The sequence below is a fragment of the Felis catus genome, chromosome D1 (genome assembly GCF_018350175.1).
Source record: "Felis catus isolate Fca126 chromosome D1, F.catus_Fca126_mat1.0, whole genome shotgun sequence".
Taxonomy (NCBI): Eukaryota; Metazoa; Chordata; class Mammalia; order Carnivora; family Felidae; genus Felis; species Felis catus.
The window spans coordinates 90844285-90916373 of record NC_058377.1 but is presented as its reverse complement, the minus strand read 5'-3'; the positions used below and the strand labels follow the sequence as shown (position 1 = coordinate 90916373).

The 72089-nt window shown below is 37.4% G+C and overlaps 1 pseudogene; it reads right to left on the bottom strand.

The window, feature by feature from the left end:
- Positions 1-32711: 32711 nt before the first annotated feature.
- LOC101100506 lies at positions 32712-57582 on the bottom strand (annotated as a pseudogene).
- Positions 57583-72089: the final 14507 nt, after the last annotated feature.

The window sequence follows — 72089 nt, the reverse complement described above, 5'->3', positions numbered from 1 at the left end:
TACCTCAGTCCAGTTGGCATTATCAGCCTTTTGCCTGGAATCATTTCACCTCCGTTGTACCTTTCCTTGTTTAGAGTTATTAGTTTTTGATCTTAAATGTTTTGTTGTTATTGTTATTTATTCACTTATTTTGAGAGAGACAGAGCATGAACAGGGGAGGGGCAGAGAGAGAGGGAGAGAGAGAATCCCAAGCATGCTCTGTCCTGTCAGCACAAAGCCCAATGTGGAGCTTGATCTCATAGACCACGAGATCATGATCTGAACCGACTGAGCCACCCAGGTACCCCTGATCTCTAAAGGTTTTTTATACAATCATGTATAACGATTATGTTTAGGGTATAGCTTCTGTCACCTTGTCTCTCATACAACTTTCTCTTTCTTTTTATTTACAGTAATTAGAACTCTGAGTGTGAGCATGTATTTTACAGCAGGATTGCAAATGAAACAGGCTGAGCTGATGCCATAACATAAAGAGAATTTGATGGTGTTTCTTGAGGGGAATGAAAGCTACATCTTGAAAATTTCTTAGGGTAAAAGGTCAGGTGATGGATTCTATATAAAAGCAGTTAAATATCAAAATATACAAATTTAAATGCATTTGAGGATGGGAACTATTTACTGGAGTTTCGTAGAGAGTAGTGTTTCACTTGGTCTAGTTCACAGCACAATCCTTCAAATTCTATGATTACACCAAAGGTCTAGTCATTACCTTAGTGGAGGGGAAGGTCAGGAAGAACATGCACAGCTTGACACTTCAGCAAGAAACTCGATTATGGAAAGTGGAACAGCAAGAGGGTTTTACTTTCATCTGAGTAAAACCCTGTATAATTTAGAGGAAGTGGCTACCTCCAGGTTCAGAATGTCTCAGGAAGAAATGTGACTTTTTCCAATCCTTACAATACAGAGGTTTCATAATAAAAGCATGTCATATGGATTCAGAAAATAGAATTCTTCATTCCAATGTTCTACCCACATCAAGAAGAAGGAGAAGGAGAAAGAGAAGGAAAAGGAGAAAAAGGAAGAGAAAGGGGGGGAGGGGAAGAGGAAGAAGAAGAGGAAGAAGGAGGTGAGCTGTAGTGAAAGCATTACACTGCTACCATTTAAAGTAACTAAATGTTCTACATTTATTAAAATGATTTCCAATTCTTAAAAACACTCTTTTTTATTGTTGAGTGATTAGTTCCTTTGTGGGGATACTTGTTAATAAACAAGGTTCCATGTTAAGCTATGTATTTATGAATTATGCATTAATAATTATGAATTATTAGCAGTTGTGGAGGCCACAGTTAATGGATACTTGGTAAAACAGAATGAGGAAATGCTTACACAAAAAATTAATTCTTTGGCACAAGTTAAAGCATTAATTAATACTGGAGATACAAAAGCACTTCTATTGCAATTTTTTTTTTATTCTAACAGTGCATAAGCTATAGAACACAGAAATACTTTTGGATTTCTTTTGTATATAAAAGAGAAAAAAGGCTTCTGTTTTCAGACTTGTGACAGTTTTTTGAAGACCCCTCCTGAATTTAAAAAACAATTATACATGTGTACATGGAGACAATTAAATTTCTCTTAAGTAACACCCCTTTCCACAAAATTCTGATCCGAGTAGCCTCATCTACAATCTGCGATCTGTGTTTTTAGAATTCAGTGTGGGGTGATTCTAGAAACACTTAGGATTAGTAATTACTGATCTACTCAATATAACCTTTCTCTTTTATGCCAATCACTCCCATAGTTATACTATCATCTTTGTGTGACTTTCACATCTACATTTCTAGCTTTGATCTCTCTGCAGAGATTTGGATAAGCAGTTCCCATTCCACGTTGGATTTTTCCACATTGGTGTCCTGCCAAATCCAAGTTCATGTTCCACAACAGATCCATGGGAAGGCATTGAGAGACACACACATAAAAGCAGAAGTCTGTTGCTTTGGCCTTCATTTCATATAATTTGTTTCATTTCTGTCTATAGACAGAACTAGAACTGGTTTCCATTCTGTGTCTTTGGTCATAGCACACACGTATTTTTTATCTAAAGATAGTTTTCAGGCTTTTCATTTTCATTCATGTATATTCACAGATCTGGATTATTGTCTTTCCTTACATTTTCCAGGAAGGCTTTAAGTATTAATACTGGACATTGGAAAATCTATTTATGATTTTCATTTCATTACAGATCAATGTCATTATTGACAAAATATCAGTTTCCCAACAATGAAGAGGGCTCTTCAATAGGAACAGTTTACTTGTCTAGGGCCAATGATGTTGGCAACCATGACTCCTGAGAAATTCTACCTCCAAACTGTGAATAAAGATTTTATAATTGCAGGTTCACACTTCCTCTTAATTATATTCATTTGGGGCACCTGGGTGGTTCAGTTGGTTAAGCGTCTGACTTTGGTTCAGGTCATGATCTCATGGCTCATGAGTTTGAGCCCCGCGTTGGGCTCTGTGCTGACAACTCAAAGCCTGGAGTCTGCTTCGGATTCTGTGTCTCCCTCTCTCTTCCCCTCTCCCATTCACCCTCTGTGTGTCCCTCTCTCTCAAAAATAAATAAACATTAAAAAAATAATATTCATGCTATTATGATATGTGTGTGGTTGTAAGAAAATAAGGATTTAATGAGGAAGATTTATGGAAATATAGTGCAATGTGAAAAAGATCTTAACAAATAAAAGTCTTTGCAAAAATTTATCATGTGAACTTCCATCAAAATGTCACCTACTCTACACCTCTGAGGATGAAACATGAATTCAGTATATTTTCCAATGATCCTGCAAGCCAGCTACTACAACCTCCACCCCACGTAAACCACATCTGCTGATGTGAGGATTAGGAAGGAGCTCAGTCCCTTCCTTTCTTATCTATTTGTCTAGATAGCATCATTCTTCAAGAGCCATCTCAAACACACCTTCTTCATAATCTCTCATGTGATTCCACAAGCCAGATATGGTCTTTGTCTTTTCAAACCACATGACACAGAACTTGTGCTTTCTGGCACTTATTTTATGACACTACATGTTATCATGATGTAATATTTTATTCTGTTGTCTTTGAGGCATCATTTCCTTCAATATTTCAAGATCTAGTTCATGTAATAGGTACTCAAATACCCAAGTCACACAATAGGCACTTAAATGCACAATTGAACCGGTTTCACTAGGAGTCAATCGATGACATTTCCATTCTCTTCAATTTGGAAGCACGTGGGCCTCAATCAGTTCCAGTAGCAGAATCAGTCTCATTAGTGAAACAAACAAGTAGAGAAAGCAGTGTGAGGCGGAAGAAGACAATACAGCACTCCGAGAAGTCTCGCCACTCTTGGCCTACAGACCACAGAGCAAGTTGACATTCCATCCTGCCCTCTCTCTCTTCTGTGTGGCCTCTGTACTGTCACAGCTGCACCAGAAACCCTCTGTGTCCATCAGGTCCTGACCGCAGGCTGATATTGCCATTGTGAGTACAGAACCAAGTTCTCAGAGATGCTGTCCAATTTGCAGCAGGATCAGCCCTCCTGGGAATCTGTCCACATCCAGAAATAAGGAGAAGCGACAAGTCTGAGTAACTGAGAAACAGGGAGAATTGCTGCTTATTCCACCAATTTGTTTTTTCTTTCTCATCCCTCCTGCCCACCCCCACACCTTCCAAATGGTTTCCTGCTGTGGAGATGCGGTCTTCACAGCAGTACTTCTCTCTTCTGTATTTGAACTGTGGTTGTGTAGTGTATTCTGGCATCAAAGAGTACTTAGGCATTTTAGAATGGATTGAGACATTCTGATAGTAAGTAGACTCTGATCCTCAGAATGCAATTAATATTAATAATGATGGTATATACTTAGATGATCTAAGCTATAGTAACATATATTGATTCATTTAATCCCCACAATATCTCTATGTGTTATATAATAATATTTTCTACCTCTTATGGATGAGAAGCTCAAAGCACAGGTTAGTTAAGGAAATGCTTAATGTCCCAAGATTACCAACTAGGAGAGCTGAGACACAAATTGAAATGCTCGGCTCCCAAGTCTCTACTCTTTAAGAGTGGGTGATAATGTCTTTTTAAAAAGTCTTCCTGATGAATCTCCTTTATTTGTTATTTCTGGGAAATGTAAAAGGTGTAGGACTTCAGAGACAAAGGACCAAGGCTAGATCTTTGCTCCACACCACATACTTGTTGAATGACTTTGAACAAGATTCATAACCCTTTCAATCTCATTGTCCCTGCAAAATGCACAGAATCATAGCAATCTCCTCTTTCTAAATTACTGTGATAATCAAATTAGATAATTAGTATGGAAACACCAAGTCCAGGACTGGACAAGAATATTCAATAAAAGTGAGCTTTCTTCCTCTCTTCATTTGAAAATCCTCACAATAAAGAAAAGGAAACCAGTTTCACTTTTAGAAATAAAGTTTTCTATCTTTACATTGTCAGAATGTCCTATCTATGTAAAACATAAAGCCCAGTGTTCTATGAGAATAAGTTAAGGATTGTCAGATATTCATGATAATACTCCTGCATTTCATATAATCTTAAGATACCACTGATTGTAGGAAGCACCATTATTTTATGTGTTTAAATGGAAAAAATGCTTTTAACTAGTCTATGATGAGGCTTCACTGTCACAAAGTGTTGTTATTTAATATGTATTAAAATCTGCTTTTAATACATCCCAATGGCCATCATCCAGTTGGAGAGCCTCAGGTAACAGCAAATGAGGATGGGAAATGCAGGGGAACACGCAGACGTGTCATCAGCAGTAGTAGTCACTGTCACCATGGCCATCTACTTCCATCCATCATTTTCATGAAAAGTAATTTGCTCAAAGTCACTCAGCTAAATAGTAGCAAGGATGTGATCAGATCTAAGGATCCATGACTTCAAGTACATGCAAGCTATCTTGGATAGCCTATAATGATCCCAAACTAGATATAAAGGCCAAAACCTAAACTTCTAGAAGTAGTTTTTAAGGAAAAGGGAAAAAATTCTGACAATATAACTATGCAATCTAGAAACCATTTATTCTTTATTTATCTTATTCCCACTTCCAATCCATTAGCAAGCTGTTATCACCTTTTCAGAAAATCTTCAGAGACCAAATTATTCAATTGTAACAATACCTCACCCCCAGCCCTGGGCATTCTCCATTCTTTTATTTTCTACCTCGAATTCATTATCATCTAATATGTTATGTGATCAGGTTATGTGTTTGGTTTGTGTGTTCAATCTTCAATTCAGAGGACCCATCGCAGCCCTAATAGAATATAAGCTCCATGAACAGTTTTGTTGTGATTGCTCTTACTGATTTGCTCCGTTCCCTACATTTCAGCCATTAAACACAGCCTGGCATATAGGAGAAAATCAATAACTATTTGTTGAATTAACAAATATTACTCTTGTTATTTAATTGTTGAATAAGCAATGAAATCATTTCAATTGTGAATTGGGATAAAGCACTGCTTAGGAAAAAAAAAAAATAAAGTGCACCAAGAACTTCTGCCTTACACATTCCCAGAATTCTGTCCTTTCTTCCTCTTTAATGACAAAATTTTTTATTGGTCCAGACACAGGGTAAGAACATAGCTCAGTTTGAGCCTTCACACTGAAACAACCCCACCTTGTGGAACTGAGGTAAATTTGCTGAAGGCTAAAACACCCTGGCACATCTCTGCAACTGCAGTTGTATAGGGCACAGTGTTATCTCTGACACTTTAAGGTCTCTGTTGATTTCGAAATGTGCCATAATTGCAGGGTGTGGAGATGCTGGAGACACAGGCTATTTACTGTCTGAATTGAGCCACTCCCTAGCGTGATGACTGAGTAACAGATTTAAGTGATTTTCTGAATTTTTTTAAATATTCCTTTGCCTTATAGTTGTGCCAGAATATTGATATTTGTTTTAATTTGTTTTCCTAAGGATTATCATGTTTTCTCATAAATTATGGAACATTTAAGGTGGTACTGAACAATTAAAGGACAAGCCACAGAGTGCCACAACTAACCAAGACAGAAAGTTCTAGATTGACTAGAGAAATCACCTACTATGTCTTGGGGCAATTCTGAATAAACAGGAACTTTCACCAGGAAGCAAGATGTACTCTGGATTATATTATACTCTGAATAGCATAAGCCCTAATTTAAGCTAAAGCTGTTCTAAGGAAATAGCCATGTGTCCCACACAGTGCTAACCACCTTGGAAACTCGAAGGATGCTTTCTTTGACTGATGGATTATAGCAAGCGACACATTAAAAATAAAACTTTAGATTTAAATGAGTAATTGTGAATTTGTACACTCAAAACCATATTTTGGTTAGAAAACATTTGCTTTATTTTTAGTAGACTCAGAAGTGAGAAAATTTATGAACAAGCTGTTATTGTTGATTTTTGAAATAATTCTTCCTTCAGATTTTCTTTTATATTTATAAGTAAATTCTCAAAAGAAATAAATTTATCCAAAGTTCCATTATCTTAAAAATCTGTTCTAATTTTGCACGTTACCCCCCACTTGTGTTGTACAAATGTAATTTTTAATTTTTTTTTAATTTTTATTTATTTTTAAGAGAGAGAGACAGTGTGTGAGCAGGAGAGCGGCAGAGAGAGAGGGAGACGAAGAATCTGAGGCAGGCTTCAGGCTCTGAGCTGTCAGCCCAGAGCCCCATGCAGGGCTTGAACCCACAAACCGCAAGATCATCATGACCTGAGCCGATGTCGGATGCTCAACCGACTGAGCCACCCAGGCACCCCAGAAATTTTATATAGTTCAATGTTCATACTGAGTTTACATTTCACTTTTCCCCTTAATATTTATGGTAAACAGGTTTTGGCACCACTAGCAGTCTTCGTATCTAAGTAATATTTCTTTAATTTTAAATATATATAATAATTTCTCCACTTAAAAGTCATTTCTTTCACTACTATAATCACAGTATGAGTAATTAATATTTTTATTATTGTATTTTTGTATAATAGTTATTGAATAAAGCCAAAAGAAAGAATGGAAATGCACATACATGTTTAACTCTAGCATCCATGCATGAGAACACCGAGGTGCTACCAGTTAGGCTTTTCTCACTAACAACCCTGTCTCTTCTACTCCCTGTACATTCTCCACAAGTCTAGGAAACACAATGTCAGATTTTTTTTTCCCTTGCCAGTGCTTGTGGATCAAATTAAGACTAGAAGGGCCATTACAAATAATCTGTTTCCTTCCTTCAGAATGGTAAGTAGAGGTACAGTCCCAAGAATTAAGGGATCTGGAGTGGATTTCCAACACCCATCAACATTAGCTTAGGTTGTTGAACAACTGCATCAGAAGGGTATGAAAAGCATTTACATCAAACATTTACATTGAATACTGCAAGTATTCAATAAATGTTGGTTGTTGTTATTAATTTTTCACATCTATTCAAAGGTAGGACTATTCTCCTTGGAATACTTATTCATTTTCAAAAGCTCTGTATTATTGTTACATGATTTTGGAGCAGCAAGACATCTCATGAAGAAAACTTTCTCCAACAAAATCATGAATAACAGGGCTAAAATTCAATCATACCAATGCTGTCTATCTTCTTTTCACCCACAGCAAATGAAAATATGAAACAAATTCACTAATCCTGAACTACAGTAAGTTTCAACCTGTAGAATCAGACTACAACTGGATTTTTACATTTCAGATAAAATTGCAGGGCTTAATATTACAGTCTAGAAGCTCCCCCCACCCAAAAAAAAAAAAAAAAAAGAAAAGAAAAAAAAATTACTCCTATCAAATGATTGCTTAAATAAATGCAAATTTGAGATTATTTATAAGACAGTGTCAAAAGAAATGAATTACAAGGTTTTAGCTATAAAATGGTATTTGTGTAACATTCAGAATCCATAACTCTTTAAGTTTCATTTAATAGGTGAACATTGTTAATTTCATGGTAATGGCAGGCTCTTCCCCTGTGGTGACTGAGCAAACAAAGATGATAAAAGTCAATCAAGAATCTAGGATCACAATATGAGTTCTATTAATTTACTTTCACGGTACGTTTTAGTTATTTTTAAAGCTTTCTTAACATTTGACAATAAGCACACACTACTAGGGAGCGCTATGGGAAGTCAATTGTACCAAAGATATGAATTATCTGTAAAAAAGAGTAAGTGGCATAAATTTTTTTATAAACGTAATTGGTTTAATAGGCTCACATCTAATATATTCCAGGACACGTGAGAGAGAGAGTGAGCTTAGGCATGAAAACACAAATTATGTCATTACTAAATCAGCCCCCTCTTGCCACCCAGTGCATAGTAATCCTCCTTTAACACATCCATTTTTGGTGTGATTTTAATGACTAAAGAAATGCTCTTTCATTTTCAGATTGCAATTTAAGTAGCAATGCAATCACACCAGAGATTTAATGAAAAATGTCTAATTTTCTCATACGCAGCATGACTATAATATAATGAGATAGCTGTGTCCTCTATCCACTCAGAAGTCTTCACAAGGCCTTCTCAAAGGCATTCCACGGGAAGACAAATCCTTCTAACAACTGGAGACAACTTGGCTGAAAGCAGTACAGTGTGGTGGTTAAGAGCACAAACCCTGGAGCTGGATCACAGGAGTTCAGAGGCCAGTTCTATCATTATCCAGTGGTTCTTTTCCAGCTTCAGTGAAACATAATTGGCAAATAGTATATATATTTAAGGTGTACAAGACATATACCATTGTGAAATGATTACCACAGTCAAATTAACATATCTATCACCACATATAGTTTTGTTCCATTTAGGGTTTGTGTTTTCTTGTTGTTGTTGTTGTTTGTTTTACTTGAAGACTCAAAACATAGATTTTTTTTTCAAAATTTAATTTAAATTCTAGTTAGTTAACTGTTTTTTGAGGGTTTTTGTCTTCGTTTTTGTTTTTGTTTTTTTTGTGAGAACTCTTAAGATTTACTTTCAGTGAATTTCAGTCTAGATTCTAGAAGTGGGGAGAGAAACTTCAATTCCTGATGAGAGGAACTGCAAAGGATCAATGGCCATTTTAAATCCATCACTATTCAGTGATGGGTCTGCTGCCATCGCTCCTCCTCTGACACATCTTTTCTCTATTCCAACCATGATTTTATTGTTTTTTAATGCTTATTTGTTTGTTTATCTTGACAGAGAGAGTGAGTGGGAGAGGGTGGGGGGGGAGAAGAGAGAGAGAGAAAGAGAAAGAGAGAGAGAGAGAGAGAGAGAGAGAGAGAGAGAGAGAGAGAGAGAGAGAATCCCAAGCAGTCGCCATGCTGCCAGCACAGAGCCCCAGGTGGGGCTCGATCCCTCAAACTAAGATCATGACCAGAGCTGAAATCTAGAGTCCAACACTTAACCAACTGAGCCACCCAGGAGCCTGCCAACTATGATTTTAAATGTGGTAACCTGACCAAGAGCTTGTGGGACTACCTCAGTCTCCTGGAATCCTTTTCCAACGAGTCTGTCTAGAGACTTCTCATCTACATTGGTGCCCTAGGAACAGGCACAGGTGTCAAGCTCCTAAGCCTTGTTGTACGCTGAGATAAAATCAAAGTAATTGCTCCTTTCTAGTCAAGAAATTCAGTTTAGGGGCACCTGGGTGACTCAGTTGGTTAAGTGGCTGACTCTTGATTTCACAGTTTGTGAGACTATGCTGACAGCACACAGCCTGCTTAGTATTCTTTCTCTCTTCTCTCCCAGCCCTTTCTCCGCTCGTGCTCTCTCTCTCTCTCTCTCTCTCTCTCAAAATAAATAATAAAAATAAACATTAAAAAAAAAGAAAAAGAAAATTCTGTTTACTGAGACTCATGTTTAACAAGGAAGAGGTAGGGGAGCCTGGGTGGCTCAGCCGGTTGAGCGTCCAACTTCGGCTCAGGTCATGATCTCGCAGTTTGTGAGTTCAAGCCCTGCATCAGGCTCAGAGCCTGGAGCCTGCTTCAGATTCTGTGTCTCCTCTCTCTCTGCCCCTCCCCCACTCAGCCTCTCTCTCTCTCTCTCTCTCTCTCTCTCTCTCTCTTTCTCAAAAATAAAGATTAAAAAACAACAAAAAATAAATAAAATAAAAATAAAAAAACAAGGAAAAGGTAAATGTACCAGAAACAGAGAAACATCTAACAAGGGAGACATCCTCATCCCATGCTCATCTCTCCATGGCCAGTGGCCAGCAAAGACAACACTTGTCTTACACTGCCAGTTCTTGTATGCAAAGACTAAAGGCTATGTGTCATGTCTTCAACCTCATCAGTGGAGATTCAGGACAGTGAGCAGCATAAATTCTACTCACAGGTGGCACTACACAGGAGAGAAAAAAATGTAAAATGAAAAATAAACATAAAAATAGATGCCAGGGCGGCTGTCTGACTCAGTTAAGCATCCAACTTCGACTCAGGTCATGGTCTCATGGTTTGTGGGTTCAGGCCCCATGTTGGGCTCTGTGCTGACAGCTCAGAGCCTGGACCCTCCTTTGGATTCTGTGTCTCCCTCTCTCTCTGCCCCTCCAGCGTTCACACTCTCTCTCTGTCTCTCAAAAACATATTAACATTAATTTTTTCAAAAAACAGATGCCAAATGCATTTAATATAAACAGGCTGAGAATCATAGTATATAAGTATTTACCTAATAAATATACTTATTTTTCAAATGCACTATTGATTCAAATTCTTATTTGACTATCAATCATTTCATTGGACACCAAGGTAGGGTTCTCTGCTATGATCTGGAGTAGGGATTCTCTTAAAAGTATTTCTTGAATGGATACATCTATATTCACAATTTCCAATAGTACATAGAGGGATACAATCTGAACTATGTTGCACAGATTCCAAAAACAGTCCTATAAAGCATTTTACTGTAGGCATCTAAGGTGGGCACTGGAATCATCTATAAGGAGTTGCTCCTTATAATAGTTTTAAAGAGGCCATCTTTGTTTTCCTGCAAAGTTTCCTTTTTTAGAGTTACCTTTGTAATGGCCCTCACTCAATATTTTGACATTCAGTCAGGATTCCTTTTTCTTGACCTACTTTGCTCTCAAAATCATGTCCAAAAGAGTTTAACTTCTTCCTCCTCCAACCACACAAATTGTTGCATTTGTTAAAGAGTAGATAAAATTCCTAATTAAAGAAAAAAAACATATGCATGTGTGTATGTATATCTCTCTTTCTTGAATTATTTCATAAGTATCTCACTATATTGTTCTTTCTTTGCAGTATTATTTTGTTACAATTTGGCAAACATCCCCTAAGACATTTAGCATGGACAATAAAATCACTTCAGGCTTGTCAGTTCAACCTCATTGAGATAAATGACCATTCTCTTCTTTAACACCTGCGACACTAACTGCCAAGAGAGAAATGGGCCTCTCACTCTGTGCCTAGTATAAACAGCACAGAAACAACAGCAAAGTTGATTAAGGTCAATGTGACCAAGCTCCTGCACACCACTGAATCAAATCCATATCTTAAAGTATGATTTAATAGGGGAAAATAAAATTTAATAATCAAAGCTTAGAGGAATTTTATTTGGAAAAATTCAGGCTTTCTTTTCTGAAATCTGTGTTGTCTTTTTCAAATGATGGTGTCAACAAATCTTATACTCAAATACCTAAGGCTGAGACTATGAATCTGGAGGAGATTCCAAATCTGTCTGAAATAAGAATTATAAATTGAAAGATAGGAATTGGGGATCATTTTTAATGAAAAAAAATATTCAACCTTATCTTTGGATTAGTGGCATCATTATTTTTTTTTCCTTTCACTTCTTTGAAACAGTAAGAGAAGGAGTACTGATTTCAAACTTTAATTTCTCCCTCCCCTGATCAGATACCCTGTAGTGCTTCGTCTGTGCCTACTGTGATTAATTTATTGGACACTTATGATTTATCACCTGAATTAAGACAATATTCTTCTAACTGGTCCCCCTGCTTCCAAGCCATAATCTTTATAAATCCCTATCCAGTTCTGCAAAATGATTTTTCTGGGTAAAAAAGGTATCATATTGATCCCCAACTATTTTCTCATTCCCCTCAGTACAGATACAGACTTTATAGACCAGAATAAAGAACCTCAATGACAAGGTCTTGGCCTCTTTGTCTCCTCTTTTCTACAAAACCAAACTCACCATGTGCTCTCTGTGGAAGACTGACTGCACTGATATACCCAGTATCTATATCCATGGATATTCTGGTATCCATGCATTTATTAATGCTCTCTCATGGATTTTGGACTCAGAAGGCCATGTGACTTGCTTTGGCCAATACAACAACAGTAATTTTGATGCAAGCAGAGTCTTGAAAAAGCATCTGCATATTCCTACTCCCATTCTTGGACCCCTGGGGATATGTGTCCAGGTCTACTTACTGCAGGCTGAAAGCATGGATTAGGGACACTTGTACCGATAATCCTACATCAGCCAAAAGCAAAGACACATTTACATATGTATCCCAAGCTAAGGCCAGAAGAAATGGTCAGACAAGCCATACCAAAATCATTTGCAGATTCACAAACATTAGTAAATCACTATTATTTAAGGATCTAAGTAATGCAGCAATATTACAGTAAAACCTAAAAGACACAGAAATTGGCACTGGGCAACGAACACAAGAGGGCTACCATAACAAAAAACAGTGGAATGGACATGGAAGAAAGACTAGAAAAATGCTGAGAATATTCCTAAAAAAATGTTTTATAGTGGCAAAACAACTGAAGTAACTGTCGCTTGCAGTAAATTGGAAGATATAAAATGCACCTAATAAAACTTCAGAATTGAGCAACACAGTTTCTAAGCACAAAGTGCAAAGTGTGCTGGCTTTTATAAGTTGTATATGTATAGGACATAGATGGGCCAGTTTTTTCTGGATAGAGCATAAAATTGCTTCTCTTCTCCAAATTCTCAATTGGGAAAAATACTTCTCTAAGTAAAATACCTAGGAGCAAAGATCAAAGCAAGAAAGACTCACCTAAGTAAAAGGACTTCTTAAAGTCATAAAGGCATTATCCCACTGCAGACAGTGATACCCAAAATATTACTGAATAAGTCTAGAGAGACAGGTATGTCTCAATAAAGAAAATTCTTGGTGTAACACTTTAAGCATGAAAAGGAATCAAAAAATGTTTTAGATAGCCACAGTATCTATTGTTGTTTTGTAGATGACCCACAGCATTTTTTTTTCAGTATTGGTAAAAGTGTCATTGGCCTAGAGTTAAAAAGAATCTATGTATTTCAAAATGGATATCAAAGCCTTTCAAAAGGCTTTGGGACATCTACTTTTAAATGTGCAAGGATCAGGCTGAGAAAGTAACTGAAAAAGTATATTTTCCAATGACCTCTTCAGAAGTTAAAAAGTGAGGGCAATGGACCTGGAAAGATATATCCCAGAATTGCTAAAAATAATAAAAAGAGAGTTTACTCCCATAGAACAGTAGAGAACAATGGTTTAGGGAGCCACTCCTAAGGAGCAAATCTTGGTCTAATCAAGAAACACCAACTCTCCAAACTTGGGTAGTGGGAATTTACAACACTGCTTCAGCTGGATTTCACAATCTCTAAGAAGCAGTGACTGCTATGTGTCCCCCATCCTATATTTTAAATGAAATGGACTATTGAGGTTATCCTATCCTTATCTCATTATGAGTATATAAAGATTTGGGAGGCTAAATAACTTATCTTTCTAATTTATAGATATCTGCATGATGACAAACTAGATTATAAATATACGGACCTCATGTAAAGCCTGGGTTCCTGGACTCAGAGTCCCATATAATGATCAATGACTGTAGGGAATATTAAAGGGAAGTGGCGCATACATAAAACGTATTTACATGTGAAAGAGACATGAATAACTGACCAGAGGGAAGATGTTAGCAAAGTGATTCTGTTTATGCCTTCAAGTTTTTATGTCTCTCTCTACTCATGTTCTTCGTGGTACCATCTTACGTGGATTCTGGGTTTGATTACATGAGTTGCTTTGGCCAACTGGCCACTAGCAAACTTGTCGCAAACAGAGGATTAAAAAGTACTTGGTACTCCCTTTGGTTTGCCATTAGAATATGTTTAGACTTACCAGCTAGAGGCTGAGGTATGTCTCATAGAGACAGTCAAACAAGATGAGAGTATCCTTAACAGGCCAAAACATATCTGATCACCAGATAAATAACCCTAAGAAATATCATCATCCCTTGTCTCTAAGAAATACTCAGCCAAAGGCCAATCAACGTGTAAACCTATGAGCAATGACAAATGTGTGTTTATAGCCAGAGTTGCCTGCTGACTGCTATATGGCATTATTGTAATAGTTAACTGATATACTCCCTCAAACCAGATTTCCCTCTAGCCCCTATGTAATTATCGTCTACTAATTACCTGAACTAGTAATCCCCAAATCATCTTCATAACTATAGTCTCTCCCCACCCCATACACACACACACACACACACACACACACACACACACACACACACACCCCAAATCATCAAAAATTGAGTCAATTCTACTTTTATAATATTTTTAAAATTTAACTATTTACCCTATTTCTACAGCCACAATTCTAATTTATATTTTCATTACATTTAAATTGTCTCTTTGCAACATTCATCTCCTATCCACCCCCTTTCACCTATCTTGTATTATTCTTTCATATGCCAATAAGACTGTCCTAAAAGAGATTTCATCATGTCACACTGTCAGGCTTCAATGTCTCTGGCCAACCTTACAACTTGGTTTGCTATTGGAAATCTTTCCCAACTTACCTTCGTCTATTATCCAGCCTCATCTTCAAATACACTACAGCATTCATCTATGCTCTAGCATTTACAAATTACTATCTGATTTCCAAATACACATGAATCTTTTCCTTTGAGCCTATTAACTCCTCCTGGAACTGCACTGTTCAATTAACCATGTGTGCCTATTTAAATTAAACTAAAATAAAAAATGATTAAACATTCAGTTCCTCATTCATACTAGCCATATTTCAAGTGCTCCGTAGCCACATGTCACTCTTGGCTACCATACTGGGTAGTACAGATTATATAACATTTCAGTTATTACAGGAAATTCTATAGCTGATCTAGAATGTTTTCTCCTTACAGTAAGTATCTGTTCTACTGGACTAGGCAGACATAATGTGAGGTCCAAACCGTAATTATATTACCTGATGTTCATGCCATTATTCTCATTGACAAAATATAGATGAAAAGGGGAAAATACGAGGATAATCAGGCTCAAATTGATTACTTTGCCAGGCTTCAAAAGGACCTAATGAAGTAACCAGTTATACAGAATCACACAGCAGATTACTAATGGGTTCATATCATGTGACTCAGAATTGGGATTTAGAACAATCCAACAGAATCCTAGTACTACCTAGTACTACTCATCTGATTAGATTTCAGGAATTCTCAGGTCATTTTTCAAAGTCCAAGTCCAAATTTCACCTTCCCTCTTTAATATTCCATGTCATATCTCCTTTCTAAAATTGCTGTATCCCGGCGCACCTGGGTGGCTAGGTCGGTTAAGCATCCAACTTCGGGTCAGGTCATGATCTCACAGTTCATGGGTTTGAGCCCCACATCAGGCTCTGTGCTGACAGCTGGGAGCCTGGAGCCTGATTCAGATTCTGTGTCTCCCTCTCTCTGCCCCTCCCCCATTCATGCACGTGCTCACTCACTCTCTCCCTCTCTCTACCTCTCAAAAATGAATAAACATTAAAAAAATTAAAAAATAAAATAAAATAAAATAAAATAAAATTGCCATATCCCATCCCCATCCCATCTGCAACTAATTCTTATTTTCATGATTATAGCTATATTTTGTTTTACATACCACATTATATTATGTATTGATTAAATTCAACAGAATTTAATGGATGTCAATTATTTACTACTCATAATGTTCCATAGAATAAAGGACGATTAAGAGGGTAATAGGAATCATGCTTTATATTACACATTGCATATAAACATTATGCATATATCTCTCTACTTCTGCCCCTCAGTGTTCATTAGAATATTAAAGTGTTTGCTGACTCCTGAGTCTCAATTGAGAGGCTCTTCAGAAAATTGCACATTTTAGGGGGCACCTGGGTGGCTCAGTTGATTAAGTGTTGGGCTCCTTATTTGGGCTCAGGCCATGATCTCAGAGTGTCGGGCTCTGTACTGATGGCCAAGAGCCTGCTTGAGATTCTCTCTCCCTCTCTTTCTGCCCCCCCCCTCCCTAATCTTAAAATAAATAAACTTAAAAAAAAATAGAATCCCATGTTTTAGGAGAGGTTATATTCAAAGGTAATGCTTAATCCACATTGATGAATGTTTCTGAAGAATTTCAGCAACTGTGAGAGTTTGGGGTATTTTGTGGGTAGAAATGTCTTCCCAGTAGCCTTCCAATCATACTACATGGAATCCAACTCCTACTACAGGAAGAAATCTGGACACAAGCTTGGGCATGGTCTTATTCTTCCAACCGACCAATACAGGTCTTAAAACACTCAAACCAGCAATTCGATTTAAGATAATTCAGAGACTATAAGTATATGTCAATTCATGGGGGACCATTCCTCATAGACTTTGTGTATCTATACAATGAACAGTTCTACTGTGGCTACATTTTAAAGAGAAATAAAATGAAAGTATGGGATTTACTGCACCTCAGGAAGTACTATAAAAGTATTCATCCACCCCTTGTTAAAGAAAAGACATTCATAGTTGAGTTGCCTTTAGCAAATGTAATCAATACAAGTGGTAATGAGAGTAGCAATCAGGTGGCAATATCTTGGGAGGAAAATCAAGTGCTCTCTGAAACAATAACAACAAAATGTCAGAACAATTTTATCAATGAAAGACAGACACATAACTAAAAAAAAAAAACAAAAGTGATATTCCAAACACAGGTACTTTACTACACACGGTCTCTGGGTTTTCCTTTCCTATTACAGTCTTTACCTACTTCTGCCTAGCAGTATTAGCTCTCATATCTGACATCTCACTGTGCTTTTTCTGTATCTTATATTTGGCATTCATGGCTGTTGTTATATTTGGACACGTGTTACCTCTCATACAATAGTCTGTGCTCTTAAAAGAACAGGCATGTCTTTAAACCATCGTATTCTTTGTTGTTCTTATGTGTGGAACACTAGATATTAAACGAATGTCTGTTGAATGTATATATAATAAAAACTTTTGCATGTTATTACAGTCAGACCCTCCTCAAGAAAAGCAGTATAGTGTAATGATTTAAAAAAACACTAACCTTGAAGCTTAAATATTCATTCTTTCAGTTTTTAGGTTGGGCAAACCACTCAACTTAGAGCTCTAAGTTTCAATTCTGTCATCTTTAAAGTGAAATTAAAAACAATTTTTTACAGGGTTGTGAAGATGAAGTGAAATAAAGTATTATTTAACTGAGGAATTTTTAAGTGTTATTATCATTAATTAGGTCCAACTTAGACTTATCTTCACCAACTTCCCTCAAGGTAAAATAATAGTGTAGAGACAAGTGTGATTAAGTATATTGATTGCACGGGTGCCTGGGTGGCTCAGTTGGTTAAGCCTCCTACTCTTGGTTTCTGCTCAGGTCATGATCTCATGGTTTCCTGGGTTTGAGTCCTGTGTTGGGCTCCCCACCCGCAGCATGGAGCCTGCTTGGGATTCTCTCTCCTTCTCTGTCTGCCACTTCCCTGCTTGCACTGTCTTTGTCTCTAGCAAATAAATAAATCAAACCTTAAAAAAAAAACTTAAATAAAATAAAATAGGATATTGACTGTAATTGGCAGTTTGGGGTTCTTTTTTTTCTTTTTTTTTTTTTTTTTTACTTTGGGGATATGGAAGATGGTGCTATAGCTTCCTTAACTTCTGTGTTAAAACATACTGAAAAGTTAAAAAAACAATGCCCAATTCACAGGCGTCAACAACTTGTTAACTGTGACAGTGCTTTAAATTTCAAAGCGGCTCCTCCACTCAAGAACCAAAATAACCCAACACTTGGCTAAAATCAGTTAATAAGTCTTTTTCAATTATGGGAGATTATAACTGGCAAAGAGTATCTTCTTTAGCTGCAGAGTCAGCTTCACCAGCCTGATGCTCATCCCAGAAAAGCCAAACGAGTAACAGACTCACTGTGAGCAACTTTCCAAACGTCTTGCAACAAGTGCTATACTTTGCTTACAGGTGTAAGGTGCCACCAATAATTGGACGAGCTTGAATTTTGTTAGTGTAGCATCTGCTGATACCATTCCTTCCTCCTAATTGCAATTATTAGAGCTCTTTTTGACTCTGTCAATTTCCAACTCCAATGCATTGGTTGTTCAGAGCTATTTGAGTAATTATGATTGTTGTTCTCCAATCATAGATTAATTCTTGCAAGCATGAATTGGGAGATAATTCAGTATGCCTGTTGCTTCATCATGAAAATGGAGAGACATTAAAAACAGAAAGTAGGGGGCGCCTGGGTGGCTCAGTCGGTTAAGCGTCCGACTTCTCAGGTCCATGAGTTTGAGCCCCGCGTTGGGCTCTGGGCTGATGGCTCAGAGCCTGGAGCCTGCTTCTGATTCTGTGTCTCCCTCTCTCTCTTCCCCTGCCCCTGCCCCGTTCATGCTCTGTCTCTGTCTCAAAAATAAATAAACGTTAAAAAAATAAATAAAATAAAAACAGGGGCGCCTGGGTGGCGCAGTCGGTTAAGCATCAGACTTCAGCCAGGTCACAATCTCGCGGTCCGTGAGTTCGAGCCCCGCGTCAGGCTCTGGGCTGATGGCTCAGAGCCTGGAGCCTGTTTCCGATTCTGTGTCTCCCTCTCTCTCTGCCCCTCCCCCGTTCATGCTCTGTCTCTCTCTCTGTCCCAAAAATAAACGTTGAAAAAAAATTTTTTTTAAAATAAATAAAATAAAAACAGAAAGTGTGAATATGTATGGATGTGTATACATATCCACACATATATAACATATATTTAAACCTTAAAAATATACATATATATATATATATATATACATACATACACACGTTTATATACATTAGCTTCTTCCTATGAAATGGGAATAATATCAATCCAAACACTACAACTTAAATTTGTTTCCCAAACAACTAATTTATTGTTTACAGTTAATGTTAAGGCTGTATTGTCCCTTTATCGTGTTGTTATGTTTGCTGAAGGGGGAGATTGCCTGTTTTATGTCTATTCTAAGTTAACTGAGTAGCTATGAAAACAAAAGATTTATTTTGGGCTCAGTCCACTCATTTGTTTGTTGTGCAGTCATTATCTGGCCCCAAATATATGAGCTAAACTCCTGCAAAGTGTTTTGATGGACTCCTATCAATCATAATGACACTAATTATTGCTAATGAGAATGTGATAGGAGAGTCAATATGTTAAATTTTAAATAAACTTGCTATGCTTCATGATGATTTTCTCATAATGACCATACCTATTGTATTAATGAGTGACTACCTGGCAGAGTTGGAAAACCTCCTGTTTAACTTTGTGTTGTGCAGTGAATGTAAGGTTTTGAACCCAAAAGAAATCAATCTAAAATTCTTTTTTAACTGTGCCAATAACCTAACAACTCTGAAACTCAGTTCCCTTATCTGTAATGTTGACATAACAAAATCTCTCTTTTAAAGTTATGAGGAATAGAATTGTCACGTACTGGGCCTAGCAGATAGTGTTCACCAGAGAAGTACCAAAGAAATGGTATTTGTCAGATCCGGAGTTGAGACCTAGAAAGCAACACAAGAACCTCACTAACTAAATGTTACATAATGCAGGGAAAATAATAATGCCTTTGGGAAAATTAGTTACATGGGCACCTGGGTGGCTCACGTGGTTGAGCGTCCAACTTCAGCTCAGGTCATGATCTCACAGTTCATGATTTCAAGCCCTGCATCGGGCTCTCTGCTGTCAGTCTAGAGCCTGCTTCGGATCCTCTGTCCCCCACCCCCCCTCTCTGCCCTTCCCCCACTTGCATTCTCTCCAAAATAAATAAACATTTAAGAAAAGAAGAGATAGTCATATAAAGACTCAGAAGTTGGCTTTACTGGTTTTATTCATAAAATACCCCAAAATTTGAATACATAAAATCAGTTGATAGTATAAAGCACATTTCACCATTTATACCTGAAGCTATCTACTTTTTGGTCTTCTAATCAACTGCATTTCAGAAATCTCAGTCTCACTCACAGACTCAATGAATTCAATAATAAAAACTGCATTTATTTTATTTTATTTTTAATTTTTTTAACATGTATTTATTTTTGAGACAGAGAGAAACAGAGTATGAATGGGGAAGAGTCAGAGAGAGAGGGAGACACAGAATCTGAAACAGGCTCCAGGCTCTGAGCTGTCAGCACAGAGCCTGATACGGGGCTTGAACTCACAGACTGCGAGATCATGACCTGAGCCAAAGTCGAGCACTTAACCGACTGAGCTGCCCAGGCACCCCAAAACTGCATTTATTTTATAAATCATTAATGACTGTGTGCTATGTGCTAGTATATTAACATAGATTAGCTCAGTTATCAATTATGACATATCTATGTTATAGTTGTTGTTATAGCCATTTTAAAGATAATTTAATAGAGGTTCAGACAAGTTAAATAATTTTCATGGATTCATATATTAGTAGAGTTATTAGAACCTCCAAAATTCAACTCTAAAGTCCAAAGACAGCAAAAAAAACAATAGAGGTTACAGCAGAGACACCATTTACCTGGTTGCAAGACGACCCCAACATAGTTCCAGTCTCATAAAAAGGGCCTCATTTGGACCCAACTTAGAAACTAGCCCACAGAAAGTCCTGATTAAAAATAAACAAAAAGGCAGGTTCTAGAAGCAGCAAATTCAATTTGTTTAGTACTTAAGGTATGCATAAAGACAAATGGGGAGATAAAGCTGTGACTACAGATTGCATTTGGAACAGCAAGAGCCTTACACAAGGTATATGAACTGTTTTGTGCAGTCAAAATCAAATGCATGGCATCTCTGCTATGAGTTTTGTTGGTTCTTTGCCATTTCTGTTGGTTCCTATCAAATACTAAATGTTGTGTCCAATAACTGAATATCATATGAATGAAAATTGGGTTTTCCCCAGTGTAGACAAGAAAGTTATCTCAGAATTCTCAAGTTGGTACTATGACCAATGATTCATTGGATATACGTGGATTAATTGTAATATGACAGGAAAAATCAGAGAGGTTAGAACCTGTAACCAAGGCAATGCACTGAAGGAGAGAAGAGACTGCAGACTAAGCAATGGGAACAAGTAGAACATTGTGCTGGGTAAATTCAGGTCATACGATACTACCTCCCCTCCCTCTTCTATTTCCATGGTATCCATTACTGATCAATCGTGATCCCCATTTCCTCCTATACATCTGAAGAGGCTTCATTCAATTCCTTTGAAACCTAGTGAAACAAGCAGCCACTACTAACTGAGAGGAGTTGATTTGGGTGAAATCTTGTGGCTATCTTGAGTCCACAATATTTAATAAATATTTACTCAGCGCTACCTATTAGTAATACCAGCCCATTTGAAAACAAACCAGAAATAAATATTGTTGTGAATAACTTACCAGATGAAAGGACAATGTAACAACTGAAAATTTTTTTCCAAGAGTATATTTTATATTAGATTTATACAGAATATACAAACTACTCCTGCAGTTATAGATAATCTTTGGAAACCTGAGAAATCTTTGGAAATCTTTTTAAATCTTTCAATTTAAAAATTGAAGAAAAAATTTATAAGGAAAAATCCAGACATTTAAACTCAGTATTCAGTCTCAAACAGTGAAGTGCATGTGAAGTGTTGTTGTTGCTGTTGTTGTTCAGGGTTTGTGTTTTGGTTTGAGGGTTTTTTTTCCCACAAATTCACCTGCTTACCCCATAGTTTATCTCACTGGTTATATGAACAAAATGACTCTCTAACCTTATGCACATCAGCATGATCAGATAACCGGAAATTCTGTAATGCCAAAAAATGCTATGGCCGACAGTAAATAGTATTCTAGGCTAATTATTAAAATCAAGATTGTCCAGCAAGAGACACTCCTAGCAATAGAAGGCTTATAGCCAAACACTATTAAGGGATCTGTACCAGCAGGAAGGTAGATCTAAAGCACACCTTTCAGTAAGTGCATGAGAAAGAAAACTTCTGGGAACAAGGGCGGGCACTATAAAATCTAGGCATGTTATTCAAACAAACATTCAAGCAAAATCTTTACCAGGAGCAGGGTGAAATATGGTGGCTTTGTCTCAGGAATGAGGCAGAAACTCAAATTACAGAAGTAGGCCACAAGGTCAGAGCTGGACGGCAGCTCTGTTCCTGAATTCTAAATCCTCTGGGCATTGCCTTTAGGAAGTAAAAGACCTGAAAACCCAAATCCAAATTCTGGCTCTGCTATTTCTTATTTGTGTAACCTTGGAAAAATTACTTTGCCTTTCTGAACTTCAGTTTTCTCATGTCTAAACTACCATTAGCATTCTTACTCTGTAGAGACAGCTTAAGGATTAAATAAAAAAGTATATATATACATATACTTTTTTTTTTAAACATTTATTTTTGAGAGACAGAGAGAGACCAAACACAACTGGGAACGGGGCAGAGAGAGGCACAGAATCTGAAGCAGGCCCCAGGCTCTGAGCGGTCAGCACAGATGCAGGGTTCAAACCCACAAACCATGAGATCATGACCTGAGCTAAACTCTGACAGACTTAACCAAATGAGCCACCCAGGTGCCCCAATAAGAAAGCATTATTTTAGGGGAGCCTGAGTGGTTCAGTTTGTTAAGCATCCGACTCTTGATTACTGTTCAGGTCATGATCTGACATGAGAATAAGCACCTCATCAAGCTGTGTGCTGTCAGCTTGGAGCCTCCTTCCGCTTGGGATTCTCTCTCCTCTCTCTCTGCCTAACCAACCCCTCCCCCCCCCACATATACATATGTGCATGCTCTCCCTCTCTTAAAATAAATAAATAAAAAAATAAAAAAGCATACTCTACATGCTTCATATAGTACCTTAAGTGGACCTCAATAAATCTACTTGAATCCACTATGAAATTGTACCTCCTCATCTACAAATGTTATCAGAATTAGGCCTGGAGTTTCGTGTGAAGTGGGGAGGGAACTGGACTTCAAGGGGTTACTCCACTGTGGGGATATAATGTTCAAGAAATGCAGTAAAGTATGGACAAATGGACTCAGAAGCCATTTAAAGTCTTACTCCTCAAATAAACACTGGCTTCCTTTTTGGACCAGTTTGATTCAACACAAGAAAGGATAAAAACAAATATAACTGTTAATAACTTTTTCAGAAAAAAGGGCAATGACAACTTAAGGTGTTTTTTTCTCCCATAAGAAAATGTCCCAAATAAGAGTAAAGAAGGTAACTGCCTTCATTATTGCAAGAAGGAATTCAGCTTTTAGTGCAACTTCTCGAACTAACTTCCCCCTCAACCATATGCACCAAACAAAGCCCACTGATGGTGTGTGGAAAGAGCGGTAAGAGAAAAGGCTCCTACATATGGCTCAGCCTCATTACAGTCATACCTTCTTGCAGGCATTTCCACAAGATTAAGGCTGGGAAGGTTTTGTTTGGGAACGATGTAAATGAGAGAGGCTGGGAGCTCAGCTGCTGAAAAGTAGAGGCAATATATGAAATTGGCTTTCTGCATGTCATTTCATATGCATTTAATGTTTTGATATGGTTTTGAGAAGAACTGCCAATAAAGTACTTCCTTGCTGCCATAGAGAAGAATATAAAAAAATTTTTCTCTATCTCTTGGACCAGGTAATAGTGTGTTTGCTTCCCTTTTTGGAAAGCTGTATGGGAATATTTTCAATACATGCTTCTTCTCTCTCTTTCTCTCTCTCTCCATATATATGCTTATATCTATGTATATGCCCACATAAATATATCATACCATATATATGTACTATATGTGTGTTAATATTGTATGCATTATCTGATATTTGTAATGTACCTTTTATATGATAATTTGGGAATCTTCTTGTACTGGGTTTCACATAAGAAACAAGAAAATCTTAAGCCAAAGAGTCTTTCATTATTGCAATAACCCTAAAAGCCCACAGTGTACTTTAGGAAATCAAACAGTACAAACCACTACATTTAAACCTTTGGACAGCACTACCTCATGCTTACATCTATAAAATTATTATAATACATTTATTCCAGGTCATAACTGTTTCTGTTTTCCAAACTACATGATATAGAAGGCAGAGATAAGTAAATGCTACCTTTCAGATGGTTAAGAAACTAAAAAAAAGGATTATTTCTTTCCACTGCACTAACCACTCACATAACTCATTTAAGTGATGATTATTCTTCAGTTAGGGACTCTAAAACTGATGAATATGAACGAGCTCCTGGATTATCCATAAACCCCTGTACAACGTATGTTGAATCTTCCATATGTATGTAATGTGTATTTTTCTTAGGGAAAAGATCCATAGTTGATATCAATTCTCAGGTATGTGATTCCCAATAAACATAAAAATGAATGGCTACTACATTTGAGTATGTTTGCCTGGAGTTGTATCTCAAACCTAAAAACACATTCCTCTCAAAAATGAGAATTATCGGAGGCACAATGGAATATAGGGTGGTAATGCACCTCCTTCATTTTCTGCCTCCGATTTCAGTAATGGCGGTGACCAGAAGAAAAACAATTGCACTCAAACGTGAAGGTTTGTTTTCTGAGGTTTACGCTAAACAAACAGCCAGGAAATACTAATTTAGGCAAAGGTTTCTAGAGAGTTGTGCACACATATATTTTAAACTAATGAAGAATGACAACAACACATGAGTATTACCATTTATGACTCAAAAATCAATACAGCTATCCCAAATATCAGTACCAAACATTATGGATTTTACTTTTAGAGAAGGACATCATGTCTTTGTTTCAGGTCATGTAATCTCAAACTCATCCTTATTTTTGTCTGCATTAAGTTTTATGCCAGGCCTTATCTATATGTAAGTAGAAAGAGTCAACACAGCCATTTCCCTGAAAAATTCAGGATATTTCCTCTTATCACCTATGGTGTGATAGCACTAGGATAAATAAATCTTAGTTCTTCTATTTATTCCCTTTTATGGTGTTTCCTCAGGGGAAAAAGACGACTAATCTAAAAGATCCATATCCCCAGTGGCTGGAGCCCTGTTAGAGTCAGTCTTAATGCACAATCTAGCCTGTCTCTGGTCCTCCCAGACCTGTCTACACCCGGGCATGCTAGGCATATTAGGCATGGTCTATGTTCTAACTCTTCCAGAGTTCCTCCCTACAAATAACTAAGTCAACAGACAAAGCTATATATCCCAGGGTTTGGATTTGAAGAAAAACAAATCCTTCCCATACTTTCCAATCTATATAGCCAGTAATCAGCCTCACATTTTGCCCCATTACATTCACTATTTTGTAACCTACTCTTATTTGACAGCACTATGAAACAGAAGGATGAGTGGAAGCCCAAGCCACACTTCCAATAAAAACACAGACTTCTGGGGGCTCCTGAGAGGCTTAGTTGGTTAAGCAGTCAACTCTTGATTTTAGCTCAGGTCATGATCTCATGGTTCAGTTCATGAGATCAAGCCCTGCATCAGGCTCTGTGTTAACAGCATAGATCCTGCTTGGGATTCTCTCTTTCCATCTCTCTCTGCCCCTCTCCCGCTCATGCTCTGCTCTCTCTCTCTCTCCCAAAATAAGTAAAATAAACTTAAACAAAAAAAAGCACAGACTTCTTGATGTTTGTAGAAAACTCAGAGAATCTAAAAAAAAAAAGAAAGAAAAATAAAATAAAAGCAAAAGCAGAACCTGCTACCCATGATCTTGACATCTGACTACCGGCATACCTTGTTTCAATAGACTTCTTATTGTGCTTTGCAAATATTGTGTTTTTTACAGATTGAAGGTTTCTGGCAACCCTGCATCCAGCAAGTCTATCGGTGCCATTTTTCAACAGCTTGTGCTCCCTTTGTGTTTGTGTGTCAATTTTGGTAATTCTTACAATATATCATACTTTTTAATTATTACTATATTTGTTACAATGATCTATGATCGGTGGTCTTTGATGTTACTATTATAATTTATTTGGGGCACCACAAACTGTGGCCATACAAGATGGCAAGGTCAGTACACATCGTGTGTGTTCTGACTGCTCCACTGACAAGTCTTCCCCTATCTCTCTCCCTCTCCTGGGGTGTACCTAATTCCCTGAGATACAATATTGAAATTAGGCTAATTAATAACCCTTCAATGTCCTCTAAATGTTCACCTGCAAAGAAGAGTCACACGTCTCTCACTTTATTTTTTTTTAACTTTATTTTTTTTTCAAAGTTTATTTCCTTTTGAGAGAGAAAGTAGGGGAGGGACAGAGAAAGGGGGACAGAGGATCTGAAGCAGGCTCCAAGCTGACAGCAGAGACCCTGATGTGGGGCTGGAACTCATGAACTGAACCCTAAGATCACGACCTGAGCCAAAGTCTAAAGCTTAACCACCTGAACCACCCAGGTGCCCCACACATCTCTCACTTCAAATCAAAAGCTATAAATGATTAACCTTAGAAAAGAAGGCATGTTGAAAGCCAAGACAGGCCAAAATTAGGCCTTTTGTAACAATTATCCAAGTTTTAAATGAAAGGGAAAATTTTTGAAGGAAATTAAAAGTGCTACTCCAATAAACACATGAACAATACAAAAGTTATATAGCCTTATTGCTGATATGGAGAAAGGTTTAATGATCTGAATAGAAGAGAAAAACAGCTACAAGCCTAAGCTAAAGCCTAATCCAAAGCAAGGCCCTAACGCTCTTCAATTCTGTGAAGACAAGGAGAGGTGAGGAAGCTGCAGAAGAAAAGTTTGAAAACGGATCTTGAGGTTTAAGAAGCATTCTCCATAACTGAAACTTCTACTCTAAGGTGAAGCAGCAAGTGCTGAGATAGTAACTGCAGCAAGTTTTCCAGAAGATCTAACTAAGATCATTAGTGAAGGTGGTTACACTAAACAGTAGTTTTCAAAATAGGCAAAACAGTCTTATATTAAAGAGGTTGCCGTCTAGGACTTCCATAGCTAACGTGAAGTCAATGCCTGGCCTCAAAACTTCAAAAATCATGCTCCCTTGTTCACGGCTGATGACTTTCAATTGAAACCAATCATCACTTACCATTCTGATAATCTTAGGGCCCTTAAGAATTATGCTAGATTGGGGTGCCTGTGTGGCTCAGTCAGTTAAGCATCCGACTATTGATTTCATCTCATGGTTGTGAGATGAGTAAGCCCTGCATTGGGCTTCATGCAGGGTGTGAAGCCTGCTTAAGATTCTCTCTCCCATGCTCTATCTCTCTTTGTCTCTGAAAAAAACAAAAACAAAAAACAAACAAAAAAACTCTTTCTCCCTCTTCCCCTCCCCCCACTCATGCTTGCTCTCTCTCAAAAATTAAATTAAAAAAATATGCTAAATTTACTCTATGTTCTATAAATAGCACAACAAAGTCTGGATAACAGCTCACCTGTTTATAACATGGTTTACTGAATATTTTAAGTCCACTGTTGAAACCTACCACTCACAAAAAAAAAATATCCCTTTCAAAATATGACTGCTCATTGGTAATGAACCTGGTTACCAAAGAGCTCTGATGGAGATGTACAAGGAGATTAATGTTTTCATGACTGCTAACACAACATCCATTCTGTAGCCCATGGATCAAGGAATCATTTCAACCTTCAAGTCTTATTACTTAAGAACTACATTTTGTAAGGCTCTAGCTGCTAAAAAGTGTGAATGGTTCCTCTGATAGATATGGGCAAAGTAAATTAAAAACCTTCTGAGAAAGATTCTAGATACCATTAAGAACATTTGTGATGCACGGAAAGAGACCCAAATATCAACAGGAACAGGAGTTTGGAAGACAGTGATTCCAGCATACATGGATGACTTTGAAGGGCTCAAGACTTTAGTGGAAGAAGTCACTGCAGATGTGGTGGAAATGGTAAGAGAATTGGAACTATAAGTAGAAACTGAAGATGTGACTGAGTTGCTGTAATCTCACGTTAAAACTTGAACAGATGAGGAGTTATTGCTCATAGATGAGTGAAGCAGTTTCTTGAGATGTAATCTACTCCTGGTGAAGACACTGTGAAGATTGCTGGAATGACAACAAAGGATGTAGAATATTATATAAAATTAGTTGATAAAGGATCAGCAGAGTTTGAGGGGATTGATTCCAATTTTGAAAGAAGCTCAGTGGGTAAAATGCTAGCAAACACATCACATGCTACAGAGAAATTATTTATGAAAAAAGAGTTCATCGATGTGGCAAACTTTAGGGCTGTGTAATTTTTAAAAATAGCCACAGCCACCCCAACTTCAGCAATCACCACCCTGATCAGTCAGCAGCCATCAACACTGAGGTAAGACCCTCTACCAGCAAAAAGACTATAACTCACTAACAGCTCACGTGATTAACATTTTTTAGCAATAAAGTATTTTTTTTTATTAAGGTACATACATTTCTTAGGCATAATGCCATTGCACACTTAGGAGACTATAGTACAGTATAAACAAAACTTTCAGATGTCCTGAAAAAACAACAAAAAAAAATGCATTAGAGTCACTTTACTGCAGTGGTCTAGAACCAAACTCACAATCCCTCCAAGGTATGCCTATATTAGATTCTGGGTGCAAAGCATGTGGGAAAATAATCGCAAATATTTTTGCGAAGTTTTTCTACAAAATTTGGACTTGGAGCAACCACTGACCAAATCCAGCCAGATCATTAATGTAAGGTCAGGGCAAAGGAACACAGTATGCTGCTAAGACAATAGGTCTACCAACTTCTACAATTAATTGGTGCCCAAGACTCAACAAAATCATCTCCAGCCCCACAACCCTCATGCCAAGCTGGCCAGGCAGAGCCTTCTCCCAAATGACCACAGAATCTAGATGTGTTACAAACCCTGAGGGCAAGGATCTAAGCCAAAGGTAATTCAATCTTTACACTATGTATACTCACTGCCAAGGAAAAATGTGTAACTCATATTTTCCCTGCTTTAGGAAGGTAAAAAAGAGACAGAACCCTGGTTTTCTTTTTTTTTTTTTTGAAAAAAAAATTAACTAAATGAGAGATAAAACCTGCACACCAGGAAAAAGTCCTACGTCCTAAGTGGAATATAACTATAAAAACCATCTATTTTGAAGAAATTAATGATTCATTCCATAAAAGTTTATTAACTAACTGATGCATGTAAATGTTTTAGAACCCAATCACCAGAATCTATTATATGGTGTTTAACATGAAACATAAAGGCATATGGCTAACAAGAGCCCTACAAACTGATGTTTTGAAACAGATCAGTGAATTTAAACTGATGAAACATTTCTACTAATGTAGGTCACTGTATACCCTCAGCGCCCTTTAGGACAATTATATTTGTCCAGATTATGTTCACTTTTGTTTGACACTTGGAAAAAATAACAAATTCTGTATTTTACAAAGGAATAAGATAATGTTTATGTATTATTGAATTAAAATTGACTTGCTAGTGTAAGTAATTTATATGTTTAAATATGAAGGCTCCTGGTAGTGGTTAAAATGACTGTGGTAAGCCAGAATAAAAATAAACCAATTCCTCAAATGGGCTCCTTCTTTAGGGGCTGCGAAATAGAGGCTGTAGAAAGAGCTTGCAAGGAAAATGATGAAGCAGTGACAGGTATCAAATGGTAATGATAGTGACTGGGGTGGGGCACTGGAAGTGGCCTTAGCTGACATCCAAAAAAAAAAAAAAAATCAATTGAATCAAATCCGTCAAGAAAATAATGTATTTATTGGGAGTTCAGGGAGTTGGAAAGTAGAAAAAAAATACCTGAACTGAGGTTACGTGATAACGACTGCTACCTAAATACTGACATAGACCAATGGATAGAAGGGAATTCTATGTCTGATTCAGCTGCCTCTCAACCAGCGGCACTGAGGCACAGTTTCTTAAAAAAATCTACCAGAATGTGCCACAGCAATTTCATGAGACTATGCTCGGTATCCTATTAATCTTCCAATTCCTTCTCTTCTGTGGATTCCTGGCTTCCCTGATTTCACCTTCAATTTTATCACGGCTCTTCTTAAATCTCTAGATCTTGATCTGACTAGGTATTCTTGTTCAAGCTGTGATTGGTAAGTGATCCCCTGCTATGTTTCTTGCTCAGGTTTTACATTACCATCCTCAGGAAGAGTTTTATTCCTTGTAGCTCCTAGGAATAACAACGTCCAGCCTGGTGTATTATCCATATTCCTTGGACGAGGGTAGAATCACCTCTTCCATGGCAGATCTATTAGCCATGACACATCATTTATTTCCACGCTTAATACTGTACATCTTTCTGGCAGTATGAAATTATTTAGGACCTAATGGGCTTCATATGAAGGTCCAAAATCAATTTGTAGAGATATATGGAAGTCTACACATAAATGAATTCTCAGGTCACAGCAAGGGTCAATATGAGAGATTCCAGGACCACACCCAGGTTCAGTGAGAAATGGCATATTTATCAATTAATATTAGTTAACTATGATATATGTTGTAGTATCTCCCTTTGTCTACAAGTGGAATTGAACCCATAGTGCACATATAGCATATTTCCTTTCACTTACAGAACTAACTTGCTCTCATTCATTTGGCTACAACTTCACTATTTACACTATTAAACACACCTATCCACCTCACCCTGCCAACTTCATTGATGGGCATGTGTTCCAGGCCTTCCAATCATACTACCTGTTCTCCCGCTTTAGCAATTCATACAAAGAGTGAACAGATGACCCCAAGGTATATACCTTTCTAGGGACTGATAGATGTCCAGGAGGAAGAAGCATTATCTTCCCTTATGAATTTGCAGTGAGATCATTGGGAACTTCCAGCGGCCATCTTTCCTAGCTGCATGGAGGAAGACCATTTACAGTAGGAGCGAATAAGACCAACAGGTGCACATGTATACATACACATGCACATGTGTACAACATACACATACACAACAAAGAAGCAGGGATATGAAGTGCTGAAAAAAGGACAAAGAGAGGGTACTCTAGAGGCATTAATAAATTTCCAATTCCTCTGAGGACTTTATTTCTTTGTAATTATTTCTTTGATTAGGTAAAGTGCATTTTTTCTAGATGAACATGTAATTTCCTTTTTGCTCAAGCCATTTATTCTTTCTCACTTCCAGTACACATTCATTCAGTGCATATAATTTTCTTGGCCACTATTTTAGAAAATGAAAATAGAGCTACAAACAAAACAGACCAAGCCCTGACTTCATGGAGCTCATACTCTAGTGGAGAGATAGAGAGTGAAAAGATATATAAGTAATTATTTTAAATGTGTTAGGGCGTGATATATGTTAAGAAAAAGAAAATGAAGAATAGAAATATAGGTGCTGCTGATGGTAAGGAGGTGTTAAAAATGTATATAGTGTAGCCAGGAAAGAGAATTTTGAATTAAGGTTTTCTCATATATCACCACAAACATTTTATTACAAAGCCCAATATATTGTGTGGACCCATCATCCTATAAATTTTACTTATCACCTTTTATAATTTTAATCTTACATATTACCCTCATATTCCCATTAAAAGAGTCTATCCCACAAGATAATAGCATGGTCTTATATTGTAAAAATATGCAACCTTTTTAATGTTTTCATTTTATATGGTTTTTAATCCTGTAATCTTTATACTATTAGGCTGCTTCAAAACTCATTCATATTCTTCATCTGAAGCAACAATAACTATTTTCCAATAGGTTTTTAACAATGAGCACAGTTGCTTTATTAGCTTTTGCTGCAGTACCAATACATAAAAAACAATCCCAAGATCTCAATGGCTTACAACACTATATTTTATGCTCACAGTTTGGCAGACTTTTGATCTCTTGATGGATCAGAGCAGCTTACGAGACATGGGGGGCAACCTGCTACATAAGGACATGGCTCAGAAGTGACCATGTCCTTCCCTTCCAAATTCCATTGTTCAGTGCAGTCATAAGATCAAGTCCCACATAATGGGATGGAGATTAATATTCTACTCATAGTGAACCACTGCAAGGGCAGAGAGGAAAGGAAGAATTTTTAATAGATACTATAATCTACCATATTCACAAAGTAATTCTATAAACTGCGCACTAAAATACTAGGAGTGATCTAAATATGGTTACATAATGGAAATTCTAGAAATTTGGCCCTATTTGGGTGATACAGAAACAACTTCCAAAAGACAGAAAGGACTTTAAAAATATATGTAAAGGTGATATGCCCACCAATGGAATATCTCCGTATGGTTGCCTGAACATGCTGTTATTGTATGCCTCTACTACCTTCTACCTAATTCTCTGCCCTTCACAATTGATATTCTCCTTTTGCAAAGCCCTGCCTTGCTCTCTCCAATGTAACTTTGTTTCCTGTATTTACCCCTTATAATAGAAATGTGTAGAGAACCATAATACATTTATTATTTAATATGTCAAAACTGGGCTATGATCAATCACGTAAGAGTCTTAGGAGTTCTCTGAAAGAGAGCACTATACATTTACCTCTGTGCACCCATGCCTAGCTCAGTCCCTGGCTATAGGGATATTCAAATATCATATAATCCATTTAACCTAAATGATCTTTAAAATTCCTTGCTCCTCTAATATTATAAACAAAGCACCATATTAACACAAGGATTTGAAATGTTGTTTTAATGAAGGGTCAATGATTCTCCAGTCCTACCAATGCCAAAAATCCTTAACAATAATCAAAACAGTTATTTTGTTTGCTGCATTTAAACAGCATTTGCTCCAACCTTTAGCTCCCAACCCTGGGTTTCTCATCCTCAGGGTCCTCTTCTGCAGTGTTCAGTTGTGCTCGGTCTTTGGACTGCTGTTGGCGCTGCCGATCACTTCGCAGCAACGATTTTGGCAGACGAAGCAACCCCTATGCGCAGCCAGGTGTTCACTTTGGCACCCTCACCACTGGAAGGGGTTGAGTCAGATGTTTCCCACACCTGTGAATTGGCTGCCCAATCTTAGCCAGCTCCCATGAACTTAATTATCATGCTCTATTTCAAAATTAAAAAAAAAAAAAAAAACAGTGAAGAGAACGCACATAAAAATTCAGACATGGCTGCTTCCTGCCATCCCCGGCCACATCCTCCCCAACACAACACTACAGTAAACAAATCAGCATTCCCTCATCATCGTTTTAGTTTGACTTGTGGGATGTGGAAATGGAATACAACTCACTTTCTCTGAAAAGCTGATTAATTCCACTGGTGAAAGCATCTCTGTGTTTGCCCACTGGATTGTGACTAAGGTGCCTAACATGTAATCCATGAATAAGTTAAGGGTCCATGATTAACCTTGACATTTGACATGTCTGTTTTTGAAGCCCACTACAGTTTAGACACCAAAAGGTGGAACTTTATACTAAAATAAAATTGTTGGGGTGCTTGGGTGGCTCAGTCAGTTAAGCATCCGACATCAGCTCAGGTCATCATCGCAGTTTGTGAGTTCGACCCCACATGCAATGGCAGTGCAGAGCCTGCTTTGGATCCTGTCTCCCTCTCTCTGCCCCTGCCCCACTCACACATGCGCACTCTTGCTCTCTCTCGCTCTCTCGCTCTCTCTCTCTCTCTCTCTCTCTCTCAAAAATGAATAAGCATTTAAAAATCATATATAAAAATAAATAAATAATAATACAAAATAAAGTTGTAAATAGAATTAGACTTCAAACACATTCTCACAACTTTCTCTTTTCTGTCAGCAAACTATTTGCTTTATTTCCTCAAGGTAAAGTATTTTTGTATATTCTGAATAGCCATTCATTTGCTTCCTACTTTTCTTGCTGTTCACTTACTTTATCTGTTGTACCAACCAACTGATCGCAATTCCACGTTTATTTTTCAGAATCGAAACTAGGGTACTAGCATACAGATCAATGGAATAGGTTTGAGATTTCAGAAACAAACCCATATATGCACAGTTAAATGATTTTTGACAAGGGCCCTGAGACAATTTAATGAAGAAAGAATCGTGTTTTCAACAAAAAGTACTGGGATAACTGGATATCCACAGACAAATTAAGTTGGACCTCTTCCCAAAATAATCAAAATTAACTCAAAATCAGTCAAAAACCTAAATGTAAAAGATAAAACTAAAAACTCTTAGAACAAAACAGATGTAAATTTTCATAACTGAGAATTAGACAATGGTTTCTTAGAGACAGCACCTGAAGCACAAGCTAACCAAGGATAAAAACAGGTAAAGTAAACTTCATCAAATTTAAAAACCTTTTGCCTCAAAGGATATTATCAAGAAAGTGAAAGGACAATCCCCAGTAAGTGGGAGTAAAAAATTTTCAAACCATGTATCTAGTAAGAGTATTATATCCGGAGTATATAAAGAGCTCCAAAATAAAAAAATAGTAACCCAAAAAATGGACAAAGGATTTGATACATTTCCCCCCAAGAATACATACATGGCCAAAAGCAAATGGAAAGATGTTCAACACTATTAGTAGTCATTAGGGAAATATAAGTTAAAAACAATAAGATACTACTTCACATCCACCAGGACGGCAATAATCAAAAAGACAATAACATGTTTTGACAAAGACGAACAGAAATTGAAACCCTTAGGTATTGGTGATGGGAATGTGGAAGGGGTAGAGCCCTCTGGAAAATAGTCTGACAGTTCAAAAGTTACACAGAGTTATATTATGACCAAGAAATTCCACTCCTAAATATATACCCAAGAGAACTGAAAACTTATTTTCATGTAAAAATTTATACCAGAATGTTCATGGTAGTATTATTCACAATAGCCCCAAACTGAAAACAACCTTAGTGACCATCAACTGATGAATGGATGATACATAATATATCCACACAACAGAATATTACACAGCCATAAGAAGGAATGAGACACTGATAAATCCAACCAGGATGAACCTTGTAAAGGTTATGCTAAGTGAAAGAAGCCACATACAAAGAACTACATATTGTGGAATCCATTTATATGAAATTTCTAGAATAGACAAGCCCATAAGACAAAGTAAATTAGTGGATGCCAGAGACTTGGGGGAACAAGAATATAGGACTGACTGCTAATGCATATAGGATTTGTGGCGGGGTGAGGCAGATAAAGTTGTTCTGGAATTATACACTGGTGTTCTGGAATTAGAAGGTGTACAATCTTTTGGGGTGCCTGGGTGGCTCAGTCGGTTAAGCATCCGACTCTTGATTTTGGCTCAGGTCATGATCTCAGGGTCATGGGATCAGGCCTTGCATTGGCCTCTGCACTGAGCATTTAAGATTTTCTCTCTTTCTTTCGCTCTTTCTCCCTTTCTCCCTCTGGCCCTCTCCCTGTCTTGCATGCTCTCTTTCTAAAAAAAAAAAAAAAAAAAAAAAAAAAAAAAAAATTGTACAACCCTTTAAATATACTAAAAAAAAATCACTGAATTGTGTATTTTAAATGGGTGAATCTGATGGTATGTGAATTATATTTCAGTAATAAAAAATGAAAACCTATTGATACATTAAGCAATGTAATTCTGGACCTCAAAATAATCATGTTGAGTGAAAAAAGTTAGACCAAAAAAATGGTACATACTTACATAATTTTATTTATATATTCTAGAAAATGCAAACTAGTCTATAGTCATAGGAGGCAGATAGGTCAGTGGTTGCCTGATGGGAAGCATGACGGGAGGGACTAATTTCAAAGGGGCATCAGTAAACTTTTGGGAAGGATGGATACATTATCTTCATGGTGGTGATGGTTCCACAGCTATATACCTATGACAGAACTTAGCAAATTGTTCACTTTATGTATGTGCAGTTTATTAAACATCCATTATTTCTTAACAAAGTGGATAGATTTTTAAAAATATATACTGAATCTGTTGGTAGTGAGTAAATCATCATCTGGGAGGAGACAGGCCCAAACCTAGAAAATTACTATTAATATTTTAGCTTATACAATTTTTATGATGAGATAAATTGGACTTGATGAGTAGAAATCTTTTTGAGAACTTGTGCCTCTAGTACATGAGCTTCAAAATTAGATCTGTTCAATCATAAAAACCCCAGGTGCTGACTCGTCTCTTCTCCACAAACCTTCACCATTTTCACACAGATGGGATACAGGGAGAAGTAACAATAAAAACTGAATTTCATCCCAAGAAGTCCTCATCAAGACCTCTGTTGCCTACACCATGTCTGCAGTGGAGTAGAGATACCATGTGTCCTGAGGAAGCTCTCCAATCTCCACCAGTTGAGAGCTGTCGGTGTCTGTCTTCTACCTATGGATAGGGCAGGGCTGTGGCCTTTTCCATCTGGTTCTCCAAGCCAGGCTTCAGGTCTGGTCCTATTGTGGAAATGGAGGAACTTCCTCCAGACCACCAACTCCCAGGCTCCCTAGAGTTAACAGGTCATTTGTCACGGTTCTCTGTGCTAGTATGAAGCCTAGCTCTCACATGTGCTAGGATAGGTGATGTGGGCAAAGGACGAAAAAAGGAGAGAACTTCATGAAAACCATTTGGGAGTCACTAGTTGGTAGCCTCCATGATGAACTTGCTTCTTCTCAAAGGGACGAGGGACAAAAAGCAGACATTATTTTACTTCAGCAAACTCAAGGAGAGGGAATAACTCAGCTCCCTTAATTTGAATACCAGAATTACAGAGATGGGTACAACTTTCTTGTCAAGACAATAAAATAGCAAGATAACTGCTCAAAGTTAGAAGAATGCTGTATTTATGTCTCTTATTAGCAGGCTCCTGGAAGTGGGCAATTACTGAAATGTTTGGCCTCAAAAGAAGTGACAGCAGAAAACAAGGTCACAGGCGTTTGTAAAGTCACCTAAAAATTATGCCCTAGACAAAGCTCCATGAGAAGTAGGTCTTTGCATTTAACCTTAGTGCCTGAGAACAGTACCTAATAAAAAGTGGCATTCAATATATGACTGAATAAAATATTCTAGACTTCCAGTGATTAAATGACCTGTTATCACTGAAGTCCAGAATTACTTTAAAAAGAGTAGATCTTGGGGGCGCCTGGGTGGCTCAGTCGCTGGGTTGCTGACAGTGCGAGCCTGCTTTGGATCTTCTGTCTCCCTCTCTCTCTGCCTCACCCTGCTTGTTCTCTCTCTTTCAATCAATCAATCTCTCTCTCTCTCTCTCTCTCTCTCTCTCTCTCTCTCTCTCTATCTCGCTCTGGCTCTCACTCTCGCTCTCGCTCTGGCTCTCTAAAATAAATAAATATTTTTAAAAAGAGTATAGTGTGTGTGTGTGTGTGTGTGTGTGTGTGTGTGTGTGTGTGTGCGCGCGCGCGTGTCACACATTTAATTACTCAAATGGATCTATGGCCTAAATACAGTGAAGAATCACTTGTTTAGACCTAGAAATTACCATTTGTAAAGCTTCCAATTTGAGAATCAGGAAAGAAGGAAAACCCTCCTACCTCACAGCTGATCCCAGCTTGATATAAGAGTTAAGATTTTATACGACTAGATATTTGTTCCCAATTCAAAATTCTTTCTCCACTTAAATCCTTCTTACCTGGAATGTTCTTTCTCTGGGATAGCAGGGTCTATTTCATATTCCAACAGAGAAGAATTGCTAACCATGCTATACTAGTGCCTTTTCCCGCCCAAACTATACTGTATTGTATCTCTTTGCATCATCCTAACAGCACTAACACATTCCACTAATATTTTTTTAATTTGTTTTAAATCTGACTTCTCCAACTAGAATCTAAGCTCCATGAAAGGAGGAACCTTATCTATCTTATTCCCTGCTGAATCTCCAATACTCAGAGACCAGCACATTGTAAACATTTAATAAACATTCGTGAATGAATGATGAATGAATGAATGAATGAATGAGTTTAAGTATAAGAACTTTAAAAGGGAAGCTAGTTGCATTCTTCAAATACCTTAAAACTCTGGCTGGTCTCACTCACAAAAATAAGTAAGGAACGTATCCCAGCTCAGGAATTACAAAGATCCTTTCACCCCACAATACCAAACTGTGACCATTTCATTCCAGGCTAACAGTTCAATATTTTTTGAACATCCACTATAATCCAAATTTGTTATTAGTTCTTAAAGATAGAAAGATTAAATAAGGATTTCTGTTGTTTTCCCTGTTTGGAGGACAAGTGACATGAAGAGATGAAACTGAAATCAAAGACTTCATCTCCAGATAGTGTTTCCAACACACTTAGTGCAAAGGAGAAGGATGTAAGTGATTAAGCTCAAGTTTGGGGACAGTCTGTGAATTTTAATTCTCTCTACTATCCCTGTCTCTCATTGCCATGGATAATTGAAAGTTGGCCATATTGCTAGGTAACGCTTCATTCCCTGCATAACTTGGCACTTAGAAAACGTTTTGCAAGAGAAGCTATTACAGCAATTGTCCCATCTGGGGCGGGTGAAGGGTGGATATAAACTGACTCTTGATGGTATTTTTGCTCTTTCAATGTATTTATAAAATAGATTCTTCAAACTGGTTTTGAAAATCTTCAAACACACAGGCTTAGTTGCTACACCTACAAACCTGTGTGGGCAGAGAGGATACAGCAAGAAGTTTGTATCATTCCAGGTAAAGCGACTTTCTTCAGTCCTTACATAAGGGCACTCTGAGCAGTAGCCACTGTGGCCCCTCATTTCCCTCAACATATGTGTGCCAAGGTAGTTATGTTCAAGATATCATTAAACAAAGATCTGAAGACAAAAACAAACAAAACAAAATACAGAATGGTCTGAAAAGGTGCGGGAGTAGTTCCGTTTGCCCTGCAGACTTAGTGCTTTGGTGGAGAGGACTTACAGATTTTTCAAATTGTTTAAGCACCCCCGTAGTTCATCTCATCAACTTTCTCTAACCACCTTGCCTCCCAGGTCACTGCTCTGTCACTGTGACACAATACGTTTAGACTTTTCTAAAGCATGGCGATTGAGACAACCCTTCTGACGTGTGAATGCCTGGGAGGGTCTGCTGTGTTCTCCACTCCTATTATAACAGCCATTCCCACACACTTTTTTAGGAAGGGATCTGCAGAGCCTCTCAGATATCGCTCTGACCCTCTGTGGCACAGGCAGAGAAAGATTTTTCCAGCAAGAGGGAGAAACAGGCATTTTAGTCCCGGACTAAGCAAGATCTATTTGGTGTTATCAATACAACCATCAGTGTTTACTAGTAAGTCAGTTGGGAAGAGGGTCTCTGCTGTACCTAAGGCATAGTTCACAAAGTATGATGAAAAATAAAATTCACTGATACCTGAAAAGCCATCAGGATTTACAATTAAATAGGTCAGTATCTTCTGCTCATATTTATGTGTGCTGTTTCTGGTATCAGTATTTTTTTTTTGATAATCCTTTTTATTTGGGTAGTAGATTGAACTTTCAGGGTGTATTTCAGTTCTCCTTCAAATGCTTTCACTTCTCATTAAAAATTTTAGGGGCGCCTGGGTGGCACAGTCGGTTAAGCCTCCGACTTCAACCAGGTCACGATCTCGCGGTCCGTGAGTTCGAGCCCCACGTCAGGCTCTGGGCTGATGGCTCAGAGCCTGGAACCAGTTTCCGATTCTGTGTCTCCCTCTCTCTCTGCCCCTCCCCCATTCATGCTCTGTCTCTCTCTGTCGCAAAAATAAATAAAAACGTTGAAAAAAAAATTAAAAAAAAATTTTAAAAGAGGAAAAGCACTTTTATGTTTAAAGTTATCATTAGTTATGATATGGGTAAGATTCCTTGACATATCATTACCTAATGAGCTACTCTCAGGCAAGTGATTCCTACAAATTCATGTGACATCTCCTGACTTCTTTCTTTTTTATTTATTTTTTTTAAAGAAGAGAAAACATACTTCTAATATAATCACTGAAATCATTTTTCCTTACCATCCTCAGAAATTCACAGAAGTCTCCTACTACACTAGGGAATTTGTGGAAATGCTGGTGTGGATGGATGATTCAGAGTACTGGAAACATTTGCTGACCTTCCTGATCAGGTTCAAACCTGCTATGTGCACCCACAGCATCTTATATATCTTCTTTGCAGAACTCAGGACAATGGCAATTGATTATTTGTGTGGCTTTTGCTGACTAAGCTCTACATGTATGTCATTATGCTAAGTGCTTTGCAAATGTTATATAATGTAATCTTTAAAGTAACCCTGTAAGCTCGATACTTTCATTAAGTCAGTATTATAGAAATGAAAAATGTGTCTGTGTGATGCTAGGTAGCCCAAGGTCACATGCTTTGTAATTGGCAGTGTTCTGAGTGACCAAGAGTTACTTGACCTCAATGGACATGATCTTAACCACTATGTAAAACTGGCTTTCCAGTTGATAAACTAATGCTGGGTTTTTAATTTTTTTAATGTTTATTCATTTTTGAGAGACAGAGTGTAAGCAGAGGAGGGGCAGAGAGAGAAGGAGACAAAGAATCCGAAGCAGGCTCCAGGCTCTGTGCTGTCAGACGGAGCCTGACGTGGAGCTCGAACCCATGAACCATGAGATCATGACCCAAGCCAAAGCTGGACACTTAACTGACTGAGCCACCCAGGCGCCCCAATGCCATATTTTTTAAAATGCATTTTTAGTTGCTCTTTAGGGGTAGTAAATTGAAGAATTTACTGTCCATTTAGCTGTCCATGTCTTGGTATGGGCTCCTCAAGACTGAGTAAAGAAACTGCATAATGCAGCAAAGACAAGCAGAGTTCCAAAGAGTAATAGCCACAAGGCATGTGAGTGTAGAGGATTTAGTTAGAAATGTATAATACAAACCTTCATCTAAGTGTGTTGTCATTTATAGATTTAGAAATAGATACGCTCTTGGGGTGTGTAGGTGGCTCAGTCGGTTAAGGGTCAGACTTCGGCTCAAGTCATGATCTCACAGCTTGAGAATTCAAGCCTCGCGTGGGGCTCTGTGCTGACAGCTCAGAGCCTGGAGCCTGTTTTAGATTCTGTGTCTCCCTCTCTCTCTGCTCCTCACCTGCTCACACTCTCTGTCTCTCAAAAATAAATTAACGTAAAAAAAAAAAAGGAAATAGATACGCTCTCAAGTTTTTAATAACAAAGGAATAAAGAAGGTATCAAATTACCCTAAATCCTACTACTGAAAAATAACAAGTTTTATATATATATATATATATATATACATATATATATATACACATATATATATATACACACACATACATATGATCTTGTATATATATGTATGGTTATATATATATATATGGTTATATATATAGTGATCTTGTATGTGTATATATATATATGGTTATATATATATATGTATATATATATATGGTTATATATATATGTGTATACATATATATATATATATATATATATATATATATATAAAAAGGTGATCTTGTAAATCATTCTATCAGGGTAAGTAGACAGAATCAATCATAAGACTTCTATTTATAAAGACATTACTGAACATGGATTCATATTCTCCCTACTTTAAAAAATAAAATGTTGAGATTAATTTCAATTAAAATTAACATATGTAATAAAAATGTTGCCTTTTAGCTAAACTAAAATAGCTACTAAATTTAAAGAAGTGTTTCTTAACAGTAAAAGGTATTACTAAAGTATCTGGATACAAAATTTAATTAAGAACCGTGAGAAATATTGAGGTTGAAATAATTAGTTTTTAACTCCACTTTACAAGTTTAATCAAGTTTAAACTGTATCAACTGACTCTGCTATGAAAGATGAGGAAGAACAGTCTCCTTCCAATTTTCTTAACTATATTGAAATTTTAAACTGTCAGTGTTCTTAACATATATTATCTTGTGTAATCATTATTTTAAATTTACTTAAAATTGATTAAATGCTCACTACCAGTCCTTTCACATAGATTCAGTCCTAAGGTCTTTATTATGAATTAATTCCTCTGTGGGCTGGATTTCATTATCAAGATTTGTTATCCCCCAAGAAAAATGGATGGGTGCTATAATTGCTGAATTCCTGCCTTTTGAGAATGTCTGTCTCTTGGCTTTCTTTAAATAATAAAGACAATTTGGCTGAGTTTAAATTATTTGTGGTACTTTGTTTCATGCAAAAGATAATGTACATTGCTGCAGTTTTTTGGTACATACTATTGCTGAAGAAAACTTAAGCTTAAAATTTTCCTCTTCCTTGGTAACTTCCTTTTTCTGCCTAGACACTGACTTTCTTCTTTGTCCTTGAAAATCAGCATCCCCAATATACGTCTTCATTTTTATCTTTCAGTTTTATTTCCACACCATGCACCAATAGATCACATGTACTTTTGAAATGGAGAATCATGATTGATTTCAAGAATATAGTTCTGGCATTATTAAACAAATACCATGGTCACTTTTGTTTTTAAGTATCTGTTTAGGTACAATTTTTAAAAGCTGAAGTAATTTTAATATTTCTAAGTATTTGTGACAATGTCTTAAAATGGCAACTTTTTTTTAGATTATCTCTACAAGACTCGAAGTGGTTTGATCACATCAATGGTACCATCAACTGAAAGATACAACATTGTTTTAAGTACAAGTAAGAATAAAGACATGCTGTCACCGATAAGGTGGTGTTTATAGTTAGATGTGTTCCAATTTTAAAACAGGTGAAAATGGGGGTAGGGGGGCAGGCATTAGAGTTGATGAAATATGAAACTTTTCTCATTTTTCCAGTAAAAAAAAATCCAACCAGGTTCAGTAAAAACACTTCACTGTACTGCAGTGACTGATCTAGTCACAGGTCCATCCAGAAGTCTCCACTCCCATGTCCTTTAATGCCCATCCTCATTTTTCATCCACCAAAATAGCTTCCTCCATCCTAAATTATGTGAAGGTAGAGGGCAGAGCTAGAAACCTAAGCTCACAATAACAACAACAACAAAGCCAAATAACTTTCAAATAAAAATGTCTGCTTTCATGATTCCTAATATGGGGCATTTTAATTTTTTTTAATGTTTATTTTTGAGAGAGAGAGAGAGAGAGAGAGAGAGAGAAAGAGAGAGCAAGCAGGAAAGGGGCAGAGAGAGAGGGAGATAGAAGATTGGAAGCCGGCTTTGTGCTGACAGCAGAGAGCCCAACGTGGAGCTAGAACTCACAAACCATGAGCATGGCCTGGGCCAAAGTCAGACACTTAACTGACTGAGTCACCTAGGCACTCCAGATATTGGATCATCTTAAAGTTTATTTATTTATTTTGAGAGAGAGAGAGAGAGAGAGAGAGAGAGAGAGAGAACACTTGCAAGTGTGTGTAAGTGGAGGAGGTGCAGAAAGGGAGGGAGAGAGAAAATCCCAACACAGGGCACCATCCCACTAACTGACCTGAGCTGAAATCAAGAGTCAGTCACTTAGCCAATTGAGACACCCAGGCGCCCCTGATATTGGATCATCGTAAACAACCCATAATTTTCTTCCTTTCATTTGTTGGTAAAACCGAACTAATGGTCTATTGAGTCTACTGCATACCCAGCATTTGGAATGACCCATTACACCGGGGTTGCACCTTCATTTTCTGTTATTCAATCTTAAGATTGATGGAATTAATATGACCTTGTGAATAGTGAGTCCTCTTTGGCCATTTGTAGATCATCATAATAACATCATCTGAATGTCACGTTTAAACTATATAGGAATATAGGGTGCCTGGGTGGCTCAGTCAGTTAAGCGTCCGACTTCAGCTCAGGTCATGATCTCATGGTCTGTGGGTTCAAGCCCCATGTCGGGCTCTGTGCTGACAGTTCAGAGCCTGGACCCTGCTTCAGATTCTGTGTCTCCCTCTCTCTGTCCTTCCCCTGCTCACACCTCTGTGTCTCTCTCTCTTTCTCTCAAAAGTAAATAAACATTAAAAGTAAAAAATAATAATAAAGTATATAGGAACGAACTCTCTTTATTGAGAATCATTTTATTTTGTTCATAAACACCTAAAAGAAAAAAATTCTTAACATGAATAATAGGATCAGGGGCTATGAAGAATGAAATTCACATTAAGAGGAAACTGGCTAGGGGCATCTTGGTGTCTCAGCTCGTTAAAAGGCTGACTCTTGATCTCAGCTCAGGTCAGGTCATGATCGAGTTCAAGCCCAGGCACCAGGCTCTGCACTGACAGTGCGGAACCTGTTTGGGATTCTCTCTCTCTCTCTCTCTCTCTCTCTCTCTCTCTCTCTCTCTCTCTCTCTTCCCCTCCACACTCTCACTCACTCTCTCTCAAAATAACTACATAAACTTTAAAAAAAAAAAAAAAGAGGACACTGGCTAATCTGGAGTGTAAACTATCCCTAAAGGATGGCTTAGGGAGTTATTTTAGCACCAAAATATTTTATTAGATGCTAAAGATATGGTTTCATGTCCCAGCTCCACAAGAAATTAGTGTGTTAAGATTTGGAATGTCAGTTAACCTCTCTGAGGCTGAGTTTTACATGGCCACTCCTGTATGCAGAGTAGATAGGAACAGTAGTTGATAGCTTCAGCGGGTATAAACCCAGGTAAAACTGAAGTGGTACTATTGCTAAAAGGAGGGTAAAAATTCATACCGAGATATAAGTAGAAGTGTCTGTCACAAAAATATTTAAATAAAAACAAAGCCTACAAATAAAAAAATACTTTAAAGGTACAATGCCTTTTTGGTAAACACTATTTTTTTTTATCTCTTTTAAATTTTCAGGCAGGAAGTGATAGCTTGTTTTGTTTTTTTGGTTTTACTGTGTGTTTGGTTGTTTTGTTACTGCTTCACAATCTTAATACCCTAGTTTAAGGAGGAAGCTCTGCCAAGCCAAGTTTAGTGACATACTTGAGTCAACCAGAACTGTAGAATAGTTCCATTTAAGCAACTTACGATGCCATTAGTGACACAGGTGAAGGCATTTAAAATGCATGTTAGTTTTTATCCTGCCCCATTCAATAAAGAGGCATTTTGTTGAAGCAAGGTGATTATCTCTAAGATATTGTTCTTTCATCAAATTTCCCAATTTAACCCACTTCTGAGTTCTCGAAGGGTTTGAGTAAAAAGTATCATAATTGAATTGCTTTAGCTAATGATATCCCCTGATGGGCAGGCAGGAAAGCAGAGCAAAGTTCTGCGCAGCTGAAGGTGCAATTTGGCCTGGCGTGAACACTCCTTTCTTGTAAGAGATGGAAGGGGAAACAAAACAAAACAAAAACAAATCGCTTCTTGAACTGATATGTATTAAAGATAAATTTAAAGATCTCCTTAATGGTAAATTTTCTTAGAATTTATGCTGTCATAGTATATGGTGCCAGCTTTGAGTTTATGATATATTAAACACGTTTTGCATTGTACTTGAGCAAAAAAAAAAAAAATTGAGGGAAGATACAATTTTCATCTCAAAATGTCCTACATGATAACCCTTTCACTTCACAAAGCAGTGTGTCATGCAGTATGAAGGAAAATTGTTTTGATAAACAGACCCACTGTAACCCAGTTAATTAACTGGTCCAAATAAAGTGGCGGGGGGTTGTTTTGGTTTTTTTCTCTTGTTTTAAAGAGCGGCAGGAATTATGGCTATGACTGATTGAAGCGACTGGCAAATCCTCTCCCCAAAAAGCTATTATAAAGCTGAACAACATACCAAAAACATAACAAAACAAAAATGAGGAAAAAAAATTCAGTGCTCCAAAAATCAACCAAAAGCAAAACATAATCTTAGAAGTATTTATGGTTTAAAAACGGTTGGACATGAAATAAGAATAGTGGAGGTCTATGGCATTCTGGCCTGGGCAAGCTCCCATCTCCCCCACTCCCAACTCTGCACAGTGGTTCTACTAGGATGGTCACGACACAAGGATTATCAGAGTCTTTGCAGCAAGAAGAAGGGGCTCATTTTATTTGGCTTGAGAGTTAACACCCGTGCCCAGCAACAGTATCAGTGGATATGACTTCTCAGCGGTAGGAGAGTGGGGGTGGGTGGTCAGCATATCATGTCTACAAGCTTCATATTGTGTACTAAGACTGATCACAGCAACAGGAAAGAAGCAGCAAAGTATTTCATAATATAGGACTAACAAAAAACTTCCAAATTTGATGAAAATAAAATTTACACAACCAAGAAACTCAACAAATCTAAGCAGGATAAATACGAAAAGATCCATATTTGAAGACATCATATTCAAACTATTGAAAAACAAGGTCAAAATCTTGAAATCGCAAGAAAAAACAATTCATCATATACAAAGGAGCATCGATATTACTGTTTCTCATCAGGAACAATTGAGGTAGTGGGATGGCACATTCAATGTGGTAGAAAAAAATGTGATTGACCAACAAAGACTCCTATACATTGCAAAACAATTCTACAAAAATAAAGGTAAAATTAAAAAAGAAAATTTTCTCCTGGCAGATTTGCCTTACAAAAAATATTAAAGGAGTTTTTTCAGGCTGACAAAAAAATGACACCAGATTGCAAACAAAAGCCACAGGAACAAATTAAGATTACAGGAAGTGGCAAAAACATGAGTTAACATAAACAATACAAAGTTGAATTTGTTTTCTATAGGTTTATATAAATATATAACTATGTTTTTCTCTCCTTTCTTAACTTTTATAGAAAGACAAAGATTATATAAAATGTTAATAACACTGTATTGCTTGGGCTCATAATACATAAAAATATATTTTACAGTAATAGCAAAAAGGAAGAGAGAGGGAATGAACGTATTTTGGAATAAAGTTAGAGAATTTAACCAAATTTGGGTTAGTATTAATCTACAGTGGCTTATGATTAAGTTAATATGCATATTATAATCCTTAAAACAACCATCATAAAATAACCAAATGAACGTACTGAAAAGTGGAAATTCTACATTAAAAAAAACTTATTTAGTACAAAAGAATGCAGTCTTGGAGTAACAGAGAAAAAATAAATGACAAGATACATTAGAAACTAGAAGGTAAATTACAAATGACAAAGATCAATTCAACCATATTAATAATTACATTGAATAGAAATAGTCTAAATACCCCAATCAATAGGCACTGGTTGTTAGACTGTATATGGAAAAAAAAAAAAAAAAGCAAGGCCAACTGTAAGCTGTTTACAGGACATCTGTCTTAGATGAGGAAACAAGAACAGATTTAAAATAAAATGATACAAAAAGATTTATCATGACAACAATAAACATAAGAGATCTAGAATGCTATATTAATAAAAAACAAAACAGACATTAAGGACAGAAATATTATATAATTTCATAATGATAAAAGGGTCAATACATCAAGAAGATACAACAATTATATAAGCACCAACAACACTGGCCCAAAATATATAAAACAAAAAAATGGACAGAATTGAAGGGAGAAATAGGTGATTCAACGATAGTTGTGAGAAAGTTTGATATTTTACTCAGTAAGTGATAGAACTGCTCAGAAAAATTAGAAAACTATATAGAAGACCTGAACAAAAATATCAACCTAACCAATATCTATAGTTAATTCCACCCAACAGCAGAATCCACATTCTTTTCATGCACATTCTCCAGGATAAAACAAGTCATACTACATTTAAAAGTACTGAGGAGCACTTGTATGGCTCAGTTGGTTAAGCACCCAACTCTTTTTTTTTTTTTTAATGTTTATTTATTTTTGAGAGAGACAGAGACAGAATGTGAGTGGGTCAGGGGCAGAGAAAGAGGGAAACACAGAATCCGAAGCAGGCTCCAGGCCCCAAACTGTCAGCTCAGAGCCCGACATGGGGCTCAAATTCACAAGCTGTGAGATCATGACCTGAGCTGAAGTCGGACGCTCAACAGACTGAGTCACCCAAGCGCTCCAAGCACCCAACTCTTGATTTCAGCTCAGGTCATGATTTTGTGGGCATGAAATCGAGCCCCACATCAGGCTCTGCATCAACAGCCTGGAGCCTGTTTAGGATTCTCTCTCCCGCTCTCTCTGCCCCTCCCTTTCTCCCTCCCTCTCTATCTCTCCCTCCCCCTACCTCTGTCTCTGTCTCTCTCTCTGTCTCTCTCTCTCTCTCTCTCTCTCTCTCGTGCAAGATAAATAAATATTTTTTTTTTTAAAGAGAGAAAAAAGTACTGAAATCATACATAGTATGTTATCTGATGTGATACTGTGATTTATAGGAAATATGTATTTGGTCATTCAGATGACCAAAATATATTTTTCATATGTATTTGGTTTGCATCCATTGTTACTGGCTTACAGCTACCAAAACCCTTGGAATTTCCTAAGTGGTGAGAGTGAAACAGGTATCTTTTGTTATATTAATGAAAATTACTTTTGGACCCCACCCAAGGGCAGGGGCTGGTTGCCAGAAGGACCAACCATGTAATTAGAGGGTTGAAACCTTCAGTCCCACTTAAGGGGATACAGGTTGAACCAGCCAATGGCCAAGGACTTAGTCAATCATGACTATGCAATGAATCCCCCTTAAAAACTCAAGGGGACTTTGTTAAGAGAGCTCTGGGTTGATGAACATGTGGAGTTGAGGAGACAGTGACATACATGTCACCCTATGTATATCTCTTCTTTTGGCTACTGAAGTGTTTCCCTGAGTTCTGTGAGCCACTCTAGCAAACTGAAAGAACCTAAGGAGTAGGTCATTGGAACCTCCAATCTGTAGTCAGTCTGTCAGCACATGGAACAGGCTGGGGCTTGCAACTGACATCTGAATTGGAGGGTGGTATAGAAAAAGTCTTGTAAAACCGAGCCCTTAACCCCTGAACCCGTGGAATCTGATGCTATCTTAGGGTAGGGTCACAACTGAGTTGAATTCTTAGACGCTTCGCTGTTGTCCAAGAATTGCTTTGGTGTTATGTCAGAGCGGTGGAAACCATCATACACATATGGGAATTGGATCTGGGACCCCAAAGAGTTGGCAGGGGATCTGACCACAATAATACATTAGAAGCCAACAACAGGAAGAAATATGGGTAATCTCCTAGTATTATTAATTTCAACACTATTCTCACTAACTCATTGACCAAAGGAGAAATAACAGGCAAAATAGAAAACACCCTGAAATGAATGAAAATGAAAACACAATACACCGTAATTTATGTGATGCAGCTAAAACTTCAAATAGAAATTTATAGCCATATGGCCTATATCAGTAAAAAAGAAAGGTCTCAATAATGACCTAAGCTTCCATCTTATGAAACTAGATACCCATGAGCAAACTAAACCCTAAACAATTGGACACAAAGAACTAAAATCTATTAGAGGAGGTATGAGTGAAAGAGAAAGCAGATAAATAATTGAGAAGTCAGTGAAACCTAAAGTTTGTTCTTTGAAGAGTTAAAAAAACACAAATTATCAAAATCCAGAAAGAAAACAGGAGGCATCATTAATGACCCTACCAAAATAAAAACCTGTAAGGGATTATGATAAATAGCTTTGTACCAACAAATTATATAACTGAGATGAAGCAGAAAATTCAGAATGAAATGACCAAAACTGATTTAGGAAGAAAAAGCAAGTCTTAATATACTTATAAAATATAAATAAATGTAAAGAAATTGGTAATTGAAAACATTCCCACAAAGAAAAGCTCAGGTCTGGGTGAATTCTATCAAAGGACAGAATTATTATAATTTTTTTTACAAACTTTGTTCTAACGTAAGAAGAAGAAACACTTACCAACCCATTTTCTAAGACTGGCGTTACTTTGTTACTCAATACAAACAAGGATAACTCAAGAAAATAGTACAAAACAATACCCACCTTGAATATATATACAAAATCCTTGATAAAGTGTTAGTAAAATAAATAAAACATTATGCACTAGAATTGTTTTAGTTAGCTCAGGTTGTTATAACAAGATACCACAGACTAAGTGGCTTAAACAACAGAAATTTATTACTCACAGTTCTGGAGGTTGGGAAGTCCAAAATCAAGGTGTTAGTCCATTTGGTTCCGGATGAGAGCACTTTTTATTTGGTTTGCAGACGGCATTTTTCTCCTTATATCCTGACATGGTAGAAAGCAGAGAAAGAAAAAATGATCTCTCCTGTCTCTTCTTATGAGGACACTAATGTTATCATGAGGGCTCCAATCTCATGACCTACTTACCTTCCAAAGACTCCATCTCTAAATACCATCATGTTGGGGGTTAGGATTTCAAGATATGAATTTGGAGTTGACACAAACATGCAGTCTATAACAATTAACCAGATGCTACTTAGGAATGTAAAATTGGTTTAACATATCAAAATGAAATAATGTCATATACCATAATAATAAAATGAAATACAAAAACAGATGACCATCTCATTAAACACAGAAAAAGCACTGGAAAAATTCAAAGCAAGGATCCATGATTTTTAACAAAATATTTTTTTAATATTTATTTATTTTTGAGAGAGACAGAGAAAAAAAAAGGAGAGACAAAGCATGAGCAGGGGAGGGGCAGACAGAAAGGAAGACACAGAATCTGAAGCAGACTCCAGGCTCTGAGCTGTTAGCACAGAGCCTGATGCAGTGCTCGAACTCATGAACTGTGAGATCATGACCTGAGCCAAGGTCGGACGCTTAACCTACTGAGCCACCAAGGCGCCACACCCCAAGGACCCATGAGTTAAAAAAAAAAAAAAAATGATGAAGAATACCAACTGACTATGAATAACAGGAAACAACATCTTGAAGCTGATTTAATCTCTATGCATTCCCCATACCTAACATAACCCTTAGTGGTGAATATGAGCTTTCCTCCAAAAATAAGGAACAAGTCAAATATGTGCATTCTTGCCACATCTATTAACCTTGTACTGGAGGTTCCCACCATGGTTGACAAGAAAAATTAAAAGTAAAATTATCTTATTTGCAGATGACATGATCTTCTTCTAGAAAATACTATGGAATCCACTAATATTATTAAAACTAATTAGTTCATCAAGATTGCAAGACTCAGGGGTGCCTGGGTGGCTCAGTCGGTTGAGTGGCCGACTTCAGCTCAGGTCATGATCTCGCGGTCCGTGAGTTCGAGTCCCGCGCGGGGCTCTGTGCTGACAGCTCAGAGCCTGGAGCCTGTTTCAGATTCTGGGTCTCCCTCTCTCTGACCCTCCCCTGTTCATGCTCTGTCTCTTCCTGTCTCAAAAATAAATAAAACGTTAAAAAAAAATTTTTTTTAAAAGATTGCAAGACTCATTATTGCTGATAAATATATTAAAGCCAATTGTAGCAGTGAACACTACAAAAATGAAATTAAGAAAATAATTCCATTTATGATAGCATCAAAGAATAAAATACCTAGGAATATATTTACTATTCAAAGAAGAGCATAACTTCTACACTTAAAAGTATATAGCATTACTGGGGTGCCTGGGTGGCTCAGTTGGTTAAGCAGAAGCTTAACTCTTTATTTCTTTTCAGGTCATGATCTCGCAGTTCATGAATTCAAGCCCTATATCTGGCTCTGCACTGACAGTAAGGAGCCTGCTTGGGATCTTCCCTCTCCCTCTCTCTCTGCCCCTCCCCTACTTGTTCTCTCTCTCTCTCTCTCTCAAAATAAGTAAATTAAAAATATATATATATATATATATATATATATAGCATTACGGAATGGAATTTAAGAAGATCTAAATAAATCTAAATAGAACCATGTTAATGGACCTAGTATTCTCATAGGTCTATATGTTAAGAATTAAACTATAAAACTTCTAGAAATAAGAGAAAGTCACTGTAACCTTGAGTTTGCCAAAAAAAAATTCTTATACTTCAAACGTGATTCATAAAATAATCAATTGATAAACTGAACTTCATCAAAATTAAAATTTTTGTGCTTAAAAAATATTATTATGAAAATAAAAAGTCAAGCCACATACTGGAAGAAAATATTTGAAAACAAAAAACAACTCAATGATAAGACAAACAACCAATTTAAAAATCAGCAAAAGATCTGAATAGACATTTGACAAAAGATATATGAATAATAGCACTTGAAAATATGCTTACATTATTAATCATTAGAAAAACGCCAAACTCAAAAAGAGATACAACTAAACACCCATTAAAATGGCTATAATAAAAAATTCAGATATTATGTCTTAGAATGCTGAAAAAGCGAAAACCATCAGGACTGTTTATGGGACGATTAAAATGATACAGCCAGTTTGGAAAATGTTTCTTAAAATATATAAACATTTATTTACCATACATCCCAGCAATTTCACTTCTAGGAATCTATCCAAGAAAAATGAAAAGATAGATGCACATGTGTGTGAATGATCATAGCATCATTATTCCTAATAGCCCCAAAATGGAGAACACCCAAATGTGTATCAACCTACAAAAATAAATAAAATGTGGTAGACCTATGCAACATAACAGTATTCAGCCATAAAAAGTAATGAACTACCAATGTATGCTACCACTTGGATGACCTCAAAGCCAGGAGAATAAATGACACAAACTAAATGTACAAAATAAAATGTATGATGTTATTTCTATGCATTTTCTAGAGAAGGCAGATTTATAAGAAATCAAAGAAAATCAATAGCTTCTTAAGGCTAGATGTGGGAGCAGGGATTAACTTTGGGGGATGATGGAACGTTCTAAATCTGGATTAGGGCAAAGGTTGTACAACTCTAAATTTCTTTAAATTGTAAATTTATTACTTTTAAAGTTAGTTGAGGGGGCGCCAGGGTGACTCAGTTGGTTAAGCACCTGACTTCAGCTCAGGTAATGATCTTACAGTTTGTGAGTTCAAGCCCTGCGTCGGGCTCTGTGCTGACAATTCAGAGCCTGGAGCCCGCTTCAGATTCTGTGTCTCCCTCTCTCTCTGCCTCTTCCCTGTTTGCACTCTGTCTCTCTCTCAAAAATAAACAAACATTAATAAATAAATAAATAAATAAATAATCAATAAAGTTAGTTGGCAGAATCTACTGTTAAGTTTGGTGCATTTAGACTTACAAACTGATCATTAATTAATTAATTAATTTATAAAACCTAATTTCTCCTTGTTCTCATGGTGGAGTGTTGGGGGCAGGAAGAATATTATCTTTTTCCTTCTCTATCTGTAGGCTTATTGTCTGCAATTCCTAGAATCTTTTCTTCTCCAGTTTGGGACTAAACCTTTTATTCAAAGATGATGCAGGAAATCCATCTTTGACAGTGAGCAACAAAGTAACCACATCAACAGAAAAGTTCTGTTTCATTGCAAGAATACCTGACATTTGAGTCTATTTTTCTATTGTTGCCCTACTGTCAGGGTCTACTTTGTAGATGAAGTTAAATAAAAGGCAGCATAATGTTATAGGCAAAAACTCAAGTTATAGAGACAGCCAAGTTCAAGTTTAATCATTTTTAATTCTGCCAGTTACTAGTGCAGCGACATTGAGAAAATTACTTGACATCTTTCATCCACAGATTCTGCCTCTAGAAATGAAAATAATGGATGTCTTCCTTATTCAATTGTTTTGAGGATTAAGTGAGATGTTACATATAAAGAACTTAGAATAGTTTTTGACACTTCAAAATATATATGAAAAAGGACCACTTCTCACCTCTTCCACTATAATTCCCCTAGCTCTGATAGCATCATTCTCTCCTCTAGAACTATAAAAATAGCTGTTGAATTGGTCTCTCTGCTTCTGTCTTTTTTCTCCTATGAACTACTATTCACAAGGCAGATGTTTCTAAAATGTAAATGAGATTATGTTCCTCTCTTGCTCTAAAATCCTTCAGTGGTCTCCTATAAATCCCTAGATAATCTGGCTCCCCCTACGTCTCTGGCTTCATTCCTACCAATATCCTCCTTGATCATTGAATAACCTGACCTTACAACTCCCTAAACTATAGAATAAATTGTACCTTGAAGTATTTGCCCCTCCTGTTTACTTTCCTGAAATATTCTTCCCCCAGATAATCAAATAATTCATTCCTTCACTTTACTCAAGACAGATGACACCTTCTCAAGGACACTTTTCCTGAGTCCTCTAACAGAGCAAACTCTACCACTCTATGTACCTTTAAACTTACTTTATTCTTACTATTGAATAATACACCTATTAATTTTTCTGTCAGCTTATAATTTTTGCCCCTTCTAGAATATAAGTAACACGAAGGAAGGTCCTTTGTATCTTTACTCTTGTTTTCTTAGGATCGACAACAGTGCCAAGTACATAGCAGGCTCTCAATAAATGTCTGATAAATGAAGGAATGATAGATGGCAATACCTCAATATAATTAAATATCACTAAAATTGAATAAAGACCTTAGATGATTTGACTCAACATTAGCAACTACACGTAACATTGCAATCAATTTCCTAATCACACTCAGGTGACTGTATTAAAATCCTCTTGTCTCTTAAAACAGGGGCGCCAGGTGCCTCAGTCAGTGACCAACTTTGGCTCAGGTCATGACCTCATGATTCGTGAGTTCAAGCCTCACACTGGGCTTTTCGCTGTCAGTGCAGAGCCCACTTCAGATCCTCTGTCTCCCTCTCTCTCTGCCCCTCCCCTGCTCGCACTCTTTCTTTGAAAAATAAATAAACATTAAAAAAATAAATAAAAACAACACAACACACACATGCAAAAAAAAAAAACAACTTGTCATTCACTGGATAACATGTTCACAGATCATACAAACACTTCTATAAAAATTAAATGGGAAACAAAATAATTATCTATATAAATTCATTATTGACTTACTACTTTCTATTTCTGTTTCAATATTGAACAGTATAATTTATCCCCCTTAGGGAGTGTGTATATATTTTAAGACCTCTACACATACTACTACTACTCTGTTAAGAGAACAGGAATTTATACCTACACACAATTAATCATAGCTTCCTGGAAATGCTTTACAGACCCAATCATCCTACAGCTATTTATCTATTTCTTTGTAAATTACCTTCTTATAAAGTTTAACTGTTTGAAACCTGACTTTTCTATTTCATATTTATTTTGTAACTACAGTAAAATCCTTCCATAAATCACAAAGTATGACCTCAAAACTCAAGTCTACAAAGTTCTATGGGAGCAAAAAAGAAGCACCTGGTTGGTAGAGATCCTAGTCTGGGGTACAGGACTTAAATCCTCTTAAGATTCAGCTGGCTTTTGGAGCCATTAAGTGAGAGTTGATAACTTAAATAACCACAGTGATAATTCTAGGTCCCATGGTTAGACAGGTTCACCTGGAAAGTTATCTTTTTAATTGGTTCCATCCCAGGATAATTCACTGGGCAAACAGAGGGCCATTAGGACCCACACCTAACCTCTGTGCTCACTTAAGTGGGGTTACTTTCCTGTTTGTTTCCATCTGGACTTGCCATCCTCTCCCCCTCTTATCCCACTATCCTCCACAAATATTTATACACCTTGGTTAAGGAGGAGGATGAGAAACAATCACCAAACTGTACGCTAATTTATATTAAAGAGGCTTTTGCTCAAATCTGTTTTAGTCTCACAAATGTTTTCCATGGTAGGATTAGAATTTGTGGAATGTAAATAAATTACATACCTGTCATTTTACCTCCCACTCCAAGTGCACTGTCACCAAATGGAGATAGACACCAATTAAAAACAAAACTAAACAAACAAACAACAAAAAAAAAACCCTCACAAAAATATAAAAATGCTCTTAGTAGTATCTTTGAAGGCCTCTACTTCTTTACCAGCTGCATCTGGACTGGGGGGCCCAGCAGGCTGTGTCCTCTTGGCCATCTTTTAAGAATATATCCTCATCATGCTCCTTGCCCACCACCTGGTGGAAATATTCATCTACACCCCCAACCATCTCCTTCTCCTTCTCCTCTCCCTCCCCTTGCTGCTGCTGCCAAGTCCCCTCTGCTTCCTGAGCGGGCCCCGAGGGTCCTGGGTATCACTGTCCCACTGGCCTCTGCCCATGCCCTCTTCATGCCCACCAGGCTCTTCCTCATGAAGGCCTCTCACCCATTCCTGCTTGTACTGGATGTTTTTGGGCCTGCTGGGCCTGCTGGGCCTGCCTCTGGCCTTGAGCAGGAGCTTCTCTTCCTCAGCTGTGAGGGTGACCTGGTGCTCCTCCAACCTCTTGTGCAGAAGCTGACACTGGGTGTTAAATGTAAGGGATGAATCACTGGATTCTACTCCTGAAATCATTATGCACTATATGCTAACTTGGATGTAAATTTTAAAAATAAATAAAAAGAATTAAGTTAATTTAAACAAAACAAAACAACAACAAAAACAGAAAGAAAGAAACTGACACCCTTCTGGATCTTGATGAGCAGCAACCCCATCCGGAGACCAGACCTCAGTGAGCCACACTCAGCCACTACCATGGCCGCTTGGGGCAGCTCAGTCATGATATATGCTTACCTTGGGGCTCTGCCTCACTCTCTGGAATCCCCGCGCCTGTGGCCAGCAGATCACCCATGTCCTGCGGGTGGCTCATGCTGGGGACCCTTCATAACCATCCCACGACTTGTACCCACAGGAAGGCCTTTGATGCTATGAAGGTGGAAATCCAGCTCCCGGGAGTGGAGTTGCAGCTGATGAGAAGGCGGTGCTTCATGGTGTTTTGGTTCCCCTAGTACACGCTCATGGAGGGGAACCGACTCTGGCACATGGTGGCCATGAGCTTCAGGCGCATGCCCTGGAGGCCAAAACTATTGAGCACCAGGAGGGACAGGCGGACAAACAGCTGCTCATGCATGCGGCGCCACCGCGGCGGCGAGGAGACATCACCAACCACCTCGTACTTGTTGATTCGGAAAGTCAAGGTGAGGCTTTGTGGAAGCTGCATGGGCTTAAAGTAAATATTGCTCCCCGTTTAACTCAAGATTAGGAAGTGCGTGACTCTGAGGGGCCCAACTACTGCCACAAAATTATTCAGAGAGTTTTTCTTTGGAACCTATAGACAGGCCGCGGTGAGCGGCTCAGTGACTCACCGGGCAGAGCAGACACACTCCCCAAACTGCTGCGCGGCAAAGGAACATGAAGGACTGCGGCTGCGCGGCCCAGACCTCCAGGGGGCGGAGCTGCACGTAGGCGCGCACTGCTGGTATAGACGCGCCCATTCAGAGTACAGCCCTCTAAGTCAAAGAGGGCTGCTGTACCGCTACTGCCTGAGTTGGGCTGCTCTCTTCTGGTGCCAGTAACGAGTAGGGGGCAGCCTGCTGTCACATACACATACGACTTTAAAAATCTCAGGAAACAGACATTTGTTTCCTGAGTGGTGCACAGGATGGGGTATGTTGGGGGAGACAGGTAAAAGCGGAGTCAAGTTCTTGTTAAGGCATTGCGGGGCGCCTGGGTGGCTCAGTCAGTTAAGCATCTGACTCTTAATTTAGGTTCAGGTCATGATCTCATGATTTCATGAGTTCGAGCCCCACATTGGGCTCAGTGCTGACAGTGCAGAACCTGCTTGGGATTCTTTCTCCATCTCTGCTCCTTCCCTGCTCATGCTGTCTCTCTCAAAATAAATAAATGAACTTTAAAAATTAAAGAAAGAAAAAACCCAAGGCATTGCTTATGGGAGGCTTGATAATACCTTCCCCTGGCATTCCAGAGTTCAATGCTTTCCTTCCTGATAACCTTCGCATGTTACTCAGAATCAACACATCTCCACCTTGCCCCATACAGCCGATGATACAGTGCTGCATGCTAGCAAGGATTTTCCTTAGATTGCCACTCCTGCAAACCCTGACCTTTAGCAGCTTATCCACTCAGGATCTCTGTCTTCCTGTCCCATCATGTATCTATGTGTTCTCTTGGTCAGTATTTTAAATGACTTCAGTTGGCTCTTTCTCCAAGTCACACACATCTGGTACTGGTGAAACATTTCCACTCCTTGTCCCTGGCCCCACTCATCACTTTAAGTATCTGTCTCTCTCTGTCTCTCTCTGTCTCTCTCTGTCTCTCTCTCTCTCTCTCTCTCTCTCTCTCTCATCTCAAGCTGACAGCTACAACCTCTTGCCTTTATATTCCTTAGTAAGACTTGACTGCGTTACTCCCCTACTATTATAAGAAACGTATATCAAGCACTCCTAAGGGTCCCATAGAAGCCCTTTTCAGTAGAATTGAGGTTGGGGACAGGCACCTTCTGCTTTGCAGTGGCAGAGACTCACAGCACACACACAACTCTCCCCAAAGAAAAAGCCCCCAGGTATCCTCTCTCCATCCTCTCTCTCTCTCAATGTATTTATGTTCTTGGTGACTTTCTAGAACTCTGAACTTGTTTTTAATATTTCCCTTGAAAATTTCCCATTGCTCTGGCATATCACTTCAGAATTTTATGTTTGGTATAATTTGGTCTCGGTTTAACACTGACCTGCTATTATATTCACATCATTGAAAAGTGGTGGATCTAGGATTTAAACCTAGATATAACTCAAAAGTCCCCTGCTCTTGTAAATGTCCCCAAACACAAGTACACTGTCTCACATCCTTTCCCACCTCCATCTCCACATCTTGCCTTTGACATTTTTAAGTGCTCTGAGAAAGTGCTGGTCTTGCCTCACTCTCTCGGAATGGTTTAGTTTGAACTCTGAAGGAGAATTTATTCCAGCTCTTACCCATTAACTTTAAAGAACCCATTAACATTGTGTCTCCTCTTTCCTTTCATGGTCTTTATCTGGTAAATTTCTTTGTGGGGACATCTATGTGGCAACTTATCTACCCACACTCCATCTTGGAAAATGACATCAGTTGTTTTCCTTCTCAAACATAACTGGCATAATCAGAAATTGGGTTAATATCAGAAGTGTTCACCTGATCGCTGTATATACCATTTTTTCAATAAATATATTTGGCAGCTGAGTAACATACTTTGTTCTCTTTTCCCTTTGAAGTATTTTTAATCACAAACTAGGGGGTTGAATGGGCCTATATTTACAGATCATTTGATAATTCCAATGATTCTACCACATTTGGTTATATTTTTTAGAAGCACAGGATTGATAATTTAGTGTCTGCAAGAAATTTTAACTGGGAGTCAGAAGACTAACAATACCTGTCCAGACACCCACGTAAGATGGTTGGTAAATGTGTATAATAGCATTTTATAAAACATGAAGGGAATTTAATGCCTTTACCCACCCCCACACCTTGCTTCATAATGCACAGAAAAGCACTGGTTACACTCATCAAGAAAATGTATATAATCCAAAGATATATAGCTGAAACAATATTTTATTAGTAAAAGTTCTATAAGTGCTGAAATTTCCTTTTATGAAGTTAGTGATACTATCTTAGAGAGGAACATTGCTTTTATTCTGATTCACTCAATTATTCGTAAACTACTGAATAGTTTGAACATATTCTTCAATACATTTGTAACATATTAGAAACATGATAGGTTTTGAGAAAGCAAAAGATGCAAACATCACCTTTGTATTTGAATTCTGTATGCAATTTTACTTCTTTTGCACTTCCCCATATTTCATTTAATGTGTTCTATTCAAAAAGTATCCAATGAGATCAAGCCACAAGAATTCCAAATTCTCAGTCTGTGATTACCAGCCGTTGAATAGGTTGTCCTTCAACTTCATTTAAATAACAGATCTTGCATAAGAGACTCTTAAAAACTGAGAACAAACCAAGGGTTGATGGGGGGTGGGAGGGAGGGGAGGGTGGGTGATGGGTATTGAAGAGGGCATCTTTTGGGATGAGCACTGGGTGCTGTATGGAAACCAATTTGACAATAAATTTCATATATTAAAAAATAATAAAATAATCAGCAAAGGTCAAATTAAAAAATCACAGGAGAAAAATAAATAAATAGAAATAAATAAATAAATAACAGATCTTGAGGGGCGCCTGGGTGACTCAGTTGGTTAAGCATCTGACTTTGGCTCAGGTCATGATCTCACAGCTTGTGAGTTCGAGCCCCACATCGGGCTCTGTGCTGACAGCTCAGAACCTGGAGCCTGCTTCGGATTCTGTGTCTCCCTCTCTCTCTCTGCCCCTCCCCCACTCACACTCTGTCTCTCTCTCTCAAAAAGATAAATAAACATTAAAAAAATTTTTAATTAATAAATAAATAAATAAATAAATAACAGACTTGAATTTTAGTATATTAAAAGGAACCTTAAATACAAAGATTGTTGCCCTTTAAAACACGTATCCTTCATAAAACCTGTATCTTTAAATCATTCCTTTGATAGTAATTGAATAAAACACAATTTCCAATCACACAAAAAAGAAATCACATACGTGCAGGTTAAGTCAATAATAGATTCAATTAAAAGTGGGCACAGGTAGAAATAGCCATTTTTGGTTGGGGAAAGGGGCTGGAGAGAGTGGTCATTTCTTATAGCAAAGAAGTTAAATGGACAAAAGAAAGGACATTAATTAAAAAAAAAAACCTAAGGGGGTGCCTGGGTGGCTCAGTCAATTAAACATCAGACTCTTGATTTTGGCTCAGGTCATGATCTCAGGGTACTTAAGTTTGAGCCCAACATCGGGCTTTGCACTGATAGCATGGACTCTGTTTAGGATTCTCTCTCTCCCTCTTTCTGCCCCTCCCCTGCTTGTGCTCTCTCTCTCTCTCTCTCTCTCTCTCTCTCTGTCTGTCTCTCTCTCTGTCTCACTCTCTCTCAAAATAAATAAATAAATAACTTAAAAAATTTTTTAAATAAAAATAAAGTTTAAAAAAACCTAATAAGCAAGCTATAAATAAACATCTAATTTAAGACAATTTAAAAGCTAAATCTTTTTCCTATAATCTCATATTATTCAAATTTTCCAAAGATTAATTCTGCATCCTCTGAATGCATGAATTTCATAGACCTTGTCAAAAGTCAACTGGTAAAATGATAGTCAGGGGACTCAACACCAACCTAAAACCACGCAACATATGTAGTTGACATGAACTATGTTAACTCCATATTTATTTTTAATTCAAACATATTCATGGCAGAACCACTAGTTATATATCTATGTGCTTTTTCTGAATGCTGTTAAAGAAACTGCCTTTTGGTTGTGATTCATAGCACCTGCAGATGTAAATCCATTGCTATCCTCATGTATCCTATATGTGATAAATAGACATACAAATACTATTATTGATTTGGTTTTTACCTTCATCTTCCCTATTGGACTATAAACTCTTTGAGGACAAAGAGAGTGAGTTATCAACCTGTGTATACCACATTATATATAGTAAACATTGTGAACATTCTATAAATGTAGAATAAATATAAAATAGTTTCATAAACTAAGTATATTAATTTGAGAAACCTAATTGTTTAAATATTAGATCCATTTTGAGTTAACTTTCACACATGATATAAAGATTCAACTTCATTTTCTGTATATTGATATCCAGTGTTCCCAGCACTGTTTGTTGAAAAGACTGTCCTTTCCACATTGAATGGTCATGGCCCCCTTGTCAAAAATCATTTGACCTTATATATGAGGGTTTATTTCTGGGATTTCTCTTCTGTTTCATTTATCTATATGTCTTTGTGCCAGTACCGCACTGTTTTGATTATCATAGCTTTGTAGTAAATTTGAAATCATGAAGTGTGAGATGTCCAATTTGTTTCTATTTTAAGATTTTTTTGCTATTTGGAGTCCCTTGAGATGCCATATGAATTTTAGGGTGGATCACAAAAATACATACATTCATACACTTACAAAAATTGGTAAGTCAAATGTGGTCACTGTAGCACTCTGTAATAAAAAAAAAATTTGGTGGCACCCTTAATGTCTATCTTAAGGACATGGGTAAATAAATATTTTAGATATATACTATGGAATACCTTATGGCAAGAAGCAACCAATTAGATAATTGGCAATGTGAAGAGATCACAAAGCAATATTTTTTTTTGAGTTAGAAAGAGAGGCATCTTACTTTTCTAACTCGAATATTATTTTAAGATCTATGTTGCCACTTACATAATTTATTACTGGTTGTCTCTTGCTACTGTAAGTTATTTTATAGTATGGCTAACATATGCATCTATATATATTATATATAATATAAAGAGATATATATGTGTGTGTGCACATGTGTGTTCATACAGAAAGAGATTCAGGAGGAAGAAAAACAGAAAAACTAGCAAGAGAAGAGGTTCTCCTACATTATTCTATTATCATGTAGTTGTAACTTTCACATTTAGGCCTTTAAATAAACTGAAGTCTATTTTTGTAAGTAGTATAGAGGGTAAGGCAATTTTTCTAACATCACTTCATAGGACCCATTTTTATAACACCATATGTGTAATACACTTTATATAGATAATGCATCATATACCATGTCTGCTTATTTATGTACTACGTGTGTGTATATATAACATTTAGAAAGGAAGTGCTAAAGTTATATACAATTAAATAATATAATGTTTGCCTGGCTAAATGAATTCAAGCTGAGATTCTTTCACTTGAGTCTGAAAAGTCTTGAACAACAGAGATTCTTTCACTTGAGTCTGAAACAGTCTTGAACAACAGAGATGTTATGAAATATTCCTGAGATGATACCATGATACAGATTTGTCTGTCATTGTTTCATCAGAATTATTTGAAAGAAGAAACTAGAAAAATAATTTAATGCCTACAGTAAAAGTCTTATATTGTGGTGAAATAAACCTCATGGAAGGACTTGGCTGTTGCCATATCTATTTCATAGAGAGGAAAACTGAGCCTATTTGTGCTAAGTAGCTTTCTCTGAAATCCCAGCTGGTGAAGAGAGTATCTAAGATTTGTATCCAGCTCCACTAGTATACTCTTACACTCAGGCTTCATCCACTAAACCAGGGGTCAGGAGACTTTTTCTAGAAAGGGCCAAATATTAAATATTTTAAGCTTTGCAGCTCACATTCTCTCTGATGCAACTGTTCAGCTCTGTCATCATAGGACCCAAGGAGCCATAGACAACATGCAAACAAATAAGCATGGCTGTATTCCAAAAAAAAAAAACCAAAAAACAAAAAACAAAAACCATTATTTGTAGACATAATTTTAATTTCATAAAATTTCACATGTCATGATATATTATTCTCCCCTCAATTTTTTTCCAGCTATTTGAAATATAACAAATATCCTTTGCTTATATGCTATACAAAAACAGGTGGAAGGCTGGGTTTGGCCCAGGGGCTGTAATTTTTCAACCTCTACACTAAACTGTGTGAAACAAGCAGTCAGAAAGGAAACTTGCATTTCAGTAGCAAGATCCTGCAATGAAATCATTTTACTTTATGAATGTACACTGAGGTTATTTTATGGCATCAAAAATAGTTGCCCAGCAAAGACATAGAAATGCAAAACCAGAGTTCAAGATTTAATAATGGTAAATATTTTTTGAAAGTCATTTCCATGATGCTATAACTCAGACTGAGCTAGTAGTTGAAAATGTGAGTTTAGGGGCGCCTGGGTGGCTCAGTCGGTTAGGCTTCCGACTTCAGCTCAGGTCACGATCTCACGGTCTGTGAGCTCAAGCCCCGCGTCAGGCTCTGGGCTGCTGGCTCGGAGCCTGGAGCCTGCTTCTGATTCTGTGTCTCCTTCTCTCTCTGCCCCTCCCCCGTTTATGCTCTGTCTCTCTCTGTCTCAAAAATAAATAAACGTTAAAAAATAAATAAATAAATAAATAAATAAATAAATAAATAAGAAAATGTGAGTTTGGAAACAGCCAGAACTATGCAGTGGAAGGGGAGAAAGGAGCAAGACAAAGTGACTTGTGTATGGAGATAGTAGTGAAAAGGATAGAACCAAGATGAGCAAAGTGATAGGAAATAGGGAAGGAGTTAGTTTCATGAAAGAGAAGGAGCAGAGCTAATAACAAATCCAAGAGTACAAGGAAAATCCATGTCTCCCCTTAGCAACTAAGTACGTCAACAATGAGTTTTGAAAAGAAGAATCACCACAGAAAGGTTAGTATGAAAAGCAAGTTACAGGTGCTTAAGTAGGAGGCAGAATAGAAGCTCTGGCTTCCTTTTAGAAATGAACTTTTGGGGGGCACCTGGGTGGTTCAGATGGTTAAGTGTCCTACTTCCGCTCAGGTCATGATCTCACGGTTGGTGGGTTCCAGCCCCACATCAGGCTGTGTGCTGACAGCTCAGAGCCTGGAGTCTGCTTTGGTTTCTGTGTGTGTCTCTCTCTGCCCCTCCTCCACTTGGGCTCTGTCTCTCTCTGTTTCTCAAAAATAAATAAAATGTTAAAAACAAATTTAGAAATGAACTTTTTGAAAGGAGACCCCATATTTATCTAAAATTTAATGCTTAATAAATACCTAATTCAGTGAAACCTTTATATTTCATAGGTAAGCATTGACAATAATAAGTAACTGAGAGACAATAGTGTTTATGCTCAGATCTGCAATCTTTGCAAAGATTAAGAAACTGCTGACATTCAGCTGTCATATTCTGGAGCTTCCATGAGCTATTACCTTCTCATTAGAAATTTTCTCATGTAAGTACAATTTTTATTCCAGTGTGTTTCAATATTTGAGATATATTGCTAATTTGGAAACTGTAGTGAATCTACCAGTCTTCCAACTTTAAATGACTCACTGATGCAAATTCTGGCCCTTAGGTCTATTTGCATAGGAGATGAAACTGTATAAAAAGTAGCTCCCATGTTGGTATTTACAAGGAAAGAGAAATTGGAAAGAAAACATGGAATGTGGAAATATACCCCCTCCAGGGTGGAGAAAGTTTTCAACAAGAAATACAATCTATGAAGGTAAGGTAAAATTGGTTTCTGATTTAGGATCTCGGAAGGATATACAAGGGAAATATTGGAAAGACATTAACTTACCGAATAATTACAAAGGTATGGAGAAGATTAAGAGAACACACAAGACATGGTTAGCCAAAAGCAAGAAGCTGCTTTTATGCTGAGGACTGAAGGGGAGGGTGGACAAAATAGTTTCTACAATTCAGTGAGGCTGAGACTATGGAGGAAGTTCAGGGTCCAGAAGTTCTACTCATGGAGGGATACAGCCACTGCTAGTGATTCAACCTTCTAGAAAAAGCGTGGCAATCTGATGACTTAACTATTCTTTAAGCATCTAAAAAAATGTCTATAAACAAGATCTTTGCCTGTAAAAAAAAGAAATAAATAAGAAAGAAAAAAAACTGATGCTGCATTTTTAGTCATCTGACAATATTTTAATATTTTAACCAAATGGCCTACATCATTTGATTAGAGTACATTTGAACATATTGTGATAAATACATATTGTTTGCTATATTCTGCACCAAAATACATCGTGGATTTGTTATTTCATAAAATACTAATTTATTCTGTAATCTTCAACCAGGACTCTCTGCCACCTGTGTCACATATTTGGAAATAATTTTAATATCTTAATATACTCAATTTAAAAATATCTACCCCAACATTTTTCACATTGTTTGGGGGGAGAAAACTATACTCTATAAAACTCATTTATATTTTTCTTCTTTTATATTGTCTTCATTTAGCTTCCTTGGATAAGATTAATTCATTGACACACTGTAGTATTTTTCCTGGGCATCAGGAAGAATAATAATTAGAAAACAATATTCCTGGTTTACAGGGAATAAGGCAATTTATAAATAAATGTATTGGAATTCACAATAGAGAAAGACTGGAGGAAAAGAGATAAAGTGACAACTTCATGAAGGATGTAATATCTGAGCTCAGCATTTAAGAATGAGTGGCATGGGCAGAAAACATGAACAGACACTTCTCTAAAGAAGACATCCGGATGGCCAACAGGCACATGAAAAGATGTTCAGCGTCGCTCCTTATCAGGGAAATACAAATCAAAACCACACTCAGGTATCACCTCACGCCAGTCAGAGTGGCCAAAATGAACAAATCAGGAGACTATAGATGCTGGAGAGGATGTGGAGAAACGGGAACCCTCTTGCACTGTTGGTGGGAATGCAAATTGGTGCAGCCGCTCTGGAAAGCAGTGTGGAGGTTCCTCAGAAAATTAAAAATAGACCTACCCTATGACCCAGCAATAGCACTGCTAGGAATTTATCCAAGGGATACAGGAGTACTGATGCATAGGGCCACTTGTACCCCAATGTTCATAGCAGCACTCTCAACAATAGCCAAATGATGGAAAGAGCCTAAATGTCCATCAACTGATGAATGGATAAAGAAATTGTGGTTTATATACACAATGGAATTCTACGTGGCAATGAGAAAAAATGAAATATGGCCTTTTGTAGCAACGTGGATGGAACTGGAGAGTGTGATGCTAAGTGAAATAAGCCATACAGAGAAAGACAGATACCATATGGTTTCACTCTTATGTGGACCCTGAGAAATTAACAGGAACCCATGGGGGAGGGGAAGGAAAAAAAAAAACAGGTTAGAGTGGGAGAGAGCCAAAGCATAAGAGACTCTTAAAAACTGAGAACAAACTGAGGGTTGATGGGGGGTGGGAGGGAGGAGAGGGTGGGTGATGGGTATTGAGGAGGGCACCTTTTGGGATGAGCACTGGGTGTTGTATGGAAACCAATTTGTCAATAAATTTCATATAAAAAAAAAAGAATGAGTGACAGGATATTTTCCAATTACAGATAGCAAAGAGAATGCCTTCCCTCCTACTCTGACAAGTGAAAATAAGCAGGCCCTGGGTACAAACAACACCACCATAAATGGAAATAAATCAGCAATGATGCAATCCTTGGGATGGATTGCTCTATGGGGAAATACTATTCTATTTACTAGATTCTATAATAACGGGCAAAGTGACTACATCAAACTTTTACTAATGCTGAGTAAGCACTTTGCCCTAATATGCTGTGAGTACAGAATTTATGGCAAAACATAATACACACTATGTGATCATCTCCCTAGTAAATCCTTTCCAAACTGTTTGAACTCAACACATTTTTATCTAGTTTGGAAGAGTGATGGTATGTTTTATTCTCCTGGAAGCTTGATAAAGTAGAACAAGAAAATTTACATTGAAAATGAAGATTGCACATTCTCATAAACAGCTGCAAACTTATGTGTCACTAGTCAGTTCTTAACTAACTACAAAGAGGACTAATATCTGAGAAAAGAAATAGAAAGAATTTTGAAAAAAATACATATATTACAAGGCTGGTGAAATGATGCTTAGTCCTTAACAGTTAATTATCTTTTTACAAATATGGAAGTATAGGGGTTTTTTTTAATTGTAGTTACAAATATCTACTATTTATTAGCTCTAGTTCATATTATTTTATTTTGTATTTATTACTCTGACAACTTCCTCAATGTTTGTTTGGAAACAATGTGGACCTGGTATGATATCATGCCATCACAGGCAAATTCTGAATATCTGTTCCTGTTTTAGAGCTCCCCATGCAATTGACTTGGGTCTCTGTTGAAGAAGTATCATGGGTGAATGTATTTCATTGTCCAGACCTGCTTCTCTATCCCTGAAGAACTGTTATTCTCAAGAGGACTCACTAATATCCTCATGGGTGCGAATATCAGTGTCAGGGCCCAATATCTCAGAGAATCCAACCTAAGACAGATGTCCATATTCTCTAAGTTGATCTGTAGATTCAATAAAATTCTAATACAATCCAAATTGATTCTTGATGAAATTGACGAGTTGACTCTAAAAATTTGTATGAAAAGGCATATGATTTAGAATGGCCAGGGGTGCCTGGCTGGCTCAGTCGGTTGAGTGTCTGACTCAGGGTCAGGTCATTATCTCATGGTTTGTGAGTTTGAGCCCTTCGTTGGGCTCTTTGCTAACAGCTCGGAGCCTAGAGCCTGCTTCGGATTGTGCGTGTGTCTCTCTCTGCTCGTCCCCCACTCAGGCTCTGTCTCTGTCTCTCAAAAATAGACAAACATTAAAAATTTTTTAGAATGGCCAATTTGAGGAAGAAAAAGATGGAGAACTTACACTACTTGATTTCAGGTTTTACTCCATAAGCCAGCAATCAAGATATGGTGGTACTGTTACAAGGATAGACACACGGACCAGTTGAATGGATTGCAGAGATGAGAAAGAGACCACACATTACTTTTAACCAAAGCAATTCAGAGGAAAGGAAAATCTCCCCAACAGAGACAATCTAAATGCATTAAAGCTGCATTTGTGGAAGCATGAAGTACAAATTCACTAAACACTGAGAAAGATGACAAATGGGGCTACTACCACTTCATAATTCATGGTGTCATAATTCAACTTTCAGTCTCATAGCAGGAGATCTCTACTGGGCTGCAGCCTGAAGGAAATCTTACCTTGTGCATGTGTAGCTTAGCTCATGGCCAAGAATCCACAATGAATGACCTTACAGACTTCGGAAGTGCTCACTCTTTCTAAGAGTGCTCACTCTTGAAGTGCTCTTTTTCAATGTATGCCCTGCAAATGCCAAGTACTTAAACAGTCCACGATTCCAATGTTTTATCCTCAGCTTGGGAAAACAAGGTTTTTTAGCCTTTATCTCACTGTTCTGTAGCAGGAAAATGTTACTAGTTGATCCTTCACTTTTAAGAAATCAACATATTTGTCAAGGCTTAGTTTATTTTTTTTTAATTTTTTTTCAACGTTTATTTATTTTTGGGACAGAGAGAGACAGAGCATGAACGGGGGAGGGGCAGAGAGAGAGGGAGACACAGAATCGGAAACAGGCTCCAGGCTCTGAGCCATCAGCCCAGAGCCTGACGCGGGGCTCGAAATCACGGACCGCGAGATCGTGACCTGGCTGAAGTCGGGTGCTTACCGACTGCGCCACCCAGGCGCCCCTGTCAAGGCTTAGTTTAAATGCTACAAAACTTTTATCACCAGCACCCACCCAGATTTTTTTCCCTAAATCTCAATACCCTTTAGTTAGTAGCTTGCCATGGCTGTGTGTTCTTGCTTAATATTCCTCATTTAAAGCAAGTTTCTCAAGGGCAGGTGTATTTGTGATTGTGAAATGGAGGGAACATGGGATTAAGTTTTGGGAGCTCATGAGATTTAGTATTAGAAATAGCTGGGGCACCTGGGTGGCTCAGTCCATTAAGCATCTGACTCTTGATTTCAGCTCAGGTCATGATGTCACGATTGTGAGATAGATCAAGCCCCATGTCAGGCTCCACGATAAGCGTGGAGCCTTCTTGGGATTCTCTCCCCACCTCTCCCTTTGCCCCTCCCCTATTCTCTCTCTCTCTCTCTCTCTCTCTCTCTCTCTCTCTCTCTCTTTCTCAAAACAAATACACATTTTTTAAAAAAAGAAATAGCTCTATTATTTTCGAGCTACATATAGCTTACATATTTCCTACTTACATATAGCTTACATGTTTTTTAGAAATTTATCTAACCTGGGGTGCCTGGGTGCCTCAGTCAGTTAAGCATCCAACTCTTGATTTCAGCTCAGATTATGGTCTCACGGTTATGGGATCAAGCCCCACATCAGGCTCTGTGCTGACATGGAGCCTGCTTAAGATTCTCTCTCCCTCTTTTTCTGCTCCTCTCCCCAGCTCATGCCCACTCTCTCCCTCTCTCTCTCTATCAAAATAAATAAGCATTAAAAAAATAAACCTTTAGAAATTTATCTAACCTTTCATCAAATCTCAAACGTATAATAGGTACCTAAGACTAACTACTTCTATATATCAAGTTCCCATGGGGGTAAAGTGAGATAATATACATGAATGAAATTTTAATGAATAAAAGGTCCATAAAACTATCAGTTAAAGTACTGCAGGTGAATCAACATCATCTTTGTAATTATAATCATCCTAATTCCTCATAAGACAACATTTTAAGGTTTTTTAAAAATGGCAATAAAATTTTTATCCTTGGAATATTTAAATGCACAAAAAATTCATGACACTAAAGGATAATGGTTACTACTAAAATAAATTCCACTTTGCTTTTCATGTTATAAAAATTGAACCTTCAAATAGAAAACAGAAATGTTGAATAATCTGTTTTCCTTGAATGAATGAAGAAGCAAATATATCAACTGATAAAAGGCTACATTTCTATAATGCTGCTCACATACAAGAATAATATACAGTAGTAAATATTTTTGTAACCTTTGTCATAAAATAGATTCTTCTGTTGTTGTTAATATACCCCTTCCTACACAGCTTTATATGTTTAAGACTACACTACAGTATATCTGTAATCTCTGGGGGCTCACAGCAATATAATTCCAGCAAAAATGGCAAAACTTGTACAAGTGAAGGTGAAGAAAAGAAATGAAACTTGGTGTTGTCAGAAAATTTAATCATTTCTTAATATACTATAGAAAAAGGGTTCTTCTTCAGTTCCTTAATAGAGGAATTTTTAGAAGATTTGCTTCACACAGTGAATAAAACCATTTAAAATTTCACATATTTTAGTTTCAAAGGTGGCTCTTATAAGGCTATATTTATAAAATGAGTTTTTATCATAACAGCATGACAATAGAGCATAGCTCTATTGGAGAAGAAAACTGGTTGCAATTCAATGCTACATGGCAAAAACATTTTAAAAAGTAAATAAGGATGTCTAACACGTTTAATAAACATACCAAACTTGGTAGGATACAGAGAATAAACAGAGAATACTATTTTTTTTCCACCAGGACCTTCAAATATGCCCTGAGGTCTTCATTATCTCTCTTGGATATCTTTGACAGATAGATTGTTTTTCTGATAACTTGTGGGTGTCAGAAGAGCATTACTTTTCAGCATTTAAAAAGTCTAGTTTAGGGGCGCCTGGGTGGCGCAGTCGGTTAAGCGTCCGACTTCAGCCAGGTCACGATCTCGCGGTCTGTGAGTTCGAGCCCCACGTCGGGCTCTGGGCTGATGGCTCAGAGCCTGGATCCTGTTTCTGATTCTGTGTCTCCTTCTCTCTCTGCCCCTCCCCCGTTCATGCTCTGTCTCTCTCTGTCCCAAAAATAAATAAACGTTGAAAAAAAAAATTAAAAAAAAAAAGTCTAGTTTAATCTGAATCAAAACTAAACCTCTCACACAATTCAAATATTTTTCCCCCACCCCCATTCAAGATTGACCAAATGTTTGGGAGCCGGCAAAGAGAAAGAAAGATTTTGGCATGGTGTCTCTCCACTCGACAGATTTTGTGAAGTAGACAAGAGAAGAGAAAGGGATGAGAAGGAAATGAACAAAACCTTTCTACTTAGTTAATACCAGTTGTAGTCCTTTGGTGACTGCAGAGCCAGAGATCCCAATGTTGGCTTTTCTGTGAATGTGCATTGGAGGATTCTTGGAGACTTTTCACTGGAGCCTTCACTCTGCACCATTCTGATATGGGTGATGCACTATATGGCTGACTTCACTCAAAATCCCCAGTCTCTTCCCCCATGTTATCCTCACCTCAACACTCAGAGTCCTTTCAATATGGCAAACCCATCACCTGAGCTTACAGGAGAAACACACACCCATCCTCCATCTTGCCAAAATCTCAAAGGGCAGACCATTTCCAGTACAGCTTTCTCTCCTTCCCTGCCATCAGCAGTTGTGTCAACTAGCTTTAATGGCTTTAGGCTTTTTCATGCAAGGAGAAAGCATTCTTTTGCATACTCTCAAGAATTTTCTGGCACTTAACTCTAGTAGAAGTCTTGGTAATTTTGCCAGTGTGGCCATGATGTGAGTCGCTAGTCTCCCTGCTTGTAGACAATCCAATATCTATGAATGTTTATCACTTGGCCCTAACCGCTTGGCCTGAAACAAAAGGAAACACAGCCATTCACTAATAGGAATGGGAAGGAAATGTACAAAACTCCTGTCTCATGTATCCTTTTCAAGGAAATTTATTTGGAAAACTCCTCCATTTTACTCATATGTAGAAGGCAGATGTTTTCTATATGATAAATTTAGTTTCCTCTTCAATTAGCCCAACAGAGATGTTTGTAGCCTCTCTTGTTAAAATGTATAAATACTTTCAATTTATCCAATTTGGGGGACAGAACCTAAAACCCCAGAACAACTACAAGGATCTCACCTTTTATTCCATTACTCATGTGTACGCAAATAAATATTTTTGCTTCTAGTTTGCTAGAATAAGAGACAGATTTATAATAAAGTTAATGATGCTTAAGATTCAGGTCTGTTTAGTTGCATGGGTGCCTTTCAAATCCTATACCTATGTGCAAATTTAAATTTTATTTTATTTTGAAAAATGGCTCCCATATTGTATAAGATTGAGAGACATATTTGTGAAGTGTTTAAAGCAAAGACTAAAATGACTTAATTTATTCAAGGGTGGATACCAATCTTTATTTTTCTCTTACCA